Consider the following 60,948-nt stretch of genomic DNA (forward strand, 5'->3'; position numbering starts at 1 on the left):
GGTTTTCGTTGAACAACCCCCAGGATTTCTCGATAGCAAGTTTCAAAACCATGTTTTCAAATTAGATAAAGCTCTTTATGGTTTGAAACAAGCTCCGAGATCGTGGTACGACAGATTGTCAAAATATCTTCTGGAAAGTGGTTTTAAAAGAGGATCTGTCGATAAAACCCTATTCCTGAAAACTGAGGTTTCCGATCTATTAGTCGTACAAAAATACGTTGACGATATTATTTTTGGTTCAACTAATAATCGTTTATGTAAGTACTTTTCAGATTTAATGACCTCAGAATTCGAGATGAGCATGATGGGAGAACTCAAGTTCTTCCTTGGACTCCAAATCCAACAAACTCCTGAAGGGATTATGATACACCAACAAAAATACATCAAGGAGCTAATCAAGAAATTCGGTATGGAAAATTCTAACTCTAAGCCAACTCCTATGGGCACTGAGAAGAAGTTAACCTTGGATGAACATGGTAAGTCTGTCGATGAGACGACTTATCGAGGTATGATTGGCTCACTTCTTTATTTAACTGCAAGTCGTCCGGATATTATGTTTAGTGTATGCGTATGTGCTCGATTCCAATCGTGCCCTAAAGAATCGCATATGGTCGTAGTTAAAAGAATCTTGAAGTATTTAATTGGTACATCTAATTTATATCTGTGGTATCCTCTTGAGTGTAATTTCGATCTCATAGGGTATTCAGATGCAGATTATGCAGGTTGTTCACTTGACAGAAAAAGTACTTCTGGCATAGCCACATTTGTTGGACCGTGTATTATCACGTGGGGGTTAAAGAAACAAAATTTCGTTGCATTATCTATGAAGTTTCGAATACATTAATTTGGACTGGTATGTTCTCAACTTTTATGGCTTAAGCAACAACTATGTGATTACGGTGTTAATGTAGGGTGTATACCCATTTTATGTGACAACACAAGTGCTATAATTATATCTAAAAATCCTGCACAGCACTCACGAACTAAGTACATAGACATTAGACACCATTTTCTACGGGATCATGTAGATAAGGGCAACATAAGACTGGAATTTTATAGTACAGAAAAACAATGGGCTGACATTTTTACCAAAGCATTGGCTAGAGAACGTTTTGAGATTTTACGATTGGAAATTGGTTTAATTGGTGGCAACTAAACTTGTCACAAATATTTTATTCTCTATATGACTGACTAGATTTGACGAGATTGTATGACTGTGTCCGTATTTTTCGTTGCAAGTTTATTTATGTAAAATGTTATATTATATTATGAGAATATTCCATTTTCTAGTCATGTAAATTTTAAGTATTATTATGAATCAAAAGTCGTAACCAATTGTTCCAATTTCTTGCCTTAACCGAAAATCTTCACATCTTTATAATTCTTGTCATATCTTACCATATCATATCATATCTCATTAAAAATCTACCCTAACCACTTGTACATCTTATGGTAATTTTAATAAAAATATAAAGGGAAAACTTACTTACCTCAAACACGCCACCTCCACTTTCCTATTTCCCTTACAACTCTTTTACCATAATTGATCTCATGCTCCCATAAATACTCCCTCCTACAGTCACCATCACAAACACAAAACCCAAAGGCCTCCCTTTAGACTTTTCTACACACTCAACCTCCAAAATCCTATAATCATCATGACTCCTCCCTCAACCCGTTTTCACTCGCCATCAACTCGGTCCACAACTCGGACCGGGTCCTCCAAACCTTCATGCAACAAAACCTATGTCCCTATCAAAACTCCCTCACCTTCATCAAACCAAAAACCAACTAATCCCGATCATAACCGGGTTGATCCTAACTTAGAAGGGAAAAGACGGAAGTTAAATAAAGGGAAAAAAAGGCCATGGGGTTTGAAGATTCGGTGGAAGAGACCGAGGTTGTAGCTACTCAAGAAGGTCCTCAAAGGATAATGTTTAGAGAATACATGCCGAATGCAACATCAATGGGGCTTGATAAGCTTCGACTCACCGCGGATGAAAGAACCCGTGTCAACTTTGTTATGCGGTACGGTATTCATGGTGGTCGTCTCTATTCCGAAAAGTGGTATGGAAAAATCGAAGCCTTGCAATTTTTTAAGGATTTCTTGAATTTTCAAGAATGGAAGAAAGTTTGTGCCTTTGTTGGTCCGGTATATCCTATTGAGGTAATCCAATTTTATTCTTCCGTCTCTGTCAAAAATAATGTGTTGCATGCGGTGGTGAATGATACCGAAGTCAAAATCTCCCTTGCCGATTTTTGTACTATGTTTTCGGTCCCTAATGATGGGATCGAAATAAATCCGAGTGCGGAATGGGGAGATGTGACGGAGGAAGAAAAGCTTAAAATTAAGAAGTCGTTTGATGTTGATGCTACGGGGTCAAGTAACATGCTTGCGGGGTCATTTACCCCAAAATTGAAATTCTTTCTTAATTTCATTTGGAACACGGTTGTTCCAAGGAGGGGTGGTCGTGATAAATTGTCGAGTTATGAAATGGTGTTGTTGTCTAAGTGGCTTGAAGGATCCAAAGTTAGTCTTCCTCGTCTTGTGTTTCATAAAATCGTTCAAACAAGTGTTTGTGTCACTGAGGAAAAGTTTTATACTACTTTGGATTTGCCGTATGGAATGTGGGTCTCTCGGCTTTTGGAACAAAAAGGGGTGATTGAGATTTCTAGCTATGGTGAAAAGGTGAAAGATGAGATGTGTGACATTCATCTTAAGTTGATGAAGATTGGTGCCATTGGACCCGATTTGGTGTTTTTGGCAAAAGGGAATGTGGTGGAGAACTCGTCGGATGTGGTCTCGGTTGTTGAACAAAAATTGGAATTGTTTATGGCAAGTATTTGTGAGAAAATGGATGCACAAAATAAGATGGTTGCGGAGTTGGTCTCGGGTTTGGGAAAAGACAAGAATGAGGCTTCGGGTTCGAAGGGTTCGGATCTTGGTGAAGTCTTGTCTTATTTGTATGGGCTTGAAGCACGGGTTGATGCTATGGCTAAGGATGCGGCTAGGGCGGCCAAGGAGTGTGTTCGTCACTCTAGTTCGTTGGCTAACTTAGCTAGTCAAGATGGGGCTTTGTGGAAGGAAGGGAAGGCTATGCGTGAGGATATGCGGGTTGTGTACGAGGCTACTCAAGCCTTGTCATTGAAAGTGCTTAATTTTGAGCGGTGTCTCACGGCACAAGCTAACCATGTCCGTTCATGCTTTGATCGTCTTGACTCTCTTGAGTTTAGGACCCGTCCCGGTTATGTCAACCCCAATGTCGTAAAACGTGACATTCCTTAAACCCGGCCTCCTCTTTTCCTTGCCTTTTCTTTTGTTAGACTTTATATTTTGAATAATTGTCTAATTCGGCCCATTTTGGCTTGCTTTTCATTCGGCCCATTTGGCTTAAAACACTTGTTCCTTTTCGGCCCAATTGGCAGTTAGACTAGTTTGGTTTGTAGTACACTTATTTTATATTTGGCATGTTAATGTAGATTACTTTCTCGTTTTCTAATATTTCCTTGCATGATTAATACGTGTCTTGACTCATATCATTCTAGTTGTTTTATGTCTTTTCTCGTCTTTTCGATGATGTCAAGAGGGGGAAGAAATCCTCGTGACTTAAGTATTTGCCTAAGCTTGCTCCTTGTGGGAATCTTTAATCTCTTAAGGTCCTTAGATGCTATACTTTGTATATAAGTGATTGTTCTTGTGTTCAACTGTCTATGACTTTTATAGTATTATGTTGAGGGGGAACTTACACTTAGTCACAAATCTTAAGAGACTTGTCATCATCAAAAAGGGGGAATTTGTTGGACCATATAGATATATGATTAAGTTTTGATAATGACAAGTATGTGCCTCGTTTTATGTAAACTCTTGCTCGTAATCGTTTGTTTAGTCTTTGTTAGATTAACTTAGGTTTACAAGTTAACAAGTAATGTTATAGCATTCTTAGCTATAACATTGAAGATTTGTGAGGCATCATTCAAGTAATGTTATAGCAGCTTGAGCTATAACATTGAAGATTCTTAAAGCATCATAAGCAACTGTAACAAGTTTCAAGTATGATGATCATTCAAGCAAAAGGCTAGATCAAGTCTTTAACAAAGCTCAAGATGAAGAGCTTTTGGTCAAGATAAAGAGAAGATCCTATCACTGAAGATCTCCAGGAAGATTAGTTAGTATAGGTCTTCATCTAATGACGGTATCTTAAGATAAGAATATTGGGAAAGTAAAGTTATAGCTATTTCACCTATAACTTTACTAACCAAGCTTAAAGTTATAGCTGTTTCTACTATAACTTTAGGTAGCATTTTAATAGCACGATTTTAATAGTTTTAAAATCATTTTTCAAAGGATAAAATTCTTTAAACATATTTCGAAATCATTTGTGTATATAGTAGAGTTGAATTATGGGTTGTTATAATAGGTAACTTGCATACCTCTATTGGTTAGTAAAACGACTTATGGGTCGTCATGCTACCTAGGGTTTGCTAATCTATTTAACCTAACCCTAATCCAAGAAGATAGGTTTTATCCAAGATAAACACGGGCTTAGGGTTTCGGCCATGGGCTGAAAACTGTTGGGGTGTGTGAAGTTGTTGTACATAAGTAAACTATCCAAATCAAATCTAGCTTATATTTATATAAGATATTTTCCTATCTTAATAATATATGATTTGATTTGTTTTCTTATCTAAACTTCTTAAAGATATAGTTTTGGAAAACAAATAAGATTTACTTTTATCTTATTTACCTAAACTATAATATCTTGGATTAAATTAGGAAAGAGATAAAGATTTATCTCTTGTAATCCTTGCCGCCTATCTCACGGCTTCCTAGGGTTTCGTGCAAACCCTAGTTCTCTCTTCTACTATAAATACAATTGATCATTCCTTATCTGAGTAAGCTTTTCGAAATACAACAATCCTTGCAAAACATATTTAAGTTTAATTCTTAATTATTTTATTGTTTTGTTTTTGAAAATATTGCGAAAAGTCGTGCTCTTCAAATTGCTTATCTTTCTTAAGATTACGTCATAAGATAATAGTACTTCATATTGTTTCTTATTCGTTCAATTGTGTGAACACTTAGAAGAACAATCAAGTGCTTTCTTAGTAACTTAAGATAGTCAAATCGAATATCTAGTGATATTCAAATCGAGTTATAGTTAGAGTTAACTAAACGAGTTGGGTTGATAATTTTGTAATCCGGAGTAAGGTACTAAAATTATTAATCGAGAATAGTGGACGTAGGCTTCGACGTGTGAAGCTGAACCACTTCAAATATCGTGTGTCATTGCATCTTTCATTTCAGTCATTTCATTACATTCATAATCATTTAGTTAATTAGTTAAAGTTTAATCAATAAACTTTAAGTAATTAATTACCTTGATATAAAATAAAAAGTAGGCATAATTTGTTAAATACTCAATTCACCCCCCCCTCTCGAGTATTTCGGGTGTGATAGACTCTTCAAATAATAATAATAAATATGTTATTAATATCATTACTAATAATGAATATGCTAATAAAATAATAAATATAACAACAACAACAACAACAACAACAACAACAACAACAACAACAACAACAACAACAACAATAATAACAATAATAATAATAATAATAATAATAATAATAATAATAATAATAATAATAAATATTAGTATTACTAACATTGCCATTGCCATTGATCATAATAATATAATAGTAAATAAAAATAATAAATATAAATATAAATATAATAAAATAATAATAATAATAATAATAATAATAATAATAATAATAATAATAATAATAATATATAATAGTAGTATAATATATATTAAAAAAAAAATATTAATATAATAATAATAACAACGGTAAATAAACTAATTTAACAATAATGATAACAATAAGAATATAAAATAAGAATAATAATATTAATTTTGAAATTAACTGAACTCAAATGAACGAATCGAATCGAATCGAACTTAATGGAGTGAATCAATCAATCGAATCGAACTTAATGGAGGTGAACTGAACTGAACTGAACTTAATGGAGCTGAACTGAACTGAACTTATAAGAACTGAAATTAAGTCCAAAAGAACAGGACCCAGAGTGGGGAAGAGTGATAAGGAGGAACATCATGCATATCGTTTTGGTTGGCCATTTTTGACTCGGAATTTCTAGCCAAATAAGCAATAAGCCCACACCTCTCATCATGAGTCATGTAATAGAACATTCCGTTATAATGTCGCTCAATCTTGTCCCTCACTTCATTCAATGACACCAACATAGATTATGTGAGAAAATTCCCATTTTTCAACATCCTAACCAAACAAGGAAACATAACTCACATGTCTCTCCCAAAAAACATGAAATGGCTCAATTGGAGATTGTGGAAAACTAAATATCATTTTTTTCTTTTTTTATTTTTTTTTTCATGAAAAGTGATGAGTAGTATTTTACCCTGCATTTACACCTTATTCCGACGCGATTTTGCGTGCTTAATTGATTAAAAAGCTCATTTAAATTACTAGTTTATAATAATTATTAGTCGTATTAGTTATATTTAATAATTAGTCGTAATTTTATATAATATTAGTACTATTATTATTTTATTAATAATATGTGTAGGTGAGACGGAAGAGCAAGATAGAAATTTTGGTGAGTCGGAACAATGAGACAAAAATCTAAGCTCAAGACGGAAGACAAAAAAGGAAAACAAGCAAGAAAATCAAGCTATGAATCAAGTTTGTGACCGTCTTTGCTTCGCTTTATACACCATCTCCGGCCACCGCGGATCACCACCACCTACCACCATGGGTCCCACCATCATCACTCTCCGCAACCCACTTACCCACAGCCACCACATCCACCACCAGCAGCCACCACGACACCATCTTCTTTCTCTATCCATCGACATCAACAAGCAATAAACCATGTTTTGTGACCGTCTTTGCTGCCCAAATTCGACCACCATACAGCCACCCCACCACCGTGGCAACCACCGGCATTGTCCTCTGCCATAAAACCAACACCCCAGCACCACCTTCAGCCGCTGACGGCCACCCCAGCAATAACCACAGCCTCCCTCCTCTCCTCTCGTCCTCGTCCTCACCCTCAACTCAACACCATTGTTGCCTATGCCGGTCAACCAGCAGCCACCCAACTTACCGGCAGGCACCAACATCAACTCTTCTCCTTTTACTCAAGGCCTCACTGCCGGCAAGGCCACTGGCACACAACACTTCCTCTTCTTCAAACTCGCATGACGCATCAATGCTTGCTCTCTATGCCGATTGCCCTGCTGCTGGCCACCCTGCTCCCACACCCAATCCAAATTTATGTTTCCCTTGCTTTGTTGGTCTCGCTGCCGGTGCCTACCACGGCCGCCGATGGACCGGCAGGCACCCTTTTGCTGCGTCGTTGTCTTTGCTTTTCCTCTCTCCCTTTTTGTTTAGTATAAGTTGTGTCGATTAGTTTGATTGTAATGTGTCGTTTAGTAGTAGTAGTTGTTGTTGTTGTTGTTGTTGTTGTTGTTGTTGTTGTTGTTGTTGTTGTTGTTGTTGTTGTTGTTGTTGTTGTTGTTGTTGTTGTTGTTGTTGTTGTTGTTGTTGTTGTTGTTGTTGTTGTTGTTGTTGTTGTTGTTGTTGTTGTTGTTGTTGTTGTTGTTGTTGTTGTTGTTGTTGTTGTTGTTGTTGTTGTTGTTGTTGTTGTTGTTGTTGTTGTTGTTGTTGTTGTTGTTGTTGTTGTTGTTGTTGTTGTTGTTGTTGTTGTTGTTGTTGTTGTTGTTGTTGTTGTTGTTGTTGTTGTTGTTGTTGTTGTTGTTGTTGTTGTTGTTGTTGTTGTTGTTGTTGTTGTTGTTGTTGTTGTTGTTGTTGTTGTTGTTGTTGTTGTTGTTGTTGTTGTTGTTGTTGTTGTTGTTGTTGTTGTTGTTGTTGTTGTTGTTGTTGTTGTTGTTATCTATAAAATCTTATTAAAAGGCTAACCTAAAAAATGTCACGTTGCAAGTTTAATTGTGACGTGACAACTTTTAATGTGACATGGTAAAAAAAAAGTGATATGGATTACCAATTTAAGAAAATTAAAAAATATAAGGTAATTTTTTTTTTTTTTTAAAATGTAAGGTATAAACACAAAAAAGAAAGAAAAAAAATTGTAAACCATTGATCTTCTCTCATAATTTTTGTTATTTATGTAACCATTATTTCCTTTATTTAATGAAATAACCTTTTAACTTTCCTTTCATCATTACTATATATACTCCGTATTTATGTACCATGTTTTTTATTTTTCTTTCATTCATAAAATTTTAAGAGAATTTGTAATAGAATTTTTCATATATATAACTATTATATTCACCCTAATTTTCAATTTTATTCAAAAAAATAGCACCTAAAGTATACATAGAAAAGTAAACTAATTGTTTTGTTTTTTTTATTTTTCTTATATTTTGTATTAATTTGTTATTTTTTTTTTATTTTTCTTATATTTTGTATTAATTTGTTATTATTTTTTGTGTTTGTATTAATATTACAGGAGAATGAATTTCCAACTTTATTCAAAAAATTGGTAGGTAAGGTATAACTAAAGAACTAAATTAATTATTTTGCCTTTTATTTTTATTATGTTTTGAATTAATTAGAATCTTATTAGTTATTTTTTTGTGTTTATATTAATATTGCAGGAGAATAAATTTTCAACTTTATTCAAAAAATTGGTAGGTAAACTATACATAGTGAACTAAATTAATTGTTTCACTTTTTATTTTTATATATTTTGAATTAATTAGAATTTTATTAGTTAGTTTTTTGTGTGTGTTTGTATTAATATTATAGGAGGATGACATACTCACATATCAATAACAATGCACGAGGTTCGAAATAATGGCTATGGATCTTCTTTACAGATTTTTTTTCTTGGTTTGGATGACTCTTTCATTTTTGTCGGTTTTTCTTTTTTCTACAATGGTGTATTTGAAATATCGAATGGTAGCAAAAATCTTTAATAAGTTGTTGACATTTTGTTACATTATTGTCCTTCACTCTTTCCTACACTTTAGTCTCCTTTGTAACACTTATATTCTATTTTTATTTTGTCAAACAGGTTACAAATCAAATTGCTTAGCCAAATTGTTTTAGTACGATGCACATATGTCAATTTGATCTTATCATAGTGTTATAATATGCATAAATAGCAATTAGTTATAAAGCGATTCTTATTCTCCAATTCATTGTTCCAATTCCAATGCTTTCAAGCCTTTAAATCATTTTTTTTGTTTTCCAACAAATATACTATTCTGTAAGTCACAATATTTTTTGGATAAATATTTTTTTTGAATGATTTGTTTATATTTTATTTTCTCATGAATTAGGAAAGGCTAATATTTTGTATGAAGTATAATAGTATTGTTTTGATTATAATTTTTGATGAATGGTCGAATATGAAGAAGCTATGTTTAGAATCATATATGCATAAATCTCTATTTATTGCGTGATTCCGAAAAATGTGTAATTAGTTTTGCTCATCTTATACTACTACTAATAATTATTAGAGTTCACCTATAAAGTTTTGATCCTTACTTTACTCTCTTACTTTTTGTCTCAAATATACTCTTATATATACTACGGAGTATATTATTATAACACAAAATGTGATATTTTAAATATATGTAACCTTTTCTTAGAATTATTCGGAATAGTTGTTAAAGTTGCTCACATAAAAGTTCACGACCGTTTCTTTGCAAGATAAACATAGGGCCAAGTATTTTAAAATGCACCAAAACGACAATAAAAACAATATATCCATTCAAGCAATAAAGAGGCAAGTTGCAATAATGTTTGTTGGTGAAGAAAACCATTCATATTCTATAATCTTTAAGCCGGTCAAATAATAAAGAGACAATTGAAGAATCACTAATTAAAGAGACAATTGAAGAACCATTAATTAAACAGACAATTTAAGAATCATTAGCAACTCAAACGAGAAAATTGAGAGTAATTGATTTTCTTTCTATAAAATCTCATCAAAATACCAATTCATATTGTCTTATTTGATACCAGATTACCAGATTGTCCAAACCAACATTACCCGTCCTTACAAAAGTCAGTTTTCTTTGTTCTCTCTATAATTTAGTGTATTTTAATGGAATTTTGTGTCTCCTTTTTCCTTTTCTTTTATTTATATTTAGTAGTCTTAATTGGAGGTGACAATTCAATTAATTAACTTGATAATTTAATTAATGATGTTATTGTAGGAGGTATGTATATGTTAATGCGATCCTAACATGGATGTGCTTTGAACTTCGCGTAATTATTTTGCATACCCAATAAGAAATATTTTTACGAGACTAGCATAATTATCCATATTGTACGAGGTTTAGGATTTTGACAGAAGTATTTATTTAAATTCTATATCTATATGTGTACTTACTATAAGTGAAGTAATAATAAGGTTATATTTTTGTAGAGAAAGAAAGGATAATGAATGAAAAGTAATCACGCTATATATTTCGAAGTTAGAAGTTTTTAACTGCTTATGGAGTAGAAAATAAATTCCAATGCAATTTGTTCATATATAGAAGGGTGATTCTTTTAATGTTTTGTTTTATTGGTAGCAACTTGTACTCATATTTTTAAATCCTTTGAAAACAGGGGACGACAATAGAGCACAAATAAATGTTCTAATACTTCTAAGGCGTCAAGATTGTCCATAAGACCAGAAGTACCCATAATTTCAATTTGACGGATTGTGTCCTCGCTTCAAAACAACCAAGCTATTCACATTTTTGTTTGCGTATCATCCCGAATCAAAAATTTGGAGTGTATAAAACTTTTGTTTTAAAATACCGCTCCCTCAGTCGTGCTCATTTATTTGCTTTTTTTTTTTAATTATTTGTGAGTGGTTTTTAATTAAAATTAAACAAATTATTGAGAGAGGGGACTACTCCATATAAGTTATTCACAAATTGAACACTTAAACACAGTCAATTATTAACGATCCCGTGATTTTCACGGGCTCCAAAACTAGTTATTATTATTATTATTATTATTTGTTTTTGTTTTTTTTTTGCAAGAAGATATGCCTCTTTTTATTCATCCAGAATGGGAAAAAGAGGATAAAAACTTACAAAGCACTATCCACTAGAAGATAAGCAAGCTAGGAATGCAATCTAGCCTCAATAAGAGGGCACCTAGTATTCAGACAAGCAGTAAGTTTAGTCCTAATAGCAAATTTCATTTGGCTTATAAGATGCAGAACAGAAGACTATTTTCCTAAGAAAATCCGTTTGTTTCGTTCCTGCCATAAATGATAAATAGCAGCAGCTATGCAACCCTTCCTCCATTCATGCTTCCAGTGCCTCTGCCCCCTAGAGTTAGCAATCCATCTTAGTTCAGTGCCCAGATCCTTGCTTCTACTAGTAATATCCATCTAACCCAGCAAACCATTCCATAGCTCTTGAGAGTAAGAGCATCTGAAAAAAAGATGCCCGTGGGATTCAACTTGAGCTTTACATAAAACACATCTATTGACTATGCACATTCCTCTAGTGGTAAGGACATCAACTGTGGGCAGGCATTTTGCAGCAGCAAAACCAGCAGTAACCCAATGCTTAGGGATGACCGATCTCCCCTGCAGAGCCTTATTCCAGTGAACTGCATTACCCTTAGACCTAAACCAGTCATAAGCCATAGCCACCTGAAATTTTCCTTTCCTAACCCAGCTATTAAACAGGGATATACCAGCATCAGTTGACCCAGCCTTGCCCACAATCTCATCCTTTACCTTAATGATGCTGCACATATTTTTAGAGAACCTATCCTTCATAGTAGTGTGCCAAATAGAATTAGTAGGAAAAGTATAGGCTCGATTCCAGGCAGCCCATATCCCTACATAATCATTGCCAAGCAACCAAATGCATTTAGTTAGCAAAGCTTTATTCCAGGAAAGCAGCTCCTTGACAATTTGACATTGAACCCACCCTCCTGACAAGGTCTACATATATGCTGCCATGATTTAAAGATCATCTTTCTACCCCCTTCCTCAATATTCCAAAAGTAATCTTTGCAGATCTTGTTTATGTTTTTCATGACATTCTTAAGTAGTAAAGCACTTGCACACCAGAAATTGGCAATGCCAAAAATAACAGAATTCAAGATTTGAATTCTCCCTGCATAAGAAAGGAAGCTATTTGACCAGTGGAGTAGTGAGTTCTGGAGCTTGGTAAGTAATGCACCATAGACTTCTCTACTATTTTTAGCAGAATTCAGTGGGACACCTAAATAGCGGAAAGGAAATTTCCCTTCAGTAAACCCAGTACATTGTAGTATATGAGCTTTTACAGAGTCAGAGACACCCCCAAAGTACACCTCAGTCTTAAGAATATTAGCTCTCAAGCCAGACCAAGATGCAAAATTCTCAAGAATCTCAACTGCTCCATTGACTGAAGGGACATCTCCCTATAAAGAGCATGAGGTCATCAGCAAAAACTAAGTGGGTGAGCTTGAGTTTAGCACCCTTAGGATGAAGTGACACCATAGGCTTAGTATCAAGCTTCCTCAAATATCTAGACAATTTCCATGCTCAAAACAAAAAGATAAGGGGACAAAGGATCCCCTTGCCTCAGGCCACTCTGACCTTTGAAAAACCCATGAGCTCCTCCATTGATCTTGATTGAGAACCATGACCCGGAAATACAACCCATGATCCACTTGATGAACATAGCAGGGAACTTGAGAGCAGTTAGCATGTTTTCAACAAATTTCCATTGAAGGGAGTCAAAGGCTTTCTGGATATCAATCATAACTAAACATCTAGAAGTAATATATTTCCTAGTGTAGTTTCTGACAAGGGATTGGGAGAGCATTATGTTTTCAAATATACTTCTCCCCTGCACAAAAGCAGCTTGTTAAGGACCCACCAGAGAAGGGAGTGCCCCCTGAAGTCTACTTACTAGGATCTTACTTACAATTTTATAGATGGTAGAGCAACAGGATATAGGCCTGTAATCCATAACACTAGAACTGACTTTTTTCTTTGGAATTAAAGTGATGAGAGTAGAGTTAGCTTGCTTACTCATTTTCCCCGTCCTGAAAAATTCTTGCACAGCTTTGCACAAATCCTGTCCAGTTAGATCCTAGGAATCCTTGAAAAAAGCAGATGAGAATCCATCTGGCCTAGGATTCTTACCAGAGTCTATACTGAAGAGAGCAAGCTTTATTTCATCAGCAGTAAGAGGCTTAATAAGTTGATCATGATCCTCAGCAAGGATACAAGGGCCTTGTTGGATAAAGGCAGTATCAAGAGGAGAAACAGCCATAGAGGTTCCCAACAGGTGTGCATAATAATCAACAAAACCCTCAGCAACTTCAGAGAGCCCAGTTCTCTCAATGCCATTTCTATCAACAATCCTCCCAATGATCTGTTGCTGTTTCCTCTCCTGGATCCTAGAGAAGAAATATTTGGTTGAACAGTCACCATGAGTGATGTTATCCACCTTAGCTTTCTGTTGGACCATGCTAATCTCAGCAGACTTAAGAGAATTGTATTCAACCAGAAGACCTCTTTCTTGAAGAATGAGATCCTGAGATAAAGGACAGCTTTGCAATTCCTGTTGACATGCCAGGAGAGCAGCTTTGGCCTCAGTAACCCTAGAGAAAGGTGATATGGCTTATAATTGCGCACATTTAGTCCCCTAATTGAGCCCATTTTTCATACTAAAATAACATTCCATAGACATTTTACCCGTCAAATGCTTCCTATTTTGCTTTCCTAGTACATTTCGTATGTTTTGTAGGAAAGGAGATAATAAGGCGGAAATTCTCGTCTTTCGTGCATATTTGGAAGCTTTTCGATTATATTAGATGGATTAGTATGAAGAGGAGGCAAGAATGAGAGCCAACAACACAAGAATAAGGGGTATGCAAGAGGAGGAAAAGCAAGAAAGCCATTACATGAAGAAATTGCTCGGAACCCAAACCAAGAGTTGCTACTTTGGCTCTGAAAGTATGCTATATGAAACGACGTCGAAACATTAAGTGGTCTAGGCTTTTGAATCACTCCAATAGGAGTCCGGATGAAAAAATAATGTCCGTTTTTTAATCCGAGCTCAAATAGAGAAACTGTCCGTCAGGACGAGCGTCCCGAGACCCAATCTGCTCGTCTCCTGCAGGACGAGCGTCTTCCCTTCAAAGACGCTCAGATTGTTTGACAGACAAGAATGAAGAAGAACACTGCCTTAAGATCCGAGCGTCCCGTGCTTGATCCGCTTGTCTCCCCCTGCTACAGTCCGAGCGTCCCGACCCACAATTCGCTCGGATTCCTTCACAGTGCAAAACGTCCTCTTCCTTGTTCCACTCGAGATATGCATATTTCTGAAAGACTAGCAAAAAGGAGACTAGCATCTTTCTTTGAGAGGAGCATTTCCCTACTCAACAATTAGCATTGTTATTTACTAATTTGTTCTTGCTTAACCTAATGATGTACTACTATATATACCCCATTTGTAATACTCTCTTAATCAAGTTTCCTTAGATTAAACCAAGTTTTCTTAGATTAAATCAACTTTCCTTAGATTAGATTAGGAGTAGATTAGAATAGATTATCCTTTAATCTTTCCACAAAATTACACATTAATATTTCCTTAATTATTGTTCAAGTTTATTATTGAGTAATTCAAGTTTATTATTGGGTAATTAGAAGATCATTTGGGTTTATTAGGAGATTGACAACCTTCCATCAATTATCAAGTACTTCTATTATTCTTTGCATTATTATTTTGGAATGTCCATAGGTATAATTCTCTTAATCCTTGTTTTAATTATTGTTAATCTTTCTTACTTGTTCATCATATTTTGCCTTGTTAATATGATTGACAACCTTGTTAGCATGTTAAACTTGATAATGAGTGAGTAGTCTCTTAGGTAGGATTAATGGGTAATTAGGGGAAACCAACATGGGGAATGATTCATGCTTAATCTAATATTTTCACATAATTTATTTGCTTGCTTGTTGTGATTTCAACTTATGCACATGTTATGTTTGATGAAATGCTAAGCCTAAGAATCCTTGCATTTTACCCATATCTTACCTTCTCAACAAGACTTGTAAGATATAAACCAACTCGAGTCTTGTTAGACCATGCATAGAAGTTGAATAGGAGGAAAGTAAGTCGACTTGTAGGTGTTGTACAATCTAATCGATTCGGCTCCGGGACCCAACTCTTCCTATGAACCGTAAGACATAAACCAACTCGGTTCCTCCACAACATTAATTGCTTGCAACTTTGTGAACATGTTTGTATGATCAACACCATGAATCCCCTATGACCCCATGACATCCTAGTACTCTTTAATACTTGTTTACACCTCTTTTTACTTTATTACTTTCATTAGTTTAGAACACAACTACAAACCCAAACAAATTGTGACACTAGCATAAATTGAGATAGATAGATTTAAAACCCAAAGCACACCATCCCATGGATCGACCTCGACTTACCACTAACTAGTTATTTGTTGAGAATATAAATGTGTTTGATTGGGAGACCCGACGACATCACACTCTTCATCAAAATGGCGCCGTTGCCGGGGATGGTGTTTTATGATTAAGTTCTTACTTGTTTGTCTATTTTAATTGTGCTTTAACCTTGAGGAACTTGTTCCTCAAGGTTCGTTTTACCGTTTTCTTATAGTTTCCTTGTTTGTAGTTGTATCTTTATCTTGGCTATAATGATGACCCAAGACTTGACAAATGGAGTATGTGGTGGATCTTTTGAGTATGACTATGGGTATGGGAGCAAGTCAACACAAACCTACCTTACAACTCATACAATGAAAATCCTAACTACTACCCTAAATTTTCCCACCAAAATCACCACATCCAATATCCACAAGAACCACCCACCCAATACCCATTTCATAATGAATTTCAATTGCCATAATACAACCATTTTCAAACCCACCCACAAAAAAAAATGAACCCATTCAAAATGTGATTCTCCAAATGATGGGAGATCAACAAAACTTCTTCAAACAAATGTTAGAGGAAAGCTAAAAGAGGGACAATGTTCTTCAAGGCATTGTTACCCAAGGTGAGGAATTGGAGATTCAAATTGCCCAAATGAAAGAATCCCAAACAATCACTCCCCACCATTCCTTGGACATTGATCATGAATGCGAGTTTGAAGGAGTTACCTTTGATGAGAAGTGGGAAGAGCCAATCTCTTTGAGCTCTTGTGAGTATGAAAGTGTGGTACTTGATGAGGAAGATATGATGTTGAGTAAGCCAAATACTCTTAGCCTTTGTTAGTATGAGGGTGTGACTTTTGATGTGAACATTGAGATGGTGGAGGAAGAATTGTTGAGGAGTGAAGCCCCCATTTATGATTCATATGAAGATAGTAATGATGACAAGACCATAAAAGAGGCTTATGAAGAATACGTGTCTTACAAGGACCTTTGGAATTAGGGGGAAGAATGGACTTGTGATATCACCTTGCTTGAGGAGCCTATCCTTGAGAAGTTTGAGGTATGCTTCCGCGAGGAAGATGAATGTCTCTTTCCTATTGACCATGAGTACCTTTTAGCACCCACCATGGAGCCAATGATTGTTGGAGATGATATGGTGGACCTTCTTCAAAAAGTCAAAGCATCATACAAAGGGTACTTGATGGAGAAGCTCAAGAACAAACTTGCAAATGAACTTGCTTGTGGAAATTTAGCACCCACAACATCAACCCCTAAGGTATCCGGTCATCAATGTTATGAGAATTCTCCTTCTACTCTTGAAGGATTGATAAATTCAAATGCTATCATCATCACAAAAATTGAAGAAGAAGGTGGTAAGTGGAAGTCTCCGGACGAATATGAACCATACTTCGTACCTAGTGTTGACGAGAATCATGTGCTAATTGGTTTGAAGCATTGGGAAAGCTCTAGTGCCAAGGACAAGATGAAAGAAAGAATTTACGACAAGCTTCCTTGGCCAAATTTCATGCTCAAGTGGAGCAACCCATACATATGCTTATTTGGAGCTTGTTCACAAGCTTTTGATCTTCTTCTAAGAGCCTTGAGCTCTATGCATAAAGAATTTCTACAATTTGAACTAGTTTGGTGGAGTCCTCCCTCAAACCACCATCTGTAAGATACCCTTTCCTTTGACTTTGCATTACATTTACACATGCATTTAGTTATATACATATACATTTAGCTTGCATTTGTATTATATCTCATATTGCATTTACATTAGCTAGTTCATATAGTATAGTTGCATTGTAATATATCTCACATGATTCATGTAGATAGTTGCATATAGACTAGCTAGAATTCATGCATAGTCACTAATGTCCAAACCTATTCATTTCTACACTAGAAATAGTGTTTAAATCGGTTTGGGGAGGTTTGATCATAGGTGACCATAGTTTACTAGAAATCATGCATCATATAATATAGTTTAAGTTGCATTCATTTGTTATATATGTCATTTAAAATTACATTTAGTTAGAGCATGCATTCATTCATATCATATCATTGCGTTTGTACTTTATTTCAAAAAAATCAAAAATCCAAAATCATCTATTTCCTTTTTATTCCTACTCCTACATGTACATTGAGGACAATGTCCAAAATAAAGTGGGGGATGAGAATTTATATTCCAAAAATGCATAAAAATTGAAAAATTTAGAAAAATCCCAAAAATATGTTCTTTAATTTCATAAAAACGAAAATCATAAAAATTTGAAAATTTCAAAAACCAAAAACATGTTCATTTCCTTTATAGTATAGTCTTGTGAATATATTGTGTTTTGTATATATTGTGCTTGTCCATCCTTTTTCACATTGATCGACTACGCCACATCCGAGACATGAGTATATTGAAGAACGCATGGTATGATCTTTCCAATCTCCTTTTTCCTCTTTATGTTAATGACTATGTGGCTTTATTTTGATTGATGCGGTATAAACAATGTGATTATAGGACTTGCATTTAGATTATTTGGCATAATAGTTGGTAGAAGCATATGCATTAGGATGTATAAATGCTAGTTGCATCATGGCATATAGTTGCATTTAGGAAAATTTTTGTGAAAGCATCCATTTGGGAAACTTGACAAATGTTTATAGGCCCTTGTAGATACTTTTTCTTCTTAAGACTTTGCTTGTTAGAATACTTATAAAACACCATAGGATGTGTCATGCTAGTATCCTTTGACCCATGGATTAAGGCCTAGTCAAAAGTACCTTGTGGTGTGATAACTCCTTGGCTACCGTTTATTCCAAGGCGACCCTTGAAACCATGCAACCATCCATCTTCCACATTCTGCCACATTTTGTCATGAAAGGGAATGGGCACAAAAAATGTTCAAAATTTGAGTTCAAGAATTGAAATAAAAGTCAGAAAGTTTGCAATTTCATCAAAAGAAAAGAGGAGCAAAAACAGACTCCTAAAGCTTCAAATATAAGCACCCTCACTACAAATAGGGTGACTTTGAAAATGTTCAAAAGAAATGCAAAGAAAAGTTGAAAATTGTCAAGTGTTGAAAATGTCAAACATCAAAAGAAATAGCAAAAAGAAAGTGTTCTCAAATGTCAAATGCCACAAGAAATTGGGGGGAATAACAACAACAAAAGCAAACTCCCACATGAAACTCAAAATCTATTGATCCCTTTCCATCAAATCCACTTTTGTGCATGGTAGATATGGGGCGACCCTTCTTCTTGTCTAGGCAAGAAAGGGAATTCCGCGATCCTCCAGTGTTTCTAACACCATATGGAGTCTATTCTTGACAAAAGCATTTAACGATTGAGGACAAAGGTACCCTAGATTGACATAACTTTGAGGTGATTTATTGGTATCCTTCTAGGCTTAGTAGTTTGAAGAAACCATATCTATAATGGAGTGTGTACCCTTGAATTGCTTCCCCTTTAGATAATTTCCGCCACTTAGATGAGGAAAGTGGCTATTCATTTTTGTAGATGCATCCATTACTTGTTTTTGTGTGCTTTAATGCTTGGATGTGTCGCCATTTTGGTAAGACCCACCTTGCCTTGCAAGAAGGCAACCTACCTCATGGTTGTCTTGTTGTGAGTTGAAGGGGCGGAGTGAGACCCGCTAATTGTCTCACAGCGGCTATATTAGTAGGTTAGTTTGAAAAAGGGTCCTAGTTTTTGTCACCTCTTTACTCGGGACGAGTAAAGGTGCGGTTTGGGGATATTTGATGTGGCTTATAATTGCGCACATTTAGTCCCCTAATTGAGCCCATTTTGCATACTAATATAACATTCCATAGACATTTTATTCGTCAAATGCTTCCTATTTTGCTTTCCTAGTACATTTCGTATGTTTTGTAGGAAAAAAGATAATAAGGCGGAAATTCCCGTCTTTCATGCATATTTGGAAGCTTTTTGATGATATTAGATGGACTAGTATGAAGAGGAGGCAAGAATGAGAGCCAACAACACAAGAATAAGGGGTATGCAAGAGGAGGAAAAGCAAGGAAGCCATTACATAAAGAAATTACTCGGAACCCAAACTAAGAGTTGCTCCTTTGGCTCTGAAAGTATTCTATATGAAACGGCGTCGAAAAATTAAGTGGTCTAGGCTTTTGAATCACTCCAATAGGAGTCCGGATGAGAAAATGATGTCCATTTTACAATCCGAGCTCAAATAGAGAAACTGTCCGCCAGGACGAGCGTCCCGAGACCCAATCCGCTCGTCTCCTGCAGGACGAGCGTCTTCCCTTCAAAGACGCTCAGATTGTTTAACAGACAAGAATGAAGAAGAACACTGCCTTAAGATCCGAGCGTCCCGTGCTTGATCCGCTCGTCTCCCCTGCTACAGTCCGAGCGTCCCGACCCACAATCCGCTCGGATTCCTTCACAGTGCAAAACGTCCTCTTCCTTGTTCCACTTGAGATGCGCATATTTCTGAAAGACTAGCAAAAAGGAGACTAGCATCTTTTTTTGAGAGGAGCATTTCCCTACTCAACAATTAGCATTGTTATTTACTAATTTGCCCTTGCTTAACCTAATGATGTACTACTATATATACCCCATTTGTAATACTCTCTTAATCAAGTTTCCTTAGATTAAACCAAGTTTTCTTAGATTAAATCAACTTTCCTTTGATTAGATTAGGAGTAGATTAGAATAGATTATCCTTTAATCTTTCCACAAAATTACACATTAATCTTTCCTTAATTATTGTTCAAGTTTATTATTGAGTAATTCATGTTTATTATTGGGTAATTAGAAGATCATTTGGGTTTATTGGGAGATTGACAACCTTCCATCAATAATCAAGTACTTCTATTATTCTTTGCATTATTATTTTGGAATCTCCATAGGTATAATTCTGTTAATCCTTGTATTAATTATTGTTAATCTTTCTTACTTGTTCATCATGTTTTGCCTTGTTAATATGATTGACAACCTTGTTAGCATGTTAAACTTGATAATGAGTGAGTAGTCTCTTAGCTAGGATTAATGGGTAATTAGGGGAAACCAACATGGGGAATGATTCATGCTTAATCTAATATGTTCACATAATTTATTTGCTTGCTTGTTGTGATTTCAACTTATGCACATGTTATGTTTGATGAAATGCTAAGCCTATGAATCCTTGCATTTTACCCATCCCTTACCTTCTCAAGAAGACTTGTAAGATATAAACAACTCGAGTCTTGTTAGACCATGCATAGAAGTTGAATAGGAGGAAAGTAAGTCGACTTGTATGTGTTGTGCAATCTAATCGATTCGGCTCCGGGACCCAACTCTTCCTATGAACCGTAAGACATAAACCTGAAGGAAATGTAGATTCATATACATACTAACATACTCATATATGTCTAAATAAATTTGTCATAAAATTAAAATGGATTTTATGCATGCAAACAATAATATAAATAGAGGAGAAATCATGTCCTTACATTTAATATTTCGGTTATATTGGGCACAAGAGAGATCACCTTTCTCTCTTGTTCTTGAGCTATTCCCTTATGGATGAACAAGATCTAAGTATAAGATCTCTCCCCAAGCTTTATACCCAAGGCTCCTCTTAATTTTAATTAATATTACAATACTAGTATAATATTAATCAAGGTAGAAAATTGAACCAAAATATTTATAAAACTCTTATAATATATTTCGGTTTTTAAGAGAGAAGAAGAGAGGATTTTTCTTCTCACTAGAACTCTATATTTTTGGATGAGTTGAATGAATGAATACACTAAAACATTTTAGTGTTATTAGGTGAAAATTATAGGAAAAACAATGATGGCATTTGCCTTCTCCAAACCGTGTAAGAGAAGGACATAAGGTGAGCCAATGCATGGTAAGGTTGTTCTTCACAAGGAACAATAGGCTTGCATGGCTAGAAAAGTAAAACAATCATTATGTTTAGCTACTAATTAAATAATTAATTAGCTTAATCCACCACTTGTTTTTTTCGGTCCATTTGATAAAATGGATTCCATATTATTTTTGTCAATTGTCAATATGTCACATGTCATGTGTGACATAAATTTGTTATGTATTTTTAACATATTAAAAATCAACGTATTAATAAAAATACGTCACATACAAAAATTGACTTAGTAATTTCATAATTACTTGTGCCAAAAATTTTACCAATTATAAATTACAACTGATTGTATTTATAACAATTCATTCAATTTAATTGTTACATTTAAACAATCATTTCATCCGAGTAATGATACAATTCAATTACTCAGACCGTATCTTATTTAATCACATTTCAATATGATACGTAAATTTTACTTCCAAAATCGTCCGTCAATTTTCAAGTAATTTAATTAACTCATAACGTTATACGATTAATTAAATAATCAATTAAGAGTGTTGCCCTATAGGTATGACCTAGGGGTCAACTGATCACCACCGTCACACGACAGTAATGTCAAACTCTAGTCAGCCAATCATTACCGATATATGTTGACCGATTGTGAAGAACAATATTACTTCCCAATTGTATTCATTTTAATGAGACTTAAACATGTGATCATCATGATCAACAGTCGTGATCGCATTATTGTCGGAGGACACATATTCCAACAATCTCCCACTTGTCCTCGACAAGTGTGCGTCACCAATTCTCTTGTCCTATTACTATCTCCCACTCAATGCAAGGTATCTTTCAGGTCGTACTTGCAAGTGATCATATCGAGAGTGGTTTCCTCGATCTGGAGAATAACTGATTGACCGGATTTATCCACTCTGGATACCTTCCGAGCGTGGCCATGCATTTCCAGTTCATTACTCCTCGAGTGGCCCTGAGATATTGTTATAACCCTGACTAGGGGTGGACAATTCCTATCGCACTCATTCCCTTCGACTAGCCACAGCCATCTTGACCCAAAATATGCCCATTTGACCCCATTTACGAAGGTCGTAGTAACATAAATCAAAGTTAATCTGAAACTGTGCCATCTTAGGAGAATAGTCTTTAGTCAAAAGAATCGACTCATTCGAATACTATAGTAGCTCTCGCCACGACCAGGCTATATAAATTTGCCAGAACTCTATAAGCGGTCATAAGGCCCGACAGAAAGTTCTAACAATCGCTATGTGATCGACTAGTCATCTCACATGACTCTATGGCACTTGAACTTGCCATCAATCGCATCACACTCTAGTCACTTCGAGACGTCACCTCATATAAGTAACTATGGGCAAAAACAATGCTAATCCATGTTCACTTTAACGGGGTTCAATTGTCTCTACAACCCGTTTGGATATAACAATGTACAAAGTGAGTTAATAATAACTCAAACGACAAATGTCGACATCACACTCGGGTAGTCAATATCATATTACAACCTTGTGATGTTTATCATAAGTGTAAACACTTATTGATTGCAATAGAAGTTTAACATCTCATGTGTCCATGTGTTCAAACTTCTTACACTTGCAATTTCCTTCACATTCATGTTCTCATAGCATGAATCTTACCAAGTACACATCAAGGTTCTCGACCTTGGTTTTGGTTCTTTAACTTGAAAGAACTTTCTTATCGATCATCTCATAACGAACGAATTTGCGATGAATAATACAACTTGTACCGATCAAGTATTCCATCCACACACAATGCACTAGGTATATGTTTTGTAGAATCTTACACCAATTATCAAGATGATTAGCCTAGCACTTCTAACAAGTCCTAGCTTATTGGGAAGAATTAGTTTTAAGCAACTTCTTGTTCAACTAAGTGTCTTCCCACAACTTCTTATTTCTCTTTCTAGCTCGAAAGTTTTAGGATTCTCATAAATCTTTATATGTGTTCGGATTTCATATATATGTGCAACCTATTGTCACATAATCGAGTATTCCGTCAAACACCGAAATCGCTCATCGGATTCTACTCGAGAATTCATGACGTTTCTATTATGGCTCACCAAACAATCATCATGCTCTTATGCATATGATTCAAAATTGGACATGTTCATGATTATTCTAATGGCGGAAACATTAGTTACTAATAATCACGTGGTCAACCGTTCATAGGTTCAATGAACGACCATGACTTCTAATGGTAGTTCCATTTTCATTCATATGAATAACCTATGTGTAGGTTGATACGATGTGTATCTCTTAATACTAATCCAACATCCCTTGATGTAATTGGATCCATCATTGTCCATTTTCATCCAGAATTGAAAACTCAATTGCTTCTTTATGAAAGAATGTATTAGCTCGTCATTCTTTAATGAGTGATGAGTCGTAAAAATTCAAAAGATGATAACTCCCACTAAATTCCATGTCTTCACATGAGAATTTCCTAACTCCCACTCAATTTTACATATTTCGAAATTGACTTCTCGATCGAAATTTATTCAAGAATTGAATATAAAATTGCATTGCCAAGTTATTAAGATAGAACCATATATGTTCCCATCGTATCCTTTCAAAACGCCTATTTTGAAGTGGTCTCATCTTAACCTTGCGGAAAGAGATTTTAAATCTCCAACACACTCATGTCATAATGACGTGTAGTAATGTCATTTTCAAATATAAACAGTATTTAGAACACATCCTTCGCAAATACCCTTTTGGAAGGAGGTTTAACCATTTCATAGTGAGGTTAAACAATGACATTTGCGTGGTTAAAAAACTTTGGCCATTGAAGATATCGGTATATCAATTTTGCAACTCGATCATAACTAGTATGTTACTTTGATTCATTTAGGCTCTTAAGTAAATCTCATGGTTGAAACTATTGGTCAAATGTTTCATAAACTCAGTCAAAAACTTGTTGAGACTTTACATTAGTCATTTTCTTCCAAAACTTCTTTTGGTCTCCTCGTGTAGTTATCTTGAGAATGTACTCTTATGATTACTACACTTGGTCTATTTAGTCATATAGAACTAACTTGAGACCATAGATCTCATCTATTTGGCATACTATGTAAATAGATACACCTAAATTCAAATCATTTTCTCTTGCGTAGATCTTCATTTACACAAGTACATAATTTTAATTTTGCCTTATGTGTTGTGTCCTCATTTTCCCCCACTCTATCTTTAGAATAAATACACTAAACATTCAAAGATAGCTAATATGAGACACAAATTAATGATGTTGAAATATAAGGAGAACTACCTCATAGGTTGACTAATTGATTTCATATGAGTACTTGGTGATTGATATACTTTTAAGAGAGTTCATAGACTCAAAATCACTTTATAAATGATCATACACACGCCTTTAGCATGTGGACATATAATGAAACCCGTCATTATATTTGTCTATTAGATCACCTTAAGTGACTAATCTTATGTTTCAAGGAGCAAGCATTTAAAGATGAAATTTTAGAACATAAAGGATAAATGATAAAACGGGTGACTTGGGTTGCAAACCAAGTCACCATCATCCAAAATACAACTCATTATCCAAAATACTTTTCCATGTCGAACACGGAAACTTAAAGTTCTAAAATCCAAAGCATTACTTAAAATAAGATAATTGAAAAACAAAGCTCCATAAAAGCTATCCTAAGCTTCTCCATGGTTTCTCATGCTTGTTTTTCCTTTCCTTTGTCTTTGCTTGGTGGAGGCCCTATTTACAATAAAAAGGGAGATACATTATCACAACTTTGCATCATAATACCATAGTTGAAATTAGAAACATAAAAGAAGGTTAGTCATTTACCTACTGGAGTGATCTTTCCAGCTTTGATATCACCAAGGTACTTGGAACAATTTCTTTTCCAATGACCCATGCCATTACAATAATGGCATTTATCAAGAGGACCCTTCTTGACTTTGGATGTGCTAGCTTCATAAGACTTAGCTTTGGTGAATGTGGGAGCTTGCTTTTTACCCTTTCTTCCACTCTTCTTGAATTTCCCCTTACTCTTTGTGCTTATGTTAAGCACATCTTTGGGAGGGTTCACATTTAACCCCATGTCCCTCTCGGCTTGCACAAGTAACTTGTGCAACTCCTCAAGAGACACATCCTTGTCTTGCATGTTGAAATTCACCCGGAATTGCACATATGCCTTGACTTTAGACAAGGAGTGTAGAATCCTATCTACGATGAGTTCTTTGGGGATTTCAACCTTTTGAATTTTCAAGGTCTCGACAAGCTCCATGAGTTTGAGCACATGAGGGCTAACCTTTTGGCCCTCTTTGAAGTCGAGATCAAAGAATGCCGCGGCCGCCTCATATTGGACGATCCGCGGAGTTTGTGAAAACATGGTCACAAGTTTGGAGTAAATCTCATTAGCATTGCCCATTTTGAAGGCTCTCCTTTGGAGGTCCGCCTCCATCGCAAATATTAAGACATTTTTCATTGCGGCGGACTCCTTTTGGTAAGCCTCATATGCTTCCCTAGTGGCCGCGGTGGACCTAGTGGAGGGTTCGGGTGGAGAGGCCTCGGTAAGGTAACGAAGCTTGTCGTCACCTTCGGCGGCTAATTTGAGTTGGGCATCCCATTCGTTGAAATTTGACCCATTCTTTTCAAGTTTACATCGATCCATAAAGGATCGGAGCCAAGACGAACTAGCGAGTGGTGTAGCATTAGGAGTTGGTGTTGCCATTTGTTATGAAAAAGAAGTGGTCTACAAAACAAAATATAAGGAGTAAAACAATTGTCGTTTTAATAATACTCGTAAAAATGTATGATTTAAACAAGTTATTTGCATTTTTCTAGTGACCTCTACCCAACTAGATAAATGATTCCAAGACCCAAATTCATATCGACTTAGGCACGGTGGGGCCGATACATCCTTTATCAATATAACTCGGTGGATTAACGTTTAATCGATTCTACTTTTAGAACTCTTGGTCGATAATATTACATTAACAATTATCTATAGCCCAAAACACATCGACAAGGGCACGATGGGGCCGATACATCCCTTATCAAATACTTTTGTTGAGTTCAATCCAAATTTCGAATAAATGTGTCCATGATCCAAACCCACATTAACTTGGGCACGGTGGGGCCGATACATCCCTCATCAACATGAATTCGGTGGATTAACATTCATCACCCACTTCCCCTACGTAACAAGGTTTGTACCCGGTGGGGCGAGCGCACTCCTCGCGAAATAGGTTTTCATGGTTTCTACTATTTGGTAAGGCTATGTCTCAATTGATAGTTTTAGCGAGAGGTCATGTCAATTCATTATCTATCACGTTTTAAGTGAACTAAAGCGGTGAACTACGATAATTTTAATTGACACGGTCGATAAACTCGATAAAAGAAGACAATGCATGTTTAGTTATGGCGATTTAGCGATGCATGTGACATAAAATAAAATGCAAGCATAAAAATAAATAAATCCTAGTATGGCCTTCCTAAAAATAGAAAAACTATTAATCTATTACATATTCGGAAACCAACTCCATTGGTCCCTTGAACTTCGGTTGTGGCACGCATCTCGAGGTAACACCGTCTTTATGTATCGCCATTCTTGAAGAAATCCATCTTTTGGAACTCCGGAATGAATAAAATTACATAATAAATTACATAATTTCCTATTATACATTTGTAACTAAAATAAAATAAATCTATTAAATTACAAAACGGTGATACGAGATCACAATAAAAATTACAACCGAATCGATATTCCCATACATTTCGGGAAATACCAATTAAAATCTAAGGCCATACTAAGTAAAATTACATAATTCAAAAATTACATAAATTAAAATTATGACAATCATAAAGAAAATGCAGCATTATAATATGTATGAACATGCTCAATTTTATGCTAAATCGCCTTTAATTAGCCAATATCGTATATTACTCGGTTTTTACGGATTTGCGTGATTTCAACATTTTATAATCACAAAAATACATAAATTCATATTTATGTATAAGTTAATTACCCTAACCTCTTAGGACTCAAAATATAGTCTTCACTAATAATTTGACCATAATTAACCCATATCTTATAAAATTGTTCATAAATGGACCAAAAAATTACAAAATAAGCTATTAAACTTCAAATAATTCACAAAATTTCAAATAAATTCAAAATTTGAAATTTAAACTCATGAACATTCTGGAAAAAATTCCATGACACTCATAATGTTCAAAATCTTAGGTTAAAAATTTCGAAATTTTTCTGGAAAAACAATGTTGCAGTTTATCGATTTTTAATAAAATAATCATAAAAACATGGAAAAATTATTTTCATTAACTTTTCAATTTTAGATCTGAAAAATATAATAAAATGCAACATTAGACGTTTTTCCTAAGTCATAGATTATGTTTTATTAATTTTCCACTAATAATGTCACTATTTATGCTATTTTTCTTCAAAAATTCATAAATCATGCAAAAAGACTTCTTTATAGCCAATTATTTTACACACATCTTGTAAAATTGCATGTGACAACATGTTAATTTTCTATGACCAGATTCGAAATTTAACTCATATTAACCTATTTTTCACTTAAATCCGAATTTAATAATGAAAAATTCATTTTTCGAGCATAACAAGTCCAAAAATTATGAAAATTTACAGGTTATCTCAAAATAATATATGTGACAACATCTCCAAAAACCAAGTTAAAATTCGAAGTATAGCTAATTTTAGACCAAAAATGACATTTTTACTCATAAAATCACATTTAAATGCCATTATTGTAAATTATGAACAATAAAAATCCGGAAAAATAACCAAAATATCCCAAAACACTTTAGGACCAGAAATATTAACATGCATGTAATAATTTCGTGATATATCATAATAACACAAATTTTACAAGTTTTATTTGTTATTCTCATAACTCGGAAAAACTTTTAACCAATTTGCATGCAAACAACCGTGGCTCTTGATACCGATTGAAGGAAATGTAGATTCATATACATACTAACATACTCATATATGTCTAAATAAATTTGTCATAAAATTAAAATGGATTTTATGCATGCAAACAATAATATAAATAGAGGAGAAATCATGTCCTTACATTTAATATTTCGGTTATATTGGGCACAAGAGAGATCACCTTTCTCTCTTGTTCTTGAGCTATTCCCTTATGGATGAACAAGATCTAAGTATAAGATCTCTCCCCAAGCTTTATACCCAAGGCTCCTCTTAATTTTAATTAATATTACAATACTAGTATAATATTAATCAAGGTAGAAAATTGAACCAAAATATTTATAAAACTCTTATATATTTCGGTTTTTAAGAGAGAAGAAGAGAGGATTTTTCTTCTCACTAGAACTCTATATTTTTGGATGAGTTGAATGAATGAATACACTAAAACATTTTAGTGTTATTAGGTGAAAATTATAGGAAAAACAATGATGGCATTTGCCTTCTCCAAACCGTGTAAGAGGAGGACATAAGGTGAGCCAATGCATGGTAAGGTTGTTCTTCACAAGGAACAATAGGCTTGCATGGCTAGAAAAGTAAAACAATCATTATGTTTAGCTACTAATTAAATAATTAATTAGCTTAATCCACCACTTGTTTTTTTCGGTCCATTTGATAAAATGGATTCCATATTATTTTTGTCAATTGTCAATATGTCACATGTCATGTGTGACATAAATTTGTTATGTATTTTTAACATATTAAAAATCAACGTATTAATAAAAATACGTCACATACAAAAATTGACTTAGTAATTTCATAATTACTTGTGCCAAAAATTTTACCAATTATAAATTACAACTGATTGTATTTATAACAATTCATTCAATTTAATTGTTACATTTAAACAATCATTTCATCCGAGTAATGATACAATTCAATTACTCAGACCGTATCTTATTTAATCACATTTCAATATGATACGTAAATTTTACTTCCAAAATCGTCCGTCAATTTTCAAGTAATTTAATTAACTCGCAACGTTATACGATTAATTAAATAATCAATTAAGAGTGTTGCCCTTTAGGTATGACCTAGGGGGTCAACTGATCACCACCGTCACACGACAGTAATGTCAAACTCTAGTCAGCCAATCATTACCGATATATGTTGACCAGTTGACAGTAACAATATTACTTCCCAATTGTATTCATTTTAATGAGACTTAAACATGTGATCATCATGATCAACAGTCGTGATCGCATTATTGTCGGAGGACACATATTCCAACAAAACCAACTCGGTTCCTCCACAACATTAATTGCTTGCAACTTTGTGAACATGTTTTTATGATCAACACCATGAATCCCCTATGACCCCATGACATCCTAGTACTCTTTAATACTTGTTTACACCTCTTTTTACTTTATTACTTTCATTAGTTTTGAACACAACTACAAACCCAAACAAATTGTGACACTAGCATAAATTGAGATAGATATACTTAGAACCCAAAGCACACCGTCCCATGGATCGACCTCGACTTACCACTAACTAGTTGTTTGTTGAGAATATAAATGTGTTTGATTGGGAGACCCGACGACATCACCCATCAAAAGGTCACTGAATCCGAGTTTATGCAAGGCCCTCAATCTATTCTTCACATGCTTTACTTGCCAAAAAGTTAGTACATAGCAGTACCAGCCACAGAGTGTTGCCAAGCTTGAGAAATGAGATCTCTATAGGAAGGATGGCTAATCCAGCAATTAAAAAAACTGAATCTAGATTTAATAGGGGGATCCTCAAAAATATTAACCAAGACTGGTGAGTGGTCAGACACACCATAAGGCAAGAAAGTAGCATAAGTAGCAGGGAAATGAGAAAACTAAGAAGGATTAGCAAGAGCCCTATCCAGCTTAGACCACACCCTAGTACTGTCATCTTAATTATTAGACCAAGTGTATTCACATCCAGAGCCCCCAACATCCTCCAAATGACAGTTAAGAAGACAAGAATTGAAATCCAAAATATCATTCAAATCAGGTGAAGAGGGACTAACCCTTTCACTGACATCTCTGACCACATTAAAATCACCAAGAATAATCCAATCAGTCACAGTTTTCTTAATGGAAGAAAATGCTTGCCATAAATCCTCTCTTTCCTTGGAGTCATTACTACCATAAACCATGGTGATGAAAAGATTCTGAGAAGTAGCATGATGAGTTAATGCACAGTGTATGAACTGAGCATTAGAGATCAGAGGAATCACAGTGACTGTGATTGGATTCCAAATGAACCAAATCCTGCCATTGTAGCGGCTATCATAGTTACATATAACACTATAGTTTTTGAGCTTACTTTTTATAATTTTCCCAGCATTTTTCTCTTTTATTCTAGTTTTAAGTACACCTAATACATCCAATTTATTAGCCCACAAGAAATATGCAATTTCTTATTGCTTAAGAGGATCATTACATCCTCTAATGTTCCAAAAGCAGATCTTCATGAGAAGCTTTATCAGGGGGCTCTGTCTCCACCATAGTAGCAGTAGGATGATCAGTGACAGATTCCAAACCATCAAACTTGTTAGAGATAACTAAGCATATAGATCCCCCACCAGTAGTCTGAGGGTCAGTTAAACAGTCTCTCTTCTTGGCAATTTGAGACCTCCTGCTAGCTAACTTAGGACTACACACAGGTTGAGGGGAGCTTTGGCCTATCTCATGGCATTCTGAGTGCTTTACAGCCGTTCTAGGAGAGGAGACTACAACCAGTGTAGTGGGAGAACCTAGCTTAGAGCATTCCGAGTTCTCCACACCTTCACCAGAAGGAGCCACCTCCACCGGAGCAGATGAGGTACCACCTAGCTCATGACATCCTAAGCCAAGCTCCTCCTCAGGTTGTGGGGCACAAGTTGGAGCAGGGACAGAAACAGTCTTCTGAGTTGGCTTGCTCACCTTCTGAAAGTTCTCTGTACTGGCTTTGGATTGATGCCACTTACAACTACCCAGTTGGTGCCCAAGCTTCCCACACCCAGAGCAATGGAAAGGTAACCATTCATAGATAACCTCCTGATTAGTCTGGCTATGGAAAAGGGGTGTTCAAGACAATATGATCTGGCAAAGTACCAGAACATCTGCTTCTACCATAATTCTAGCAAAAGAGAGCTTGGCTTTGCATATGGTGTTAACATCAGCAAATAAGGGCTTCCCTATCTTGCTGGCCATCTTGCTTAAGACAGTCTCAGACCAAAGAAAAGGCTCTAAGTTAGGAAACAAGACCCAGATAGGCACTGTGGAGACCCTATCCATTTCCATTGAGAAATTAGGGTGCCATTGCTTCAGGATTAAAGAACTATTACCCAATTTCCAAGGACCATCTCTCAAAACATTGTTCATGTCCTCTAAACAGTTGAATTTGAAGCTAAACCACCCTTTTTTTGTAGTATTGCACAATAGGAGAGGCAAGATGCTTCCAGCTCTTCTGGGCAAACTCTTGGAACAGTTTTCAGATTAGGTTTAAACCCTTGGAAGTTACCCATAAGAGTGCACTTCCAGTAATCCAATTCAGCCTTAAAATCATCTAATTCAACATCAATTTCCGTGGAATTCTTACTATTTGCATCAAAAAACAAGGACATTCCCAGCTGATTTGTTCCTTTTACAACCTCATTCCATTTCTTGGCATTTCCCCCAATTCTCGGATTTGGCTCAGGAACCCTAAGATTTGCCCCATTTTCACCACTATTAGGAGCTTTAGTCAACACAGGAACATCAGACTCAGGTATAGTAGGAATTTCAGGTGTAACAGTTACATGCTCAATAACAGAAGACACTACAACTGAGCTCGAATTTTCTACAACAATGGTGGGATTCGCAGTAATAGTCGATGCATTAACAACTAATGTCTCAGTAGGAACAGGTGATAAAGAGCAGGGACGTGATCTAGAAGCAGAATTATGAACAACATTAACAACGTAATCGCTAAGAAGAACAGGGGAACGAGAAATTATATCCTGGGTTGAAGAATTCTCAGGAGATTGAGCAGGATTTTCCAAGATTTTAGTACCAGATTGATCAGCGTGAGTCAAGCTTTCCAATGGTGGTCTTCCTTTGGGAGGACGACCCCTACCTCGAGCCATGGAAGCTAAGAAAACGTACGAAAATGGTGATCACAAGTTTTTTTAGAGAGAGAAACTTCTCTCTAGCACGACTATTATTATTATTATTATTATTATTATTATTATTATTATTATTATTATTATTATTATTATTATTATTATTATTATTATTATTATTATTATTATTATTATTATTATTATTATTATTATTATTATTATTATTATTATTATTATTATTATTATTATTATTATTATTATTATTATTATTATTATTATTATTATTATTATTATTAGATTAGTAATTAGAATAATACCCTATATATTACCTCACTAACACATTACACAACCAATTAGATTATTTACCTTAGTTTATTTTCTCTCAACATTTTTAGAACCCTAGAATATTTTCCTCTCTCAATATTTCTTCACATTACCCTAGAATATTTTCCTCTCTCAATATTTTCCTATCTTGGTGCAAAAGCTATTGGAGGGTCTTTATGGATGTTTGTGATGAGTTTGTCTCAACTAAGTGAAAGCTTGTTTGTAAACTCGGGGTGACTACTAGTTGGCCTTACTCTCATGCCTATGAAATGTTTGATGAATTGCTTAAATGAAAGTTTGAGTCTTTCATTATCATGTTTAGTCTATCCTAGGTCGAAAACCAATAGAAGGCCTATATGGCATAGTTGAGATGAGTTTTTTTTTTTACTAAGTGAATGCTTGTTGGTTAACTCTAATTGCCTAAGAAATTAGGATCAATCCTAGGCCATTTTCATTACCCATTTCTTGTTAACACTCTTCTCTTCCCCAACTTATCCAAGGGTACCCAAAGACCTTAGTTTTCCTTTATTTGAGTAGAAACAATTTTATTTAGTTTAGTGATTTATCTTGTTTGCATCTTAGTTTATAATCAACCAATCTTACTCTTGTTTGACTAAATTGAGACTTGAACAAGCTAGGTATACACCCACTCCATCCTCGTGGATTCGACCCCGATTATACTACTTTAATTGGGTTATTTACAAACTGTTTTTGAGCCGGGAATGACGACTAGAACCGGGCATCAAAATGGCGCCGTTGCCGGGGATGGCGTTAGGTTATGCTTAGGTAGTTAAAGTCTTAGCTTTAGTCTTAGTTTACTTGTTTGTTTGCTTTAGGTGCTGTTTGGCCTTGCTTGTGCAAAATAGATTTTCATTTTTAAAAGGAGTTTTTTTACAAGCTACTTTTTGGAAAAGTTTTTGTTGTTTGGCCATACTTTTGTAAAAACGGTTTCGTATATAATTTATATGTTTGGCCTAACTACTTCCATTCAGCTATTTTTTTTGCTTTTTTATTAACCATGTTATTTGTAGATTCATCAGTTGAATAAAAACAACGTTTAAAAATTTTATGTAATCACTCGTCAATTATACTAAAACTATATAATTGCCCCTCAATTTACTCCGTATAATTTTACACACCATTATTAAATCAAAATTATGCCAACCAATATTGTATGAGAAGAGAAGCAAATCAAAACTATAATTTTACACACCCTGGTACTTTGATGGTGTACGTGAGAGGAAAGAAGCAAATATTGTATAGAGAAGAGAAAAACTGAAGGTACAACATATATAAAGAAGTAATGGTTTTCTGGAGAAAAAAAAGTGCATAAGTGATTAATTTTTGACACTTTATGTGAAAAGTAGAAGTAGAAGTAGAAAATACCTACTTCTACTTTTAGGGTTAAGTTATGAGTTTTTGACTTTTTAAAAGTAGTTTTAAAACTCCATAATTTAGGGTGTTTGGCCTAGGTACTACTTTTTCAGTTCCAAAAACACTTTTAAAGCTTGGCCAAACATCACCTTAATATATAGTTGTGTGCTTCTTGTAGAGTGTGTGAATTTTGCCTTACCCTAGTGTGTAAAAGCACTAGGAGACTTACGGTTTGTCAAGTACATGCCTAGGAGGAACCATCAACTTTGCTCTTTTACTCCGACCCCAGAAGGCTTTTTCGAGCCTTAAGGAATAGAACTATTGCAAGAGTTAGAACCTCTACTAAAGCTACTTCAAACCAAGCAAATTCATCCACCCAACCTCCTATTGAAGACACACCACCACAAAAACCAAACATCATTGATTCTCCACTAGAAAACCCATTTTACAATCTCTAAATCCCAAATACACCACCTCTATATATACCAATTCCACAACCACAAATGGCAGCTCTACGTGACCACAATCGCCCCAACCACAATGACGCTTGTAATCCGATTAACTTTGGCCCCTTGGCTCCAAACAACTTTGAAATGCATCCGGCCCAAGTTGGCTTGATTGAGAAGGATAGTTTCGGTGGGCATATTGATGAAGATGATCATGCCCATCTAAGGAAGTTCAAGAACAAGGTTGCCATGATAAAGCGGAATAGAGTGTCCGAGGACACATTGAGATTGATGTTACTGCCGTTTTCTCTAACGGACAAAGCGGATCGTTGGTTAAATGTGCACGCTCCGGACACATTTATTACATGGGATGCCTTATCCAAAGCGTTCCTTGCCAAGTATTATCCTTCTTCAAAGACCGCTATGCTCCGGAATGAGATCCATACATTCCAACAAGAAGATGGGGAGGAGAAGCATGGGATAGGTACTAAGACTTGATTGCTAGTTTTCCTCACCATGGAATACCGGCTTGGTATATCACTCTAACATTTTTGCAAACTCTATTGCCAAGAACAAAAGAAATGGTGAATGCCTTGGCGGGAGGAGATTTCGACCACCTTGGAGATGCCGATGGCACCGCTTTGATCAAGAAAATGGTGGACTCCGAGGCAAACTATGACACAAGAGGGAATATCTTGAGAAGAAGTAAGCACCCTTCCGAATTCTTAGTGAATGTGGAGACTAATGCTAAGCCTGATATGCTCAACAAGAAGTTTGATGAGTTGAATAAGAAGAAGCAAACAAACTAAGTAAACCAAACTACCACATCTCATTGGCCATCCATGGAGGAAATAATGCAAAGATCAACATGTGAGTCATGTGGAGGGATGGGGCACACTTAAGAAGTATGTGCAAATAACCATTATAACAACTTTGATGGGAACAATGTGCAAGAGGTTAATGCTTTCCAAGCATTTAACGACTTCTCCAACTGTCCACCTAGGCCCTCATTCAACAACCAAGGATCCAACCAAAACTTTGCCAACCAACCTCAAGCATACCAAGAATATGGGGGTAACTAAGGGAATCAAGGTAATCAAAACTTTTACCAAGGAAACCAAGCCAACCAAGGGTTTGGTCAAGGGATACAATCAAAGCCAAAATCAATGTTTTAACAACAACTATCAAGGACACAACAATAATCAAAGGTACAACTAAGGGCAAAATCACGGATTTAACCAAGAGTACCAAGGGAACAACCAAACTTCTAACTTTAGAGATTAAGGATATGGCTTTCCTCTTCCAATTTCCAACCAACCTTTCAACCAAGAGCCACCACCCCAAGCAAGTAATTCCATGGGAGATGCTAAATATGACAACTTGGTAAAATTGATATGGGATTTGGTGAATAATACCCGACAACAAATGAAGAATCTTGAAGCTAAAGTGGCTTCTCAAGCTCTCATAAATCCTGAAAGACCACCGGGTGGATTTCAAGGACAAGGGAAAAATCCAAGGGACCATATGAAGGCAAAGGAAGTTAATGCTATCATGATGGGAGTTGAAGAGGAAAGAGAAGAGTCATATGGTTTGCCAAGGTAAGAAGAGTCATCAAATGCTAGACCTCTTTCAATGGCTAAAGAAACATTTCAAGAAATTAACCATAAGCCCGAAGAAGAAAGCGTGGAGACCACCTTGTGCTTGAGCAAATAATGACAATTCATAATACAAGCTCAGATGTTGGTGAATCAAAGAAGTGTGCTATGAATGAAAAATTTGTGCTTGAGGAAATTGGTGAAGCACCAAATGTGAGGGCAGAAGTTGAGAGGAACCCGGAAAAAGAAGAAATGATCATAGTGGAAGAACACTCTTTGGCCAAGCAAGAATGGGACAATGATACTTCAAGATATGATAAGTTTATGAACTTGGTAATGAAAATGGAGACCTCCAATCCACCTTTGGTGGAGATGCCTCATTACTCCGGATTTCTTGAGGAAGTCATTTCAAGAAGAGTGAAATTGGTGATCGTGAGCTTGTTGCCTCAAGTGAGGAGTGTGGCTTGATCAAAGCTAGTGAAATCCCAGTCAAACTTTACAATCCTGGGAGTTTCTCAATCCCATGCACCATTGGTGACCAAAAGGTGGATAGTGCTTTGTGTGACTTAAGGGCAAGTATGAGTGTCATACCACTTGCCCTTGTGAAGAGGTTAAATGTTACAAACCTAACCCACACTTCCATTAAAATCAAGCTTGCTGACGGGACAATCAAATCTCCGATTGGGATTCTCAAGAATATCATGGTTCAAATTGGCAAGCTTTCAATTCCTACCGATTTTGTTGTGTTGGACATCCCTATGGGAAGATGCTCTCGTATCATTCTTGGTAGGCCATTCTTGGCCACGAGAGGAGCCGTCATAGATGTCAAAGAGGGACGATTGTCATTTAAAGTCAGGAAGGAAAAAGTTGAATTCAAGCTACCACGTGCTTCAAAGAAAACCGTGATTCAAAACATTTTTGCCGTGGAAACATTAGAACTCCATGAGAATGAAGATGAGGACATGAAACTCTTAATTGCTTGTGAGCCGAAAGTTGATGATGAGTCCCCGGCTAAATTCCTTGAAGAAGAAGTGAATGCTAAAGTCAAGTGTGGGGAAGAGGGCAAGACTTGGGAAATGGAGGTCGATGAATTCGAACTCGCCATACTTGGGGAGTTAAGGAGCGGTGAGAAGAACTATGATGTTCATAGTTTTGATACTAGCTTGGAAGACATTGAAACTCTTCTCTTAGGTAATGGTCCAATTCATTTGGAGGGTCAAGAAAATGGGGATAAAAATGACAACATCGTGAACCTCAATGTTGAGATGCTTGACGACCTCCTTGCCCAAGAGACCCCAAAGAAGATTGAAGAAGAAGAGGAAGGAGGAAGTGAAATGTCGATGATTGATGATGACAAAAGTGAGAGGGAGTTTAACATTGGGGTTGGAGATGCTCACCTTGATCTCCTCCCTCCCGGGTTTGTTCCATGCACCGATTTTTCTCCAAATAAAGTGCTCAAATCCGACAAGAAGAAACCAAAAAGATGGAGAAAGAAGTCCAAGGAAAATAGGGGATGTGACCCTAAGCTTGACAAGAAAGAAGAGCCGGTAAAAGAGGCTAAGGAGAAGCTTGAAGAAGAAATGAACCGAAAATGGCAAGAGGTTCAAGATGCCATGAGTAAGTTACATGATTTGATGATAAAGATTAAGGGTTCATGTGTTGTTTATTCTTGTGTTGTAGGTGGAAGGTTGGTGGGTGTAACACCCCCATTTATTTAAGAGCCTTTAGCAAGACATTCTCAAGTAAATAAAGGTGTTACCATCTCAGTTGCCTGAGGTAGTAAGTATATAGACAAACAATTACCAAAGTACTTTAAGACGATATATTATTAAAGTGCCTCAAAAGAATTTATTACAAAATATCCAACGAGATTAATAAATATTATGAAATTCTTTTAACAACTGCAGCGGAAATAAAATAAATAGTGTCTGAATATTAACTAAGGCGATCTCTAGACTCAAGTGATCTCGTCCCAAGCTCCCCTTTAAGCATCCAGTACTTCACACAAGCTAACTTGAAATTAATCTGCTCCCCATTATGGTTCATCACACTGTCAACCATGAGGTTTAGTAGGATAACCAAACAACAATAATGATAATATAATAATAATACGATAGCCTGCAAATAAAATTAACGATCCAAACCAAGACTGTCACACACACGCACAGCTCAACCTTGAAACCCATCACACGCATCAACCGATCACGCCACACACGACACCACACGATGTACTGCTCAGGTCCACGGCCACTCTCAATAGCAATGCCAATCTCTTTCACAAAACCAACCAACAACAGAGAACCAACTAACAAGATAATAATATGATCATAAGACAACAATGATATCAATATGCTTAAGACAACAGTTACGACAATATGCTCAGGACAACAATTACAATAATAATCCATCTTTCAACAATTCTCCAACTACCAATATAATATAGTTGAGTAGTTAACCTACCTTTTAGCAAATCTTCACAAGCAATCAAACAATAAAAAAGCTTCCTCCAGAAATTCACCACCTAAACAATCAATTAATTTATGTATAATTATTAACTAATCTTATTAATGAATTTAAGATGTAAATCACCCAAAACAATCCCACAAAACGACACAAACACACCCCCAATCACACGGCCAACCGACAGTGGTCAACCCGCCGGTCAAACAGCCACGGCCTGGTCAACGGCCCTCACGGTCAACGGCCAATTTTGGTCTTTAGTCAATACGTAAACAATTGATATTAGGTGATTAGATAACTTACCACAATTAATTATCGCAAGGTGTAAACTTCGTCTTAAAGTTGTCTCACAAAGCTCTCCTCACAATTGTATTTGAGTTTTTGAAGAAGAATAATTATGATTGTGGGGTATATGGTTGCTATTTATATAAATTGGTAGGAGAAGTAGGAAGGTTGTAGGAAAGTCCTTTTTAATATTAAAATAATGAAAATATCTTAGAGCATAAGTAACACCCAAACCAAGTACTACCTTCCCTCAAACTCCTCTAACCCGTCACCTCCACATGATCCAAACCGTGTTAGCTCACGGTCCAACCCGGTCCGTTTTATTTATTTTATTTTGTTTTATTTTGCTTCTTTTCTTTTACGACAACAACTTATTATTTATTATTTATTCACTTATAGATATTAACTATTAATTATTATTTAAAATACGGAGTATTACAGTCTTCCCTCCTTAAAAAGAACTTCGTCCCGAAGTTCACCACACCACACTACTCGAACCAAACAACTATAACAATAAACGATACACAAGCTTATCTACATTATTATCATAAATGACCAAAAATCAACGCAAAATCAACGCGGTATGATATTCTACCCCCGAAAGAAAAAGGTTACGTCCTCGTAACCAACATATCTTACGCAAACAAATGAGGATACTTTTCCTTCATCTCAGCTCCAACTTCCCAAGTAGCTTCCTCTACATTATGATTAGACCATAAAACTTTCACCAAGGAAATCTCACTATTTCTAGTCTTTCTCACTTTTCGGTCCAAAATCTCCTTAGCCACTTCTTCATAAGACAAATTCTCATCCATCTTAACTGTCTCAGTTGCTAACACATGAGTAGGATCACCCACATATTTCCTCAACTGTGAAACATGAAAAACATTATGTACTTTTGCCAAAGTTGGTGGTAGTGCAAGACGATATGCCACTTCACCAACCCTGTCTAAAATCTCATAAGGTCCAATGTACTTCTGACTAAACTTTCCCCTCTTACCAAACCGCATCACACCCTTCATTGGTGATACTTTTGATGAACGTGTCGTTGTCCGCTCTCAAACACATTTTTACCCAACTACTAGCATAGCAAGCAAGCCGGGGTTGAACCCAAAGGACGGGGGTACTCAAATTGTTCAATCTAATAGTAGTTGTACTAATGTGTCACGATTGGTTGGGTTGATGATTCTAAACTAATGAAAGCAATGAAAGGTAAACAAATAATAAAACAAGGATGTGAACAAATGATAAACAATACTAGGGAATCATGGGATCATAGAGGAATCATTGTGAGATCAAACAAACAAGTTTCATAGATGCAAGCAATTATTATTGTTGGAATCGATTTAATGTATATCTTACGATTTCTAGGGGAACCTTAGGTCTCGGAGCCGAGTCGGTCAAGACTGTACAACACCTACAAGTCGACTTGGTTTTCCCTATTAATGTGATATAACATAAATGAGTCCTAAGAAGGTTTAGGTCCCGGAGCCGAGTCGGTTAAGACTGTACAACACCTACAAGTCGACTTAATTCTTCCTAATCAACTATATGCATGGTCTAACAAGCCTTGAGTTGGTTTATATCTTACAAGTCTTGTTGAAAGGATAAGAGAAACATGCTAGGTTGTCAATCAAGCATTTCATCAAACATGACAAGTGCATAAGTTGGAAAACAATAAGCAAACATTCATATGAACTCAATAAGCATAAATATTCCTAATGATTAACTCCCCTAATCCGCCCACTAATCCCTACTTAGGAAACTACTCACTCATTATCATGGAAAACATGTTAACAATGATGTCAATCATCTTAACACGTATAAACATGATGAAAGAGTGAAACAATAAACAATAAACAAGTAAAGTGTAAAGGAATTATACCAATATTAAGATGAACAAATGGAAAGCAAAGAATAATAGAAGAGAACTTGATTGGTTGATGAAGAGTTGTCAATTCTCCAAAATAACCCAATAATCTTCAATTACCCAATAATAAATCTTGAACAATAATTAAGGAAAGATTAATGTCAAATTTGTGGAAAGATTAAATACTAATCTATTCTAATCTACTCCTAATGAAAGCTTAATCTAAACTAAGGAAGCTTAATCTCCTACAAATACAAGAGGGGTATATATAGTAGTATAAGGATTAGGTTAACTAAGGGCTTAAATGATGATTAAGCCCCTTGAAAGAGGATTAGAGCCTTGCAAGTACCAGGAGGAACCCCACGACTCCATGATTGAGAAAATCTCCCTGCATGAGAATCCGGGCGACCTCGAGTGGGGTCGAGCGTCCCGACGGGTAGCTTGTCTATTTGAGCTTGGATTGTAAAACAGACGTCATTACCCCATCCGGACTCCTATTGGAGTGATTCAAAAGCCTAGGCCACTTGAGTTTTTGACGCCGTTTCATCTATCATAGTTTCAGAGCCAAACAAGTAACTCTTGGTTTGGTTCCAAGCAATTTCCTCTTGTAATGGCTCCTTTTCAATCCTTAGGGATCCTTCATGGGTCGTGGGGATCCTTAGTCATTGCCCAATTACTTGTTTCATTGACTTAGGCCTTTAGTGCTGGGCTCCTCTTTGGTGCTTGGTCGTTATATGCTATCAATTTAGCTCCGCTTTACTCCATCTAGTCAAGTTAGCGTTCTTCTCCTACAAAGGACACCAAACCTCATAGAATATGCATAGAAGGAGACTAAAGACAAGAAATGACCCTAATACATACAAAAAACCATAGGAACTAGGCTAGTTAGGGGACTAAATGTGCATAAATAGGAGTTATATCAAATATCCCCAAACCGTACCTTTGCTCGTCTCAAGTAAAGAGGTGACTAGAACTAGAACTTTATTTAAACTATCCTAATAATAATATAGCCGATATGAGATAATTAGCGGGTCTCACTCCGCCCCTTCAACTCACAACAAGACATCGATGAGGTAAGATGCTTTCTTGCAAGGCAAGGCGGGGCTTGCCAAAATGGCGATACATCCAAGCATTAAGCACACAAAACAAATAATGGATGCATCAACAAAAGAATAGTCACTTTCCTCATCTAAGTGGCGGAAATTACCTACAAGGGAAGCAATTCAAGGGCACACACTCCATAGATATTGGTTCTCCTAGTTACTAAGTCCAAGAGGATACAAACAAGTCACCTCCAAGTTGTGTTAAACTAGGTTACCTTTGTCCACAATTGCTAAATGCTTTTGTCAAGAGCCAAGTCCCTATGGTGTTAGAAAACACTGTAGGATCGCGGAATTCCCCCTCTTGCCTAGACAAGAAGAAGGGTCGTCCCCTCTCCACCATGCAACAAAAGTAGGATCATCAATGGAAAAAAGGATCAAGATGGTTTTGAGTTTCACAATGGTAGTTTGCTTTTGATTTGTTTTTCCCCCCAATTTCTTGTGGCATTTGTCAAAGAAGGATATTTCTTGCCATTTTTTATGTTTGGCATTTTGATACTTGGCAAATCATTTCAATTTTGCATTCTTTTTGAACATTTTAAAAGTAACCCCATTTTGTAGAAAGGGTAATTTTATTGAAGTATAGGAGTCTATTTTTGCTCCTATTTTCATTGATGCAATTTTTGCAAACATTTGATTTCGATTTGGTACTTGAATTCAATTTGACATTTTTATGCCCATTCCCTTTTTGTTGACAAAATATGATGATAGAAGTGTAAGAACGGTTGCATGGCTTCAAAGGTCACCTTGGAATAAATGGTAGCCAAGGAGTTACCACACCACAAGGTACTCTTGACTAAGCCTTAGTCCATGGGTCAAAAGATACTAGTATGACACATCCTAGGGTGTCCTTGAGGGTATTCTAGAAAACAAAGTCTCAAGGAGAAAAATTATCTACAAGGGCCTTATATACACTTGTCAAGCTTCCCAAATAGGCATTTTCGCAAAATTTTTCTAACCATGCAAACTACATGCCATGATGCAACTAACATATGTACAACTCTAATGCATATAATTCTATCAACTAAAATGCCATATAATCTAGATGCAAACTGTTAGCAACACATTGGTTCATACCGCATCAATCAAAATTATAGCCACATTATATAAAAAGTAGGAAGGAGATTTGGAAGGATCGTACCATACGGTCTTCTATTTCCTTTATGCCTCGAATGTGGCGTAGTCGATCCAATGTGATAAGAGTGACAAACAAACAAACAAACAAACAAACAAACATATACAATATATACAATTCTACACTATAAAGGAAAGAACATCGTTTTGGAATTTTTAAATTTTCAAACTTTTATGGATTTTGTTTTTATGAAATTAAAGAACATATTTTTGAGTTTTTCGAAATTTTTCAATTTTTATGTATTTTGGAATATAAATTCCCATCCCCCACTTTATTTTGGACATTGTCCTCAATGTACATGTAGGAGTAGGAATGAAAAAGAAATAAATGTTTTTGGATTTTTAAAGATTTATGGAAATGAAGTACAAATGCAATGCAATGATATGAATGAATGCATGTTCTAACTAAATGCAGTTCTATATGACATATATAACAAATGAATGCAATCTAAACTACACTAGATGATGCATGTTCTCACCTATGATCAAACCTCAAACCGATTTAAGCACTATTTCTAGTGTAGGAAAAATGAGGTTTGGTCATCAGTGACTATACAAGAATGCAAATTTAACTATATGCAACTAACTATATGAGACATGTGAGATATGCAAACTATACTATATGAACTAACTAATGTAAATGCAATATGGAATATTTCACAAATGCAAGTCTAGTCTATATGATTAACTATAATGTATGTTATTTCATGGTTTAACCTTCCCAAACCAATTTTAAACACTATTGCTAATGTAGGAAGAAAGAGGTTTAATCATGAGGTAACTACATAAGTGCAACTATACATGAGAGAAAGGGAAAGAAAGGGTTCTTACAATCATTATAGGAGATGAAGATGGTAGATAGGACGCATACATAGCAATGACACGAGCCAAATGAGAGAAAAAGTGATCCGCTCGGGTTGTTTTCAACTCGCTCGAATTGGGGCTTCACTCGCTCGAGTCATTTTTGATCCACGCGGGTTGAAGATTGGGACGCCCGTTTTCTCCAAAAATCGCCCAGATTTTGAGGCAGTGAAAACTCCTTCTTTCCTTTGGTTTCAACTCGCACGAGTTGAGGTCGAGCCCCATGGATTTCAAGCAAATTTTGACCCAACACCTTTTTAGTGATAAGAAAGATGTGCACAAGCCCAAAATCTCCATTTTCTTTATTTCTTTACATTTGCTACCTTTTAATTTTCATCAATTTCCTTCAAAAAGCTCAATTAAAATATGAGATCCCTCCCTTTCATCTCTCATGCAATAATTAAATGAATGAATGAATGCAAAATTACACTAAATGCATATATACAAGCTAATGGTTATTGAGGAACTCCATCAAACCAAAGGTTATCGATTAATAATTTTATGTCAAAATAATACTAGCACTCAAAGCACTTAGAAGTCGGTCAAATTTTTGGGAGTGGGACATGAATAGGCATGGATAGCAACACGAGATTATACAATGGAATAATGCCCAAGTAATCGACCGAACAAGCATGTGAAGAACATTATGAAAAAAATTATAAGAGATGTAATGGATGGAAGGGACATGAAATGGGTAGTTTCTTAGCACTTCATTCAACTCGTACTCCAAATAGTCAAAATCACCACATTCAAGGTAAGTACTCTCACTCTCATCCAAGGTGACTTTAATGGTGTCTATTTGGGGTTCCCAAATGTCCTCATATTCCTCATCCCAACAAGGACCATTATCAAAGGGGTTTTCATACCAAGGCTCACCAAGTTCAACATAATTGTCTCCCTCTAATATGTCATCCTTAAAGGGTGAGTTTTCACTCAAGCTCACATCCATCTCACTCTCACTTTGCCCATTAACATCAAATTTCATGGAATTTGGGTTCATTGGTACACAAGAAGAGTAGGATGACGGTATCCAAGCATTGGTTTCACAATCAAGAATGTAGTCCTCATCATCATCACTCTCTTCATCTATCACTCCATCTTCCCAAGGAGGGGCAAATTTGTGAACATAGTGTGGACATGGGCCACGTCTCGGTCTGTGGATTTGGGGGGTCCACCTATCGGTCCGTAGTCACGGGCCACCTGCACGCCAGGCCAATCTGTGGACATCAGTGGTCTATTGAAAACCACGCTCGGCGGCGTAAAAATGCTTTCGACCGGATCGTTTTAGATCGGTCGGTTTCGTCTCGTTAAGGGTCTCGAAACAATTAGAGATGTTCGGAGTTGCCACCAAGCATTTGTGGGATGCCTGGAACCCGTTCGATATCCACTTTATACCTCGGTCAAATCGAAGCACAAAGCAGCGTTTGACATAGGTACTAAAGATAAGGAAATCGTCCCTCTTTAGCATCCTATCTCTAGAATGACTCTCGTACGCCCTGGATAAGGTCGTCCACTATCTAAAGTTTCTGAGTAAGAGGTGAAGGTACGTATTGGGAAGCCCTTTAATCAGACACCCAATCCCGTCCGCGGTAGCGACCTCTACTGATCGATCTTGGTTGGTTGAATGCAAAAGTTGATAAAACGGCTTAAATGCATGAATGCGCATCCAATAATTTAAACCTAACATGTGAGAGCTTTCTAAGTCGGTTGATTTAATCCAAGTATCAAGTATAAGATGTCGAGTTGGATTAATGATTGATTTACATGCAAGACAGAAATTAAACATCCATTTACCGTATTAGGTTTAGGGTGCATAACGTGATCCATTTGTCTTCGTATTTTGCAAACATGATTTTGAACGAGTAAATAGTCATCTGCTCCGTCCTGTATCCGGGCTAACCGGAGTCGGGATCGTCCTAGACTAATGCTGGAAGGGAACAGACCCTGTACCAGACGGCTATATAAGGCGCGAGCCAGCCAGCGGTATAAGGGGCCTCTCACTGGTTTTGAAAATGAGAAATGAAGGGCCTGTTTAGGCGTGGGCTAGCCTACGGTTATATGCCGTATTCTGACCATTTGAAAAACGTTATAAAACATGTTGGAAAATGGGTGTTTGGACCCGGTTTGATTTGAAAGGGTCGTTTAGACCGCATTTGTTGATTTGAAGAACTAGACCCGAATAATCATCATTATTTTGATAATATTCGGGGTCGGGTTCGATTTGACAAACTTGACATGAATAGTTTTGAAAATAATTATGAACTAATTGTTTTAAGTTCGTTTGAATGTAATTAGTCGATACTCGTCATCGTACCCGGGTTGAAATCCGGCATGGTATATAGAACCAAGGATGACTTTGTGTTGGTGACTAATATATTTGTTTCGAAAATGTAAAGAAATGATGAAAGGCTTTAAAATGCCTCCCAAAATGTAAAGAAATGAAATAAAAGGTTTTAAATAACTTTTAAATGTCATTAACCAAATATTATCACCGAAACACGAATTTAACCGTCATGGTATGAGGAACCAAGGGTGAAAAATGTTTTATGGTTAAAACAAATGAAATAAAATAAAAAGGGTTTGAAAATATTTGAAATGGTGAAAACCGATTACAAATATGAAAATGGATTAAAGGGAAATGACGAGAACAAACACAGTTGATCTCTGACCTGGACATCCTATTTAGGCGCGGGCTAGCCGGCGAACCAAGGGGCTTCTGCCTCAGGCCAAAAATCAGTTTTGGCTCGTTTATTCCATGTTTTGGTTCATGTTATGCATGTTTTAGCAGGTTATAGTCATGAAACAAATGAAAACATAGCAAAAGAGAATTTTTACACCCTCATACTTACATGTTTGGTTATGGCGAGTGACCGACGTAAGTGTAACAACTCGTTTGGTCGGAAAAGACTCGGTTTAAAACCGTTTTGGTAAGTAAAAAGAGTGTTTTAAGTTTAGTGACGGTGTAGTGGTCGAAGTGGTCGGTCAAGTGATTTAATGCACGATGACGGTACCAAACAATGTGTAAGGCTTGTATTTACGATCGGTAGGTCGTAAACAAGCGTCAGATTGTGACTTAAGAAGTCGAGTCGAGAATTTTAAGGGAGAAAAGAGGGGGCGGACACTCGCGTAAGTCTCAAATGGGGGGCATTTGAGGGGTATTTATAGTAAAATGAGGGGTTGTGTGAGTTTTGAGCGACGTGGCCACTTGGGCTGCTCAAAGAGGCGCGAGCCACGTCGCGGTTCTTCAAGGTGGGTTGTCGCTTTCACAACAAACGCAATTATGATTTGTTCTATCCTAGGTTTTGTAGTCACATGTTTGGTACTTGACCATTCATGAATCCGGGAAAACTTAAGGTAGAAGGTTTGAATGTTTTGTTTTTGGTGGTTGACTCGGTTTGACTCGTTGTTGGAGTCGGGATTTGAATTTTTGAGTCGGTTTTTGGTCCGGTGTCGGTTTTGACTCTAGTTAGTGTCATTGCGACCCCGTCGTCGTGCATTAAACACTCCAGGTATTTTTGAAATGTTTTAAAATGTTTTATTTTCGAAATCGTTTTAAGTTTTCCGACGTAGAGTTGTATACAAACTGTCGATCAAACGCCGCGATTCCAAAACATGTTGTAGTCCGATAATCATCGGGTGTTTGTTGGAGTCTCAGCAGATACTGGGTATCTACAAAGCCCCCACTTTGACTGAGGCTTGGACAGGGCGAAAGTTAAAGTAGAGCCCCCAGGTCAATCGAAGATTACAACCTGGAGACCCAAGCGACGTCGAGGCGACTCGAAAGAATTCGGGCCAAGGACCTGCCGTCGGGAAAAGGGCGACGCCAAGGTGACTCGAGGGTACGAGCCAAGGACCTGTCGCCGGGAACAGTTTAGAGTCTGTCGACTGTCCGTGCGGGTCGTTTAAAGTCCATTAGACTACGTAAAAAGGCTCGCCCGCCATAAGTAGGAGTCATACCTAAGTCGTCTTCGGATATGTCCTTGCGCGTTCGCGGACAAAGACTCGCCAGCTGCGATAAGGAAATATACTTGAGGCATCTTCGGGATGTGTCCTTGAGGGTTTGCGGAAAAAGGCTCGCCAGCCATGATAAGGAAATTTACCCGAGGCATCTTCGGGATGTGTCGTTGAACGTTTGCGGACAAAGGCTCGCCAGCCATGATAAGGAAATGTACTCGAGGCATCTTCAGGATGTGTCCTTGAACGTTTGCGGATAAAGGCTTGCCAGCCATGATAAGGAAATGTACCTGAGGCATCTTCGGGATGTGTCCTTGAACGTTTTGCGGACAAAGGCTCGCCAACCATGATAAGGAAATGTACCCGAGGCATCTTCAGAATGTATCCTTGAATGTTTGCGGACAAAGGCTCGCCAGCCATGATAAGGAAATGTACCCGAGGCATCTTCCAGATGTGTCCTTGAGTGTTTGCGGACAATGGCTCGCCAGCCATGATAAGGAAATGTACCTGAGGCATCTTCGGGATGTGTCCTTGAGTGTTTGCGGACAAAGGCTCGCCAGCCATGATAAGGAAATATACCCGAGGCATTTTTGGGATGTGTTCTTAAACGTTTTGCGGACAAAGGCTCGCCAGCCATGATAAGGAAATGTACCCGAGGCATCTTCGGGATATGTCCTTGATGTTTGCAGACAAAGGCTCGCCAGCCATGATAAGGAAATGTACCCGAGGCAACTTCGGGATATGTCCTTGAGCATAGCCGCGTCGAATGGGCTTGTTTTGAAAGTAGCGGACTCGCGATGCCGCTGTGGAAATAGTGAAGTCGAATTTTCACTATCACTGTTTTTGGAATGAGCGGGTTCCGCGAGGAAGCCCCCTGCTGGTATTTGGAGGAGTAGTGAATTTGGAATTTTCACTATTAATTGAAGTGACGGTTTATGTGCCGCCGTCGACATTTGATCGAAATAGTGAATTTGGAATCTTCACTATTAATTGAAGTGATGGTTTATGTGCCGCCGTTGACATTTGATGGAAATAGTGAATTTGGAATCTTCACTATTAATTGAAGTGACGGTTTATGTGCCGCCGTTGACATTTGATGGAAATAGTGAATTTGGAATCTTCACTATTAATTGAAAGGACGGTTTATGTGCCGCCGTTGACATTTGATGGAAGTAGTGGAATTTAATTTCCAGCTATTATTTTGAAAATGACGGTTTTAATCGCCGTTGTTTGAAATTTGAAGAAATAGCGGATTTTGGATTCTCGCTATTACTTTTGAAATTTTTGAAGGAAAATAGTGAATTTTGATTTCACCATTATTTTGAAGTTGGCGGTTTTGATCGCCGTTTGTTTGAAATTTTCGAAAATAGCGAATTTAAATTTTCACTATCTGTTTGAGAAAATGACGACCTTTAATATCGTCAATGAAAATTCGAAGTTTAATATGTGAAATTGGGCTAAAGCCCAAATTTCGGTGAAAAAGCAAGGAGAGGCCTGATTGAGGCGCGAGCCACCTTGCGAACCAAGGGGGCTTCCCTTTTTTTCTGTAAAAGACGCGAGTTCAGGCTGCATTTCATTCCTCATCCGTCTTCATCCTTCGACACAAAGTAAACCCAAGAACGCCATTGTTGGTCCTTAAGCTTGCTTCCATTTGTGCCATTAACAACAATGTCATCTCAAGGTATGTATTTCCTCTTGAATCCATTTAAATTTGTTGGCCTTTTAGCTTAATTGAATTAGGGCAAAATTTTCCCTAGCAAATCGAATTGGGCGTTTTTGATTGAGCCCATTTTGAGTGAAATTGATGATTGCATTAGGTTAGAAACCTGTTTAGGAGTATATGGGTGCTTTTAGTTTGCATTTTGGTCCCCGTTCCCGCTCCCTATGCTCGAAAAACGTGAGTGAGGTGAGAAACCGTCTCATTTCGCAATGCCAAGTTTATTTGCTTGGGTAGTGGGTCCCACTATGTTGCATTGTAGTTGGGAAAACCCGTATTCACCATTTATGGACCTTCGTTGGGTATCGTGGGCAAAGTTTGGAATTTTTTCCTTTTGTGACGGTCTTATGTCTGACAAAATAAGCGCCTGTTTGGCTTGAATTGAGTCAGTTTGCCTTGAAATGGACCTTATTGGTAGTTTAGGTCGCTTTGAGGCGTAATAAAATCACGTTTGCCTTTTTGCGGTCGTTTTTTGAATTTTTGACCGGCTTGTGCTCAAATTAGCGTATGAATTGCCTTTTTGAACCGCAGAAAAATACCCCATTGCATTGGGAATGTATTTTGGTTTGTTGGCGGACCTTGTAGGGGTCTTGAAATGTCTCTTTTTTGGTTTTGACTCGTCTTTTGCTTGAAAAGAGGGGTGAGTCGTTTTTTGTTTGTTTTTTTTTTTGTGAATTGTTTTTTTTGGTTGGGTTTTGGGCGGGATTGCCCTTGTTTTGCTTTGCAGGTTGTGTTTGTCTTGGGTTTGTCCACTTCACGCCGTCATAATGCCGAAATTTCGGCTGACGCTTTTTTGTTTGCAGGAGAGTGTTCGGGACAGGACGAGTCCCTTGCTGCGACTCTCGAGGAGTTGTTCGGGGCGGAGCCGGTTAGTACTCCTGCTAGTATACCCGCCGTGGTTGTAGAGGACGTTACTGAGGAGGAGGGACCTCTTGAGCAGACTGTTGGAGCCGCGGGGGCCGTTGAGGAGCGTGAGGTGCCCGTTGTTGGGGCTACTGTCACTGGGAGAGCTCAGACTGGGTCTGAGGCTGGTACCTCCGGGAGGAGGGTTTCTACGAGGGAGCGTCGTCCCCGGGCGACCAGACGGATGTTACAGGACGTCACCAGGGTCGTAGAGATGGGCCCCATCTGTCATGTGGAGTCTCGTGGCAATAAGAGACGGAGGGCGGAGACAGTCAAGGACGATGCCGACGTCGCGAGTTGGAGGGCCAGGCGAGCTACAGCCCTACGGGGGTTGCACTTGCGGGCGGCACCTGCTTAGGTCGAGGGTTTTGACGGTAGCCAGTTGTTGTTTCGACTGGACAGGCACATCTCCTACCGTGCTCACGAGGGCGTGGTGAGTCGTGTTCCTTGATTGAACCTTTGTCGTTTTCGAAGTGTCAGGCCTGAATAGACATTCTGACGTTGTTTGTTTTTGATTTCAGGAGATCGGCACCATGAGGACTTTCTCGGGCTTCACTACCTGCCTGGGTTTCTACGACGTTCTCCGAGCCGGGACGAGGGCGTTGATAGAGAGGTCGGATTTTGGGCCGTTGGTGGCAGCTTGGCGGGATATTCATAGGTCTTCGATTAGGGCGAACCTGTGTCTGATCCGCGCCATGTTGGATCGGTACTGGGACACGACGTCGTCGTTTCACATAGAGTTTGGGGAGGTCGGCGTGACTTTAGAGGACTTTGCCATGGTATCCGGCCTTCCCTACGGCGAGTTGCCTGTTGAGTTTACCGAGACGCCGGAGAGAGTGTCTTCTCCTGCGGTTACCCGTTTGATCAGTACTGCCTTGCCAGAGTCTTCCGACGTCACTCCGTACTTGATCGCGAGTTCGTACGTGAAGGACCACTTCACTGGGGGGGTGGCCGGTGTTACTCCGGCGCCGTTGGAGAGTCCGGAGGCAGAGGTTGAGGCTGACACGAAGGAGGCGCGGCTGTGGTTGCGGTACTTCTTGGGTGTCACGTACTTTGGTGACAAGGGTGAGCGCTTGTCGACCAAAGTGCTTCCTTTTCTTACTGACCTCGACACTTTGGGTCAGTTTGACTGGGTTACGCCGGCTCTGGCGAGTTTCACCTAGTACTTGCACGCGACGGTGCGTCCGGAGTCAATGAGAGAGGGTAGTGCCCCTGCTTTGGTTGGTCCCGGCCTCATCTTTGAGGTACGAGCATTTTTTTGTAGTAGTTTTTTTTTTTTTTTTTTTTTTTTTTTTTTTTATTTTGGTTTTGATTTTGATTTTGGCAATTTTTGAGAAATTGGCTGTGTTGTGTTTGCTGTGTTTGATTACAGGCTTGGTTGTATGCTTACTTCACTCCTCTGCGTCTAGGGACCGCATGCAGTGTTCCCTCGACCTACCCTGCCGTGAAGGGTTGGACGGTGGCTCGGAAGAAGTCGATTAAGTCGACTTACGAGGACTGCAGGCATCGCGTGAACAAGCTTCGGATTGCTGACGTAAGCTCTTGTTCTCTTGCCCTTCTTCTTTATAGAAATAGATAAGAGGTAGGATGATTAGGTAGCTTATGAAGCCCCCAGTTGGTTGAGTAGCTTTGTCTTGAATGCAGTTTGTTGGGCGGCCTTGGGAGCACTACACGGGTGTACCGGCTGCCATCAGGGAGCGTTTGCGGCCTCGCAGCTCCCTGCGTTTGTACTTGGAGACGGCGATTGAGCCGGTTTGGTACTTGGGCGAGCGTTTGACTCGCTAGTGCTTCACCGAGACTTTCGTCGTGCCGGTCGACCCGCCTAGGGTGTTGTTCCAAGAGTCGACCCCGGATGAGGTTGAGGAGCACCTTCACGGCCGGGGAGGTGAGGAGCTGCTGTTACGGGACGCCGACTACAACACCTTCCGGTTGTCGAGGCTTGCTTGGTACCCGATCGAGGTATATTTTCCTCTGTTCTTTTGTTTTCATTGCCTCTCTTGATAGGAGGGTTTGTCATCTTTGATGTGGATCCAAATGGTAGGGAGTCGACCTGCTGATGAGGACTCAACCCCCAGCTTTCCCGACGGAGACTACCTTTCAGGGGCCGGGTGGCGAGGAGCTTCAGCTGCGCTTACCGGAGCCTGCGGTAGCCAAGGTGACCGAGGCTGACATGGAGTGAAGTTTGATTGTTCTGAGGGTGAGTTCTTGATTCGAACACTTTCCTTGATCGTACTTTGCCTTACATTGTATTGAAGGACATTTTTGATTTGCAGGTGACGACCGTTAATCATCAGGACTTGTGGCGGACGGCTAATCGCTGGAGGGCGCTTGCTGGTGACCTGGCTGCGAGGGAGGCATGACTTTCTCAGGTACTTTTGTGTGCTGTTTTTGTGTATTTTGTGTTGTATTTCACGTTTTTAGATCTTGAGGATTTGTTATTGTGTTTTGTAGGGTACTGCGGATCCGGCGGAGCTTGCTCGGGTCCGTGCTGAGCTGGAGGCAGCCAGGTCGACGATCGAGGCCCAGGAGTTGGGGATCATCGGTCGGGACCAAATTTGAGGCGTCGTGAGGACGAGCTGCGGAGCCGAGACGCGGAGATTGCCTCTCTCAGGGCTCAGTTGGCTGCGGCGGAGGAGCTTCGCGTCGTGATGAAGCAGGAGACGCTGGAGAGTTCTCCGGAGAGGGAGTCTGAGCAGATGGTGGTGTCTGCGTTGGCGGCGACTCCTAGTGAGACCAGGACTGGTCCAACGGGAGACGTTGAGTAGTTGTTGTAGTTTGTCCGTGTCTTGGACTCATGTCTGTACATATTTACATTTTGCGTGAGGCGGTTTGTATATATGTGTTTTTGGATTGTGGTTCATTTTGTGATTTTTGGCTTTTTGTGTTGTGTTTCGGAGGAGCGCTATCGGTTGTTGATTCTCCTTTATTTTTGCATCAGTTCCTGCATTGTTAGTGTGGAAAATAGGCAACAGATAGCACATATGCATAAACGTAAACACGTAAAAGCATTTGATTGAAAACAAAATTAACCAAGATGACTTGAAGTTAAAATTGAAGTTTGAAAATTGCAATGAATCTTGAAAATTTGTGACGAGTCGTCACGTTCGGAATTCAAAAGGAATTGATTTGAAAATTTTGAGCAATTAACTCGTGTCGTGAATTAAATTGCATCGAAATTGTTGAAATTGATTTATGACTCGAAAAATTCAAACTCAAACCGTCAGGATGAATTTTTAGAAAATGATTTTTGCGAATATACTTGATTTTTGAGAGATCAAGACTCGGATTTGTGTGTGCTTGAAATTTTGAGGAAAACTGATGTCGTGTTATCAATTTTCGATTTTTATTCTGATGGAAAATTGCGAAAAGGCGAAAAATTTTCGGAATTCCGACTGACATGGAAACGATCCGTCGCGGATCGGGGCAACTAGCCCTTCCCCCTTTTAAAAAAGAAAGAAAAATCCGTATGTTTAAAGCTGCGTCATGGAAACCGTGTCGGATTTCGTAAAACGCGAAAATAAGGAAATGTGAGTGTGAGGAAACACAAAAACGTCCTGGGTCATCCCGAAGAGGCGCGAGCGTCCTGGCGGGAGGTTTGAGGTGTCTGGAGAAAACACAAGTTGAAAGAGACAAGTCAACAACGGGAATCCTGGGGAAGCCTCAAGGAGGCGCGAGCAGCCTGGCGATGGAAGCCGACTCTCCCCTTTTTCTGAAAAACGCACTGATCAGTTTGTATAAATAATGATGTTTGTGCTTCATTGTTTCATTGTCCGAAACAAAAAAACATCTCGATAAAACTTCTTCTTCTTTTTCCACAAAAATATTTCATGGATGCTTTTGAGAACGCATTGCGACAATGGTGCCGGAATTTGTCGCCTCCCGATAAGTATCAACTCATTTGCATGGGTGTTGGTCAATTGTTGGTGCCCCGTCAAGTCAAGGTGCAACCGTCATTTCTTGAAGCATGTTCTCGGTTTTGGGATTCGAAACACCATGTTTTCGTTTTCCCGAAAGGTGAAATTTGTCCTCTTGCCGAAGAAGTTGGAGCCATTGGTGGGTGGCCGGGTTGTGTTCCGATGCTTCCTCCGACTCGATTGTGCTACAAGGAAAAATTCCGGTCCATGTTGGGCTTGTCAACAAGCCAAATCAACTTTCTTCTTGCTCCACATGATGTGGATATGTTGGCTCTCATCAACATCTTTTCAAACTGATTAGATGCTAATGTCTCGGAGGTGGCTAGAAGAAGGGCTCTTGCCTTTTGTCTTGTCCACGTGTACCTCTTTGTTGATGTCTTGAAGAAGGAGGGGCCAAAATGATATGGTAGCATGACCCTTATTCATGTGGTCGAGCAAATGGAGCATGGTAGAGATCCATCATGGTTGGTGCTTGGCGAGAACATCCAAGCTTTGGACAAGGAAGGCTCTTGTGGAGAAGTTCCCTCCTTCGGATCCCCGAGGATCCTTCAAGTGTGGCTATTGGAGAGGCTAAGGTATGTAGAGCCTCCAGTTAATTCTCCTTCTTATTCCTTCCGTCACCTTACCATGAGGAAGAAGTTATACCCGGATAGCTTTGCTTCCACCGAGGCTTATTGGGCCGCGAGATTGGCGGAGGAGGGTGGTCCTCACATCCGTTGGGTGGTGCCGTGGTGCCGTGCTAGTCCTCGTTCTTTGATGGTGGTGGGTTTGAAGGTTGCTTCCTTCATTTATCCCGAAAGGCTCATGAGGCAAATGGGGCGTCAACAAAAAGTGCCCACTCAAGATACCCTTGTCCAAGAGAATGTTTTCCGGAACTCCGAGCTTGTGGAGGTCTTCGAAAGGTGGTGGGCCACTTGGCCGCTTTGGGAGGTACCAAACCCCGTTGCTACGACATGGGTGACTCCCGCTTATGTCAAGTGGTCAAGAGCTCAGTCCTTGGAAGAGAGGTCCAAATTCCGTAAGGACGAGGTTGTCGACTTGAAGTACCGAGAGGTTGGCAAGGCCAGCCGTGCCTTCTTTGAGGAGTATGTTGATGGAGCTACCCCCGACGTGATGAGACCACCGAAGAGGAGGAGTTCCGGCCCCAAGAATATGGTGGGCCGTGCATTGGCTCTTTTTGGGTCGAACATGGGGTCTTGTGCTAGACCGGAGGCCGTCGCCATCTTAGATCCGTTGAAGATCCGTTCCGAGGAGGAAGTCCATGCTAGGCGGGCCAACAAGAAGAACAAGGGGAAGATGTGTCCCGAGGGAAAAGTTAAGGGTAGAATGGAAGAGTGAAGACCTCCATTACCCATTTTATTATTATGTTGTATTATTGTTGTGAGTTTTTATTATGTTGTACTAGCTAGTTATTGTGTGTTTTGTGCTAGTTTTATTATGTGAGGCGTTTTAGTTGACACCTTAGCTTCGACAAGTTGTATACTTGTCGGGTTTTATTTGTTGTTGGAAATGTAATCCCTCCCATTATTAATTAAATAAGAGGATTGCCCGTGTCAAAAATTATGAACGCTTGTTTCTTCCATCCATTTGGTGAAGGCAATTTGATTTGAATCGTCCTAAACATTTGCACTTGGGAAAGTGGTATTTTGTGGAAAGGGAGAAAGATTTATTTTTGTATTTTGTTGGGAAGGGGAATGGTTTTCCTTCCTCATTTTTTTGATGGGAATGTTTTGTATGTGGGTGATGTGTGTTTTTTTTTTTTTTATTATGGGGATGGTTGTTTTTTGATTGTGGGAATGGTTGTATCCTTCTTGTGTAAGAAAGGACTGCCTACGTACCCACCTGAAGAGGTGAAATCAAACCATGATCGTAGTTCGAAATGTTTTCTAAATCTGATTGGGTTTTGTGGTTGTATCCCTCAGGCATAAGAGGGACTGCCTACGTATCCACCTGAAGAGGTGAAATCAAACCATGCTCGTAGTTCAGGGGTTTTTTTTAGTGCAAATGGATGTTGCCTTTGACAGATCAAAGGACCTTCGAAACGGGCAAGGTGCCGCAGCTTAGACTCGATAAAACATGCAATTTCAAATCAGAACACATTGAGGAACTTGATTTAAAAAGGGGTTGAGGTGGTTGCTAGTTGTAAAACTAGGCTAGGTTGTTGTTTGCTATGGTTCAAGGGTAGTATTTCTTGAGTTGGTCCAGGTTGGTCGGGTTTGTAAAGTCCTCCCCATCTAGGTCACTCAGTCTCACTGCGCCCCCCGAAAGTATCTTCTTGACCAGGTATGGCCCGGCCTAGTTGGGCTTTAATTTTCCCCTCGGATCGACGGGTAACGGTGCTCGAACTGATTTGAGGACCAAGTCGCCCTCCTGGATATTCCTGGGTATAACCTTCTTTTTGAACGCCCGTTGTATACGTCGTTGGTATAGCTAGACGTTGTGCAAGGCGTTGAGTCGCCGCTCGTCGAGAAGAGCGAGTTGCTCGTACCTTTGACGGGTCCATTCCGCCTCGAGGACTTGACTCTCCAGTAGGATGCGTAGAGAAGGGACCTCTAACTCTACCAGTTGAACCGCTTCTATATCGTATGCTAGGTAGAAGGGTGTGGCGCGTGTCGGTGTTCGAATGGAGGTTTGGTATCCCCAGAGTGCGAATGGGAGTTTACTCGGCCAATCGCGGTAGTCGTCTTGCATTTTCTTGATAATGGTGACAAGAGTTTTGTTAGTTGCCTCCACCGCTCCGTTAGTTTGGGGACGGTAGGGGGATGATCGATGTCGTTTGATTTTGTATTTGTCCAGCAAAACTTGAGTTTCTGCCAAGAAGTGAGAGCCTTGATTGCTGATGATTTCATGGGGTACCCCATATCTGCAGATGATGTTGTTTTGAATGAACTTGGCCACTTGTTTGGCGGTCAAGACTGCATATGACTGTGCTTCCACCCACTTGGTGAAGTAGTCGATGGCGACGAGGACAAAGCAATGCCCCTTGGTGCCTACCGGGTTGACATTCCCGATGATGTCGATGCCCCAGGTCGAGAAAGGCCAGGGTGATGTCATGGTGTAAAAAAGGGATGGTGGTGTGTTGTATGTTGGCGAAGATTTGGCAATTGTGGTAATGTTTAACATAGTTACGGCAGTCGGTTTCCATGGTGGTCTAGTAGTAACCTAGCCGCATGATTTTCCGGGTAAGCATCATCGCGCTCATGTGAGGGCCACATTCTCCGTCGTGGACCTCTCCCATGACCTTTTTGGCTTTGTGATGGTTAATGCAAAGGAGGAGGATTCCTTGGGGTGTTCTTTTGTATAGTTGGTTTTGGTCTATCACGATTTGTGATGCAAGTAAACGGATGACTCTTTGTCCTCTTTGATCAGAGTTGGGAGGGAATTCGTTTTTGGTTTTGTAATTGAGGATGGCATGATACCAAGGTTCATCATGGCTTTCCTCGTCGTCGATGATGGCACAAATGTGGGCTGGCTCGCTCCTTCTCTCGACACATAGGGGCATCGATGTTATGTCGTCAGGTATGTTGACGAGCGCGGCAAGTTTCGCCAGGGCATCAACAAATTGGTTTTCCTCTCGTGGCAAGTCGAAGTAGTCAATTTGGTCGAAGAACTCGGCCTCTTGATTGATCTTTGCTCGGTACGGAGCTAAGCTGTCAGACCGGATTTTCCATGATCCGGACACCTGATTGATGATGAGCGAGGAATCGCCGTGGATCCTCAGTCTCTTGATGCCAAGCGTGATGGCTGCGAGTAGGCCGATGAGGCATGCTTCATATTCAGCGGCATTGTTGGTGACGGCAAAGTCTAGTTTGACCGAGATCGGAACATGTTCTCACTATGGTGATATTACAAGGATTCCTACCCCGAAGCCTCTCAGATTAGATGCACCGTCGAAGTATAGGTCCCATGCGTCGGAATCGGCACAAAGGATATCTTCGTTAGGAAGTGACCATGTGTCGGTCGTTGGATCTTCGTTGACGGGATTCTCTGCTAGGAAATCGGCAACCACTCTTCCCTTGATAACCTTGAGGGGTAAAAACTTGAGATCAAACTCGGACAACATGAGTGTCCACCTAGACAACCTTCCGTTTAGTACGGGTTTTTCGAAGATATATTTGACCGGGTCTATCTTGCAGTAGATGTGGACCGTGTAGCTGAGCATGTAATGCCGCAGCTTCTTTTTTGACCATACTAGGATAAGGCATGTCTTCTCCAGCTGGGTATACCTCGTCTCGTACTCAATGAACTTTTTGCTGATGTAGTAGATGGCTCGTTCTTCGTTGCCAATTGTTTGTGCTAACATTGCTCCCATGGCTGTGTTTGTGACAGTCAGGTATATGGATAAAGGAATCCCTGGTTTAGGAGGCATGAGGACAGGAGGCTTGGATAGGATCTCCTTTATCTTGTCGAAGGCCTTTTGACAGTCGTCGTCCCAATCAGTGTGATCGGAGGCGCGAAGTTTCTTGAATATTGGCTTACAAATCATAGTGAGCTTGGCAATGAAGCGGGTGATGTATTGGAGATGGCCGACAAATCCCCGAATCTCATTCTCGTTCCTAGGCCGAGGCATTTGCTGAAGGGCTTTGATTTTGGTTGGATCAATCTCAATGCCTCTTTTGCTGACGACATGTCCCAAGAGTTTTCTGGAGGAGACCCCGAATGCACACTTCTGAGGATTTAGTCTCATGTTATATTTCCGTAGACGGGCGAAGAATTTCCGAAGGGTGTCGATGTGGCCGTCCCGTTCTCTGGATTTGACAATCATGTCATCGACATATACCTCCACCTCCTTGTGCATCATATCATGTAGGAGAGTGGTAGCGGTTCTTTGATAGGTTGCTCCGGTGTTGATGAGGCCGAAGGGCATTACCGTTTAGCAATATGTACCCCACTGTGTAGTGAATGTTGTCTTGTGCATGTCTTCCTCAGCCATTTTAATCTGGTTGTACCTAGCATACCCGTCTATGAAGGATAGGTGGGCATGCTCGGCGGTATTGTCCACCAGAATGTCAACATGTGGCAAAGGGAAGTCGTCCTTTGGACTCGCCTTGTTCACATTCCTGAAGTCGACGCAAACCCGAATTCTTCTGTCTTTCTTTGGGATGGGCACAATATTGGCCACCCAATTAGAGTAATCAGACACCTTGATGAAACCAGCCTTGAACTGTTTATCCACTTCTTCCTTGATTATCAGGGCCCATTCAGGACGCATCCGGCGTAGCTTCTGTTTCACAAGTTTAGCTCCGGGTTTAATGGGTATCCGGTGCTCTGCAATTTCTCTGTCAATCCCAGGCATGTCTCTGTACGACCAGGCGAATACGTCCTTGTATTCGTGGAGGAGGTCAATGAACTGTTGTCTTTCCGAGGGATCCAGGGTTGTCCCTATCCTATGTTCTTGAGGTGTATTGTCGGTTCCTACGTTGATAGGTTCGGTCTCCTCAATGATGGGGGTTCTGGTTTCCCGTTTGTCAAGTTCTTTGGCTAGGTGAGGTGGGTAGTCACTCAAGTCAAATTCCTCATAGTCATTCAGAATTGCATTGTAGTTAAATTAAGACGAGTCATAAGCAAACTTAGCGTTCATTAAGTTGACACGAGCGAAAAGCTCAGAGAGGACAGACATCTCGTGGTCAGTCAGAGGCGACACAGCAGAGGAGGTGGCCCCTGGAACAGGCTCCAGGTTGTCACCTTTCATGGGAGTGGGGGTGACCCTAGCAGACTCGGCCTCTGAATCAGCCACGACTTTGTAATAGAACAGTGGGAAGGGGACCTTGACTGGGACATTAGGAGTGTTAGGAGCTATGACAGACTCTGACTCCGACTCAGACTCAGACTCAGATCCTTCTTCGCCTCCCTCCTTTAACATAGGGCCTTCTCCAGTTGTGATTTTGAGAATGCGGCCTTGGCGATCGGTCCACTTGACGGTCTTCCTCCAGCCTTGGGTAGCTTTCTCCGGGTCAGTGTCGGAGATCAAGGCGGTTGGGTCAAATTAATTGTCCTTCAGGGCGATGTTGATAATGTCCTCATAGTCGAGGTGCTTGATGTTATCCTCCCCAAAGAGGAGTGTGACAGCTTGTCCATCGAGGCATGACGACGGCTTAGACCCGGTTGAAGCAGCTTCGGTGTTGTTAGGGATGAAGTAGAAGTCCGGGAAGACTTCCACACCCGGGTACCTAGCCTTGGTCACAGAGTTATAGATCGGCTCCGAAAAACCATGGTAGAGCTCGGACTCTCCCTCGGGGACAAAGTATCCATTGAGGGTCAGATGATAAGGACGGAGGATAACCCCGTGCTTCTTGCGTTTTCGGACTAGGAGGTTCATCTCCCGGATATCTTCATCAGTAGGCTCATATCCTAGTCCTAAGGGAATGTTGGGGACCCTAGCCCGTTTCAAGGGTGGTAAGGCGCTCTTCAATGGATTGAGGGGGAAACCCGGGAAGTAACCCTGGCGCATCATGATACGGTTGACTGTGAGATTAGCAAATGGGTCACAATCAAAGGGTGTTGATTCATCAGTTACGGCGTTCACAGCTTGGAATCCCCACATTTCATTATCATCTTCCTCAATGGCCTGGGAGGCTATTCCCTTTCTCATGACATCTTTGATCGGGGAAGCAGGAATTGTGATT

General features: G+C 38.7%; 1 protein-coding gene across 1 annotated transcript; it reads right to left on the reverse strand.

Moving 5' to 3' along the window:
• Positions 1-39,504: 39,504 nt before the first annotated feature.
• Positions 39,505-39,891, reverse strand: LOC141617860 (uncharacterized). Its single transcript, XM_074434995.1, has one exon. It carries the CDS (start codon positions 39,889-39,891, stop codon positions 39,505-39,507), a length of 387 nt encoding a protein of 128 aa, XP_074291096.1.
• Positions 39,892-60,948: the final 21,057 nt, after the last annotated feature.

This window comes from Silene latifolia, chromosome X (genome assembly GCF_048544455.1).
Source record: "Silene latifolia isolate original U9 population chromosome X, ASM4854445v1, whole genome shotgun sequence".
Classification (NCBI taxonomy): domain Eukaryota; kingdom Viridiplantae; phylum Streptophyta; class Magnoliopsida; order Caryophyllales; family Caryophyllaceae; genus Silene; species Silene latifolia.

What these genes read in the sequence shown, in the direction of transcription:
- LOC141617860 (XM_074434995.1), bottom strand. Translation starts at nt 39,891, where the DNA reads ATGAAGGGTGTGATGCGGTTTGGTAAGAGGGGAAAGTTTAGTCAGAAG.